The sequence below is a fragment of the Onychomys torridus genome, chromosome X (genome assembly GCF_903995425.1).
Source record: "Onychomys torridus chromosome X, mOncTor1.1, whole genome shotgun sequence".
NCBI classification, from domain to species: domain Eukaryota; kingdom Metazoa; phylum Chordata; class Mammalia; order Rodentia; family Cricetidae; genus Onychomys; species Onychomys torridus.
Window position 1 is genome coordinate 45,057,356 of NC_050466.1, and position 72,089 is coordinate 45,129,444.

Genomic DNA, 72,089 nt, shown 5'->3' on the forward strand with positions numbered 1-72,089 from the left:
CTGCCTGGCCCAGTCAGGACAAATCTCTCTTACCCACCAGTCCCACAGTTGCTCAGACCCAACCAAGAAAGCATACAGAAACTTACATTGTTTAGAAACTGTATGGCCATGGCAGGCTTCTTGTTATCTGCTTCTTCTATCTTAAATTAACCCATTTCCATTAGTCTATACTTTGCCACATGGCTTGTGGCTTACCAGTGTCTTTACATGTTGCTTTTCATGGTGGCGGCTGGCGGTGTCTCCCTCCAGTCTTCTACTTCCCAGAATTCTCTACTCTCTTGTCCTGCCTATACTTCCTGCCTGGCCACTGGCCAATCAGAACTTTATTTACACAGAGTGATATCTGCAGCAGGCTGACTCATGATTTCTCTCAAAGAATTGGTAAAACAGATGTTCTATTATACAAGGAGAGAACATTGGGGAAAAGGTGCATTCAAGTATCATCTACTATTATCATGTCTCAAATGTGTATTGTTCATGCTAATAAAAGAACATTTGTAGATTTCTAGGTGGGGATAAAGGATGAGTGTCAATTAGATTCCCTATTAGTAAGTTGTTATGGGGATTAAGATATGGTGAGTTCAATATTACACACTTGATGTAGAGGGTCCTATTTTTTACATAATAGATTTGGTCAAGACCCAAATATATACATTTATCTGGAGGTTAGAGAAATGATTTTATACACACACACACATACACACACATGTATAATTTAATTAGCAATTAAATAGTCTTTAATGTCATTGGGGTAAGCAAAATAACCCTGGCTGAGTATAGAGATGAGAGTAAAGAAAAACATTTCTAGAGAATAAATGATTTTCAAGTGTCTATAAAATGATTTCTAAGGATAATAAGTAGAAACAAAGCAGAGTAAGTATATGGGTGTACCTACACAGAGGAATAAGGCCTGTTGAGCAGCAATGTAGCTGTTATCATAGTGATTATTCATTGAATACATTGTATGTATCCAGGGGGTTCCTTACATGTATTACTTCATTATATCTCTATGAACAACCTTTGGAGGTATACAAATACTATAGTAAGCTCCCCAATCAATAGATAAATAAAAGGAAGTACAAGGAGGTTAATTAACTAGCCCAACATTAAGGTAAGTGAAATTACAAGGAAATGTAGTAACTAAGGAACTTACTTTCTGCATTATTCCCAAGAGAGTTGCATTAGAAGACTATCTCAGGAGAAAGTAGCTAATGAGGTTAGAGCAAAGAATGGCATTATGTGAAAGGCTGAATAGTATTTAACTAGACTTAGCAAACAGAGCTCTTGAGTGAGGTTTTGTAACTATCAGTTCATTAGAAGGCAAAGGAACATAGGGTGAAAACAGTAATTGCAAAACACAAGTCAAGAAGCTTTACTGAGTAAGAAAGGAGAGATAGAGAGACAATTTTCAACATGAGAAACAGTTAAGTTTGTTTAATTGTCAAATAGGAGAAAAAAAGATAGCATGTGTAATATTTAACAAGTCTCTTGAGTTAACTTATACTTGAGTTACAGGGACTTTTCCTTATGTTTCTATGAAAATGTCACACTGATGTATATTTCTACAATTTCACTCTTCATACCTAAGGGTCAGATCCTCACTCTCACCTCCATTTCCAGGCAGATGAATGGAAGTTCAAGAGTATGAGTGGGAATAGGGGATAGAGGGAGAGAGAAAGAGAAGAGAGGGAAGAGGAAAGGAGCAGAAAGAAATTTTCTTTTTCTTTTCTTTTATTTGTTCACAGGAAGGCAGAGACAAATCTAAATTTGGACTTATAATTCCATGTTCAACTAACCAAAAATACTAAGTAGTTGCTACGTCCATGGGCCATTGTGACAATGGCATTAAGGCTTTCACCAACACTTAAAAGAGTCCATGTTTTTATGTCTGTGTGGTAAGCTTCAGTGATTAATGAAGAAGAGAAAAATCATTAGAGAAAAACATAGCATGAGATAAACCCAGAATGAAATGTGGCATTCTTTCAGTAACCAGTGGGATGGGATCCCATTCTTGCACAACTCCTGGCAAGAGGACATGGCATTGCCAAACCAAAAATATTTTTGTGAGTCCCCAGGTAATTTGATATTAACATGTCTTAATAGCTTTAGTTTTAATTGGTATTAGAGTGCTACCAATTGTCATTGTTTTTCTTTGTTCATTCACTACTGTGAATTTAAAATACTTCATTAACTTCTGTATTGCAGTATTTATTTTGCAGGGAAGAATGCTGAAATACTAATTTTTGTTCCTCAGTGTGTATTAGGCTCTCTAAATGCTTTGAACTTTTAGGCTTTATTTTGAGCAATTTGATTGGAGTTTGGTTTAGAATAGTCTTGGTATTTTTTTTTAACATGTGGAAACACAGTTTTCATCACATTTTACAAAATAGCCAAAATTATTTCAATTCTTTTCCCTAGTCCTCCTTTGGGAAACATGAACATTGAGCCTATCAGAAGAGGACTGCAGCTCAATGATGCCCTTTCTCTTTGGTAAATTAGCACTTCTCCTCAGTATAATTTTGTATGATTTCTTCTACTCATTCTTCATTTTAAATAACGTTTTTTTAAATGATGTCTAAATGTGCTGCTCATATCATCCATTGTATTCTTTATGCTTGAAATTGAATCTTGCACATTCCACTGGTTTACTTGATTCATTTAAAGTTATTATGCTGTCTTCATTATTTTTTAACTAGTGAATACATTTCTAGTAACTATTTTAATGTCTTTGCTAATTTTTTAAAATATTTTTATTTTGTAATTAATTTAATTTTACAAATCAGCCCCAGATTCCCCTGTCCTCTCTCATTCCACCCTGCAACCTTTCCCTCAATCCACCCCCCATTTGCACCTGGGGAGTCAGCCCAGCCTGGTAGATTCAGGTGAGGCAGGTCCAGTCCCCTCTTCCCTAGACCAAGGCTGAGCAAAGTGTCTCAGCAAAGGCACTAAGTTCCAAAAAGCCAGCTCATGCACCAAGGATAGGTCCAAGTTCCACTGTATGGGGCCCTCCTAAATAGTTCAAGCTCATCAACTGTCTCACTTATCGAGAGGGCCTGGTCCAGTAACATGGAGGATCCTCAGCTATTGGTTCACAGTTCATGTGTTTCCACTAGTTTGGATATTTGTCCCTGTGCTTTTTCCAATCATGGTCTCAACATCTCTTGCTCATATAATCCCTACTCTCTCTCACTGATTGGACTCATGGAGCTCCACCTGGGGCTTGGCCATGGATCTCTGCATCTGCTTACATCAGTCAGTCGATGTGAGATTTATCATGACAATTAGAGTGTTTGGCCATCTGAATACCAGAGTAGGTCAGCTCAGGCACTCTCTCAATTGTTGCCAGTAGTCTATAGTGGAGGTATCTGTAGATTTCTAGGGACCTCTCTATCATTCTGCTTATTCTTATTCCCATGGGGTCTTCATTTATCATGGTATCTCTTTCCTTGTTCTCCCACTCTGTTCCTAATCCAGCTGGGACCTCCTGCTCCCCTAAGCTCTCTTTCCCCTAACACTTGATCTCCATTGCCCACCCACCCCCAGTTTGCTCATGTAGATCTATTTCATCCATATCTTTGTCATTGGGTAATCCCTGTGTCTTTCTTAGGATCATCTTTACTAGGTTGCTTTACATCTAGTATCCACTTATGAGTGAGTACATACCATGTTTGTCTTTCTGAGTCTGGGTTACCTCATGCAAGGTGGTATTTTCTAGTTCCATCCATTTGCCTGCAAACCTCATGATGTCATTGTTTTTCTCTGCTGAGTGTATATGTACCACATTTTATTTATCCATTCTTCAGTTGAAGGGCATATAGGTTGTTTCCAGGTTCCAAGTATTACAAATAATGTTGCTATGAACATAGGTGAGGATGTGTCCTTGAGGTATGATCGAGCATTCCTTGGGTATGCACTCAGGAGTGGTATAGCTAGGTCTTGAGGGAGGTTGATTGCCAATTTTCTAAGAAAGTGCCATATTGATTTCCAAAGTGGCTGTACATGTTTGCATTCCCACCAACAGTGGAGGATTATTCCCCTTACTCCACATCTTCTCCAACATAAGCTGTCTTCAAGGATTTTGAACTTAGCCATGCTGATGGGTGTAAGATGATATCTCAGAGTCATTTTTATTTGCATTTCCCTTATGACTAAGGATATTGAGCAATTCCTTAAATGTCTTTCAGCCATTTGAGCTTCTTCTGCTGAGAATTCTCTGTTTATCTCTATAGCCCATTGTTTAGACTGTTGGGTACTTTGATGTCTAATTTCTTGAGTTCTTTATATGTTTGGGATATCAGCCCTCAGTCAGATGTGGGGTTAGTGAAGATCTTTTCCCGTTCTGTAGACTTTCATTTTATCTTGTTGACCCTGTCTTTTGCTCTACAAAAGCTTCCATTTTCTCTCTGTGTCTGTACTACTGGTGTTATATTTAGGAAGTGATCTCCAGTGCCAATGTTTTCAAGACTACTTCCTACTTCTCTTCTATCAAGTTCAGAGTAACTGGATTTATGTTGAGGTTTTTGATCCACTTGAACTTAAATGTTATACACGTTGACAGATACGGATCTATTTGCAGTCTTCTACATGTTGACATCCAGTTATGCCAGCACCATTTGTTGATGATGATTTTTTCTTTTCCGTTGTATAGTTTTTGTTTCTTTGTTGAAAATCATATGTCCATAGGTGGGCGGATTAATGTCAGGGACTTCAGTTTGGTTCTATTGGTCCACATGTCAGTTTTTATGACAGTACCAAGTTGTTTTTATTACTGTAGCTCTATAGTAGAGCTTGAAGTCAGGGATGCTGATGCCTCCAGAGGTTGTTTTATTGTAAAGGATTCTTTTGGCTATCCTGGGATTTTGTTTTTCTGTATGAAGTTAAGTATTGTTTTTTCCAGGTCTGTGAAGAATTGTGTTGGAGTTTTGATGGAGATTTCATTGAATCTGTAGATTGCTTTTGGTAAGATTGCCATTTTTACTATGTTAATTCTACCTATCCATGAGCATGGGAAATCTTTCTATTTCTGACATCTTCTTCAATTTCTTTTTTCAGGGACTTAAAGTTCTTGTCATACAGGTCCTTTGCTTGTTTAGTTAGAGTTACCCCAAGGTATTTTATATCATTTGTGGCTATTGTAAAGGGTGATATTTCTCTGATTTCTTTCTCAGTCTGTTTGTCATTTGTATATAGGAAGGCTCTAGATTTTTTTGAGTTAAACTTGTATCCTGCTACATTGCTGAAATTGTTTATAAGCTGGATGAGCTCCTTGGTCAATTTTTTGGGGTCACTCATGTATAATATCATGTCATCTACAAAAAGGAAAAAGGTTGATTTCTTTCTTTCCAATTTGTATCCCCTTGATCCCTTATGTTGTCTTATTGCTTTGGTAGAACTTCTAGTACTATATTGAACAAGAATTGGGAGAGCAGAGGGCCTTGTCTTGTTCCTGATTTTAGAGGAATCACTTTGAAATTCTCTCCATTTACTTTCATGTTGGCTGTTGGTTTGCTGTTATTTACCTTTATTATGTTTAAATATGTTCCCTGTATTCCTAATCTCTCTAAGATCTTTATCATGAAGGGGTATTGGATTTATTCAAAGGCCTTTTAAACATCTAATGAGATGATCATGTGTGTTTTTTCTTTCAATTTGTTTATATGGTGTATTACATTGACAGACTTCCATATGTTGAACCACCCTTGCATCCCTGGGATGAAGCCTACTTGATCATGGTGGATAATTGTTTTGATGTGTTCTTGGAGTCTGCTTGCCAATATTTTATTAAGTATTTTTTGATCAATATTCATGAAGTAGATTGGTCTGTAGTTCTCTTTCTTTGTTGAATCTTTGTTTGGCTTGGAAATCAAGGTAATTGTAGCATCATAAAAGGAGTTTGGTAACATTCCTTCTGTTTCTATTGTGTGGAACATTTTAAAGAGTATTGGTATTAACTCTTCTTTGAAGATCTGATAGAAATCTGCATTGAACCCATCTGATCCTGGGCTTCTTTTGGTTGGGATATTTTAGTGAATGTTTCTATTTCCTTAGGGGTTATTGGTCTATTTAAATAGTTTATCTGTTCTTGATTTAACTTAGGTATGTGGTAGCTATCCAGAAAATTATCCATTTCTTTTATATTTTGCAGTTTTGTGGAGTAAATGTTTTGAAGAATGACCTGATGATTCTCTGGATTTCCTCATTGTCAGTGTTATGTCTCCCTTTTCTTTTCTGATTTTGTTAATTTGGATGGTCTCTCTCTTCTTTTTGGTTAATTTGGATAAGGGCTTGTCTATCTTGTTGATTTTCTTAAAGAACCAACTCTTTGTTTCATTGATTCTTTTTATTGTTTACTTTGTTTCTATTTTATTGATTTTATCTCTCAATTTGATTATTTCCTACCATCTATTCCCCCTAGGTGACTTTGCTTCTTCTTGCTCTAGGGATTTTTTGTGTGCTGTTAAGTCTCTAATGTGAGATTTCTTCAACTTCTTTATGTGGGCATTTTGTGCTATGAATTTTCCCCTTAGCACTGTTTCATATCTTCTCATAAGTTTGGGTATGTGGTATATTCATTTTCATTGGTCTCTAGAAAGTCTTTAATTTCTTTCTTCATTTCTTTCTTGACCCAATGGTGATTCAGTTGAGCATTATTCAGTTTCAATGAGATTGTAGGCTTTCTGTAATTTTCGTTGTTTTTGAAATCTAACTTTAAACAATGGTGGTCTAATAGAATACAAGAGGTTATTCCACTTTTTTGTATCTGTTGAGATTTGCTTAGTGGCCAAATATGTCATTGAGTTTAGAGAAGGTTCCATGGAGTGCTAAAAAGAAGATATATTCTTTTTGTTAGGTTGGAATGTTCTGTAGATATTAAGTCCATTAGAGTCATAACATCAGTTAAGTTCCTTATTTCTCTGTTAAGTTTCTATTTGGCAGATCTGTCCTGTAGTGAGAATGAGGTATTGAAGTCTCTAACTACTAATGCAAGGTGTTTTATGTGTGATTTAAGCTTTACTAATGTTTCTTTTACATATGTGTGTGCCCTTGTGTTTGAGGCATAAATGTTCAGAATTGAAACTTCATCTTGGTGGATCTTTCCTGTGATGAGTATGTTATGTCATTCTTCATGTCTTTTGACATATTTTAGTTTGAAGTCTATTTTGCTGGATATTAGGAAGGCTACACCTACTTGCTTCTTAAGACCATTTGATTGGAAAGACATTCCCCAGCCTTTTATTCTGAGGTAGTGACTATGTTTGAAATTGAGGTTTGTTTCTTGTATGCAGCAGATAATTTTGAAAAGAGAAAGGCTGAAGCAGAGAGACACTGCCAGCTGCTTCCATGACATGCAAGATGTAAGGTACCAGTAAGCCACAAGCCATGTGGCAACTTATAGACTAATAGAAATGGGTTAATTTAAGATAGAAGAACTAGATAAGAAGAAGCCTGCCATGGCCATACAGTTTGTAATCAATATAAGTCTCTATCTTTTTACTAAGTTGGGTCTGAGCAGCTGTGGGACTAGTGAGTGAGAGAGATTTGTCCTGACCTGGGCCAGGCAAGACCAGAAAAAAAATCCAGCTATAGTTAATTGGATGAATTTCTATTGCATTACTTGTGATAAAAGTTTCAATAATTATTTAAATATTGGATAATTGATTTAACTCATCAAGGAAACTTTATTCATCACAAAATTAGCTATTATTTCGTAGAAATATAGATAAGCGTTATAATACATGTCTACCATACATGGGACTCTGAGTTAAATTCTTGAGGGTGCACAGAGCTGAGAATCCATCTTTAAACAGAGTCATATACTCCTGAACCATGGAATACAAATTAGAACTGTTCTTGTTATACAGATTTTAAATAATTAATATATCAGATATGAACTTCTTTAAGATGATGAAGCATAAAGACTTCCTTCCATGCCTTTGAACTTTAAGAATCCATATAATTCTACTCTCTCTTGGGAAATGCTAGACTATCCTTTATCTCATAAAACTTAATGCCTGTTTATAAGGCATAACTAAATTAAGCTAAAATAGAATTAGTGAAATTAGAACATTAGCTGTATTGACACAAGAAACTTTTGTAAGTATTTTTAAAATGACACTTCTTCACTTGTCTGGTATATAACTCATTCGTAGAATGCTTGCCTAGCATAGATAAAACCTGGATTGGATGCATAAAAACACAAAACAAAAATAAACAATTGAGCAACAAAACAACATTTATACACATACATTACAAAAAATGTAATTATAAAATGGCTTAAAATATAGGTGTTGTGATATGAATGAGACTATCCTTCATAGTAAACTCATATGTTTGAATGGCTCATCCCCAGTTGGTGGAATTGCTTGGTAAGGATTTGGAAGTATGGCCTTGTTGGAGGAGGTAGGATCTTGTTGGAGGAAGTATGTCACTGAGGATGGACATTGAGGTTTCAAAAGCCCAGGCCTCTCCATTTAGCTCTCTCTCACTAGTTGCCTCAAGTTTGTGAATAAGATATTAGCTCCCAGATACTGCTCTAGTGCCATGTCTGACTGCTTGTCATCTTGTTCCTCACTAAGAAAAACTAAGTTACATTATTCAACAACATGATGAAGAATCTATTTATTTTTAATTGGTTGATGTGGTCTTCATGTCCTACCATTTTACAAATTCCCTAAAGAGGGATCTTGAAAATAACATTGTGAATAGATGATAAAGAAGGTGAATTGTTAAGTCCCACTAAAACTTCACCCAGTGTGGGACATGAATACTTTGTATGCCATAATAACATAACTCACAAAAGCAACTGTTAATATTTGAAAATTAAATTGAACATAAAATTAGATATGTTTTTGGTTATTCATACATCAGAATCAGAACTGTGAATAAAAGAACTCTACTTAGTAAATTTCAGGGTGTATGTGTGTCATCATTGGTATATCCAGTTGGTGAATATGTATATACATTTCATTTTCCAAATTCCTAATATTTGGTACACAAGCTTTTGCGTAGAAAGCATGGTATGAAACTTAAAATATTTCTTTAAATATTTGAGTTCTTGTTTTATACAAAATTTCCATGAAGACTGTATGAGATGTAGGAAAATGACTCTTCTCTTTTTTAATTATTGGTTTTATATTTTGAGATTATAATATAATTACATCACTTCTACCTTCCCTTTCCCCCTCCAAGCCCTTCCATAGAAGCTTTCTAGCTCACTTTCAAATTCAAGCCCTTGCTTTTTATTAATTGTTGTTGCCAGATATCCCTCTACACTTCTTTAAATTATATTACATCAAGAGTGAATATGATTGTCTATATTCTTGTATCACCACTAACCCTTTAAATGAAAATAATGACTTATTAACATTGAAATTTACTTCCAGGATTTGACCATGATCATTACTCTAAACGATAGTCTTAGTTCTTCATGTATAATTTTACTGAACTTTTTCTTTTTTGTTTTTGTTGATAGCTTTATTTTATATTTTTGAGGATAATTTCTTGACTGATAACATGAAAGTCATTGGTGTATTGTTTAATGTCTTGATTCAGGTGTATTTTTTTATGTTTACATCCAATTGAAAATTGACCTCCTTAAATATTTGACATTTATTAATTACAAAAATACATAATTCTAACTTTTAAAACTGTACAATATATTATTATCTTCTTTCTCTGCTATAAATAGCAAGCCAAATAATCTTGCTCATGTCTGGTTAGAACTTGAGGCAGTCTGATCAAAATATCACCATCCTTTCACCCTGTTTCCTCATCTTATAAGTGATTACTATTCTGCTTTTGGCTTCTATGTGATCAAGGTCTTTCTATGCACATATGAGTGACATTATGCACTTTTAGTATTTGTTCTTTGGTGGACAATATATTTTGTGATTTCAATTAACGTAACAGTCTCCATTTCTGTACATGGATTAATGAATAAAGCAGATCTATTACATCATGGAACAAAAAAGGGAGCTATGTGTTTCTTTAGTCTATGCCTTATGTTAGTATGTTTTTCTCTAACATCTTCTCTATATTCTACTTTATCTCAATGAATCACATTAACACATTTCAGTCTACTCCCTAAACCATAGTCTCTTAAATATCTGTTTCTATACATTCATCATATTATTAATTTAACATAATTTACTTCCCATATGAAGCTAAATATATTAATGGATCAGCATAAATTTTGCAATTTGGGTTGGGCTTACAAGAATTGCACTTTTTAAAATAAAACTGATTAAGATTCATGCATGCTATTTCAACAAGCATACAGATTTACAAATTTCAAAGGCAACTCTGATATATTTATGTCTATAAGATTACTTGTACTGGAAAATATCATGCATGATATTGAACAGAAGTGGATATGTGCTTTTCATAGTACAGAGATTTGATGTGTAATAGATTGCTAAACTAAGCTGAAGTGCCATTTTTGTCACAAGGCAAATTACTGAGGAAAATTTTTTGTAGGATTTGGGTGCCAGAGTCACCCAACTATTTCTACATTTTTTTCATGAAAAAAGCTCAGTTCATTCAGATTTCTTTACATTTTTAATATTTAAAAGGAAGTACAAACCAAATAAACAAGACTGTGATTTACCAGGTCTTTGAAATGTTTCAATACATTAAATTACATTGAAGAAAGAAGAAGCATGTGCTGTGGATATCGCTCTGTACAAATAAAATGCTGTTTGGCCAGTGGCTAGGCAGGAAGTATAGGCGGGACAAGAGAGAAGAGGATTCTGGGCAGTAGAAGGCTGGAGAGAGACACTGCCAGCCACAGCCATGAAAAGCAACATGTAAAGGTACTGGTAAGCCACAAGCCATGTGGCAAAGTACAGATTAATAGAAATGGGTTACTTTAAGATAGAAGAAGTAGATAACAAGAAACATGCCACGGCCATACAGTTTGTAAGCAATATAAGTTTCTGTGTGTTTACTTGGTTGGGTCTGAGCAACTGTGGGACTGGCGGGTAAGAGAGATTTGTCCTGACTGTGGGCCAGGCAGGAAAACTCTAACTACAAGCATGCTGTGAGATGGTGTTCATTGCTTGCTGAGCTATGACAGCAAAGAATAGAACTATGTGAAATGCTTCTGAGAATTAAGTGAGCTAAAGTACAGATTGAATTTTGACCTGTGATTGCAATTGTCTCAATTTTACTTTTTCAGATTTTATATTTGCAATATTCTTAGAAATGACTTTTAACAAGCTTCACATGAAAGCTGAGTAAAACAAAATACTTTTAAAGTTAAGCTGTGTGCCTAGAAGTACATGGACAAAAGAAAATAAACTCAGTGGTGTCTTTAGAGGATGATTTTCTCATAATATCATGTCAGGGCTTTCTTTATTTAATTATCTTATTTTTAGTTTTATTTCTCTCTTTTAACCCTTCAGGTGCTTTGGGTATGTATTATTATGGTGATACTTTATTTGTGCTAAAATATGATTTTATTTGAATGTTAATAAATACAGTTGCCTGGGGGTCAGAGCTAATAGCAAGCCATAGCAGAAGCTGGGTGGTGGTGGTACACACCTTCAATCCCGATCACATGGCAGGCAGATCCTTATGTGTTAAAGGATACAGTCAGCATGGAAACACATGCCTTTAATCTTAATACCATCCATAGAGACTTAGAGATCTGTATAGACAGGCAGTGATGAGGAGGTCATGAGGTTGGGTTTACAACCAATAAGAAAGCAGAACATAAAGTCAATAAAAAGACAGACACATAGGAAGTAGGCCTCTTTCTAAGGAGGACAGCAGTGGCAGTGAAGGGTAAGAAAGGGTTTTTAGTATCAGCTCTTAGCTACTTCTCTGACCTTTTGGGATTTTAACTCTGTATTTGGCTCTGTGTTTCTTATTTAATAAGACTGTTACATCTACATCTTATGGTTTCCATTTAGTAATTTCTGAAATTCTTAAGTGTGCAAATGAGTGTGTCTCTGCATCTATATCTTTTTGGGGTTTTTTTTGCCTTTTCATGGACTCTTTTTCTTCTGTTTGTTTGTACTGTTTTATTCAGATATGGAAATATTTATAACATATATTATGATATATTTCCTTAGAAGCTTCTTTGTTTTCTAATGGGGGACAGAAAGGGGGTGGGTCCAGGTGAGAGAGGAGGTGAGGAGGAATTTGGATGAATATAGGGAAGGAAACTGTAATCAGGATATATTATGTGAGAAGAAAATCTATTTTCAACAAAAGTGGGGAAATAGGAAGGGAAAAATGGAATATAGTTTTCCTTTTCAAATTATAGTTAAGCATTCACATTTTATGCTTTGTAATGTTGTGTTGATGTGATTAGAGTAGAAGTATAGTGAAGCAGATAAAACTATCACTAGAAAAGAATTATATCACTATGCTGCACCTTCAGCCCAATATCTGTTTTTAAGATATCAAAATTATTTCTCATTTGATTATTTAAAATCTAGGTAATTCCTTGAAAGTTTCTCAGGCATAATATTTAATTGGGTTTTAAAATAAAGACTGATTTATCTCTGTTACAAGCATAAAACTTGATCACTATATTTATTTGTTTATCCACATAAAATTTGTATTCATCTCAAGCATCTCAATAATATCATTATTTATTTGTTTTCCTAATTCTATTATATTATGGAATGTTTAGGAAAAACAATATATTCATTTCATTTTACAGAAGGAGAAACTAACAGATTCATGGGACTTATTTAGCTTAACATTTATTTAGTACAGAAACTAGGTAAGAAAAAGATGGTTTTCTTCTGTCTATATGACATCTGTATTTGTACATACTTTCCACCTTTATTCATCACTTTGGGTTTAACTGCTATTTCAGTGTAGGAATGGAACCCAGGGTGGTAAATAAGCTATACAAGCACTTTACTAGTGAGCCACATTCCCAGGCGATTGAATGGATATTTTTTATTGAGGTTCCTCAATAGCTCATATCTAAAGAAATTCAATTGCTTATTAACTGGCTAAGTTGACATATTTATATATAGATACATCTCTCTTCTCATCCCAAAATAAAAAGAAACTTAATGACTATTTTATGTCATATAATTAGTCATTTTTCACATTGACTTTGAGAAAGCCATAGCTTCTCAAATAAAATTAAATTTTCTCATGTAATAATTGATTTCACTTTTATACTTATACATAGCCCACCCAAACTTAGTTTCTGATATCCTAATACCTGTAGTGAGTAGCCATTCCAGCTTTGACCTGGAAGTTCCAATCCCCATTGAGGCTTCAGTAATGGTCACGCCGACAAGGTGGGGCTGAGAGAGGACACAAAAGACCTGGGACACGGATGCAGGGGCTCTCTTGGTTCCTGGTCCCTGGATGCTGGAGGTTGACCAAGCAGAGTTCTCCAGAGAACACCACTGGACTCCACCACACCTTTCCCAGACCTGCAACCTACCTATCCCTTCACTTGTAAGTTACCCCACAAAATAAACCTCCCTTTTAACTATGTGGAGTGGCCTTAATAATTTCACCAATAAATACCTGTGCTCATTATTTCTTAAAACATTATCTACTAAGTCTCTAGTTCTTGCCACATTCACTCTAATTTTTTTGTCCATTAGCATATATTGTTCCATTAATAATATTCTTTCCATCTTCACTTGGATTATCATTTTGTTTTCCTATAATTTTATTAAGCATTTCCCCCTATTTTTAAATTCATAAAATTTAAAACACTTTCAATATTTCACTATATGAAATTTAGCATTTATTTCAATATTATTTGAAACTAATATTTTTTTCAGATAGCCCATGTCAATCTTTTGCATCCTCCAAAGGAGAGTGGGGGAAGGATTGGAGTAATCAGAAGGGTCAGGGACACTATGCAACATGGTCCACAGTATCAACTGACTGGAACTCATGGGGGTTCATAGAGATCAGGGATCCTATAGGGGTATGACCTGGGTCCCTTGCATGGATGGTGTGGCTGAATATCTTGGTGTTATTGTAAGATTACTGACAGTAAGAGCTGGAGCTGTCACTGACTCTTTAGACTGATTGTGGGACCCTTTTCCTCCTACTGGGTTGCCTTGTCCAACCTTGATGAGATAGTATATGCCTGGTCTTATAGTAGCTTATTATTACAGCCATGTCTGGTTGATGTTCCTGGGAAGCCTGCTCTTTTCTGAGGGGAGGGGATGTGGATCTGGGAAGAACAAGGGGTCAACGGCAGACTGGGAGGTGGGGATGGAGGGATATTGCAGCCAGGATATAATATATGAAAGAAGAATAAAACAATTAAATCTTTTGAAGTTTTCTGGAGATAAACATATGCTAAAAGCCAAAAATACTCAAAAAGTACTCTACGATTCAACCTTAGAATTTTATAGAAGGTATAATTTAAGCTTAAATTATGCTGAATAAAAATACTGACATTACATCATGTGTTAATGAACTTAAAAGTCAAGAACTTAAAAGTAAAAGAACTGCAATTTATTTTAATTGAATTAAGTTTTCTTTTGACAATTTAATACATATACACAATGCATTCTAATTGCTATCTCTCCTATCTTCTCTTATTCTCCCACCAATACCTCTGTTGTCCCCCTACCTTCCCTACAAGCCCCTCTCCAAACTTATACCTTCTTATTTACTTTAAATTCCTTTAAACAACTGTGCTGGTTTTCCAGGTACTTTTGCTACTTTGTACAACTTTTAGAAGCAGTGCATATATGTCTGGTTAGTATTAGAGTTTGTTATGATGAATGCACATAATAGGTTAAGAAATATCCATAGGTCTCTTTTCAGAAAAGTTGGATTAAATTTATTCTCATACACATTTGACAGAATTCATCAATGCAAACACAATGAAGTGATGATTTTATTAATGGAATTTATGAATTAATGACTTGATGTTTAATAAAATGACTATTTGGATTCCTACTTGTATGCATTTTGGTATCAAGTTTGGAGGAACAGAATCATTTTAGAGTTGATAATACACATTTAGGGCAAAGGTATGAGTACATGAACACTATTTGCATTATTTTGTTTTATAACTGATTAAGTTGGCTTGTATTTTATTTTATTTAGTGATTTATTCAAAATTTCTGCTTTTGTATTACTTTATATTTTCTATTTTTCTTGTTTTTTTTACATTTAATGACTTCTGTTGTAATATTCATCAGAATAAATTTTGTTTCTATTAGTAATTTCCCAAGACAGAACTTTATGCTTAACAGTCAAATAACTAATAATACTCATTGAAGATCTTCGTGTATTCTTTGTCAGCCTTTTAGTGATATTAGTCTCTTTTTTACCTTTGCTTTAATTGCATATCACACTATTTGATGAATTATATTTTCTTTGTATTTAGTAAAAAGTATTTTTAAATGTCTCATTATGTATTAGACTCACAGCTTACTCAGAAATATATATATTTTAGTTTTGTAGTATTTGGAGATTTTTTCCATCTATCTTTCTGTTATAGATTTGTTCTTTAAATACAATGTGATCTAAGAATACATTTTGAGTAATTTATCTTCTTTGTCATTTAAGATGCTTTTTGGTACAGAATTTGTAAGTGTTCCATACTGGCTCAAGAACAGGGTGTATTTGTATTGGCTTTTGTATTGATTAGTTTATTAATGTCAATTAGAATAAGTTGATTAATGGTACTTTCAGATTTTCTATGTTCTCTTAATGATAAATGTATGTTAATATCTATAACAATAATTATTAATTTCTCCTTATTTTCTTTAAATTCTAGTTGTTATCTTGAGGGTCCTGTTGCTTGGTATGTAAATATTGACAGTCCCATCTTCCCAAAGTAGTTAAACTTGCAACACTATTTGTTGTCTTCTTACATATTTAATAATTTTTTGTTCTGAAGTATGTGGATTAGTTTTCTATAGCTGCTATAGAGATGTATTATACACTAAAAACTCTATGTTATTGCAAATATGGAATCTTCCTCAGATCAAAGTGTCAGTAGTGTTGATTTCTTTTGAGGGCTCTCTCCTTAGCTTACATGATTCCTTCACATGCATGGTTCCCCCCACCATAAGTGTAATTGCCTAAAATTTCCTGGGCTTTAATGGCAACAGTCAAGTTGCTTTAGAACTAAACTAAATAGCTTCATCTTAACTAACCCTTTAAGATTAGAGATCTAAATACATTCACATTCCTTTTTTGTCAACACAATATTTTTATTGATTATTTGGAAAATTCACATCATACACTCTGATAGTGTTCACTTCCCAGTTCTCCCAGGTTAATTTCCTTGTCCCTCTCCCACTTGCCCGCCCCCCCCCCAAGAAGAAAAAGAAACAAGTCCAATTTTCCTTGCCCAAATAGTCACTGGAACATGATCAAACTCCCTGTGGCCAGCCCTTTAAAGAAAACTCAGTCCTTCCCAGCATGCATCCCTGACATAAGCTATCAGTTATGGAGAGCTACACTTCAGCCTCCTTATCACAATTTTTAAGAGTTCTTTGCAATAGCTTTCTGTCTAGGTTTTATTCTTATACCACCTCCATCCTCCCAAAAAGTAAGAGCATTCACATTCTTAAAGTAGAAGGCTGAAGGCTAAGGTTTCAACTTAAGAATATTTGGGGATATATAAAGAACACAAAATAATACTTTATTTGAAATTAAATATCTAGTGGTATTTTAATTTGTGTTACCACAATATATCTTTCTTGTACTTTGAACTTATGTCTTCAAATGTAAAGTTATTATTTTAGAAGACTATTGGTGGAATTATTAAGGCCACTCCATGTAGTTGAAAGGGAGGTTTATTTTGTGGGGTAATGTACAGATGAAGGAATAGGTTACAGAGTCTGGGAAAGATATGGCACATTCCGGCGGTGTTCTCTGGAGAACTCTACTCACTCTACCTCCAGCATCCAGGGTCCTGGAACCAAGAGAAGCCTCTCCTCTTGATCCTCGGTCTTCAGCATCCTCTCTCAGCCCCACCTTGTAGGCGTGACCATTACCAAAGCCTCAATGGGTGTTGGAACTTCCAGGCCAAGGTTGAAATGGCTACTCACTACATCTCCCCCTTTTGTCTAAATAAGAAGGTTCTAACCTAATACAAGACTATATACAAAGAAACAGTTATCAAATATTATCCAGAAGTAATGAGGGATAATGACCTAGATAAGTTGGAATTACAATCAATGCAAACAATATCAAGTAAAAAACACATACTCAAATCCAGGGAAGTCTAGAGTGTGGGTAGGTGGCATGTTACAAAGATCATTCCAAAGGGTGTCCTATCCTAAAGAACCTGAGTCTAATACTTAATATATTCTATCTAAGATAATATATATACTAAGTTGTAACTATAACTGCTAGTCTTCAACCTCATAAAAGACCTATCAAGCTGGCTTTGGAGATGGAATTGGCTCATTCCTTCTCTAAGCCCAGGTATATTGCTAAAAGAAAAGTTTAAGAGATTCTTGTGTCCCAAATCAGAAGAGCCCTCTGATGTGAGACAGAGAAAAAACAATATTTTTATTTAAATCAGGTTGATTATAAATGTGATTTCTTTCTTTTTTTTCTCTTTCTTTTTTTTGGGGGGTGGTTCAGGACAGGGTTTCTCTGTAGCTTTGGAGCCTGTCCTGGACTACCTCTGTACACCAGGCTGGCCTTGATCTCACAGAGATCCACCTGCCTCTGCCTCCCAAGTCCTGGGATTGCAGGCGTCTGCCACCACTGCCTGGCCATATGTGATCTCTTTCTAAAGAAAAAAAAAGGGCATATGATATCGATATAATAGGATGAAAGGGTAGATTAATGAACTTACTTTTAAAGAACATCAATTTGGTTAAAATGTTTTATATTGGTGTAGATTTTAGTCTATTGATACAAACTTAAAGTTAATTTTGTTATACTGTATATATATTTCTACTCTCATTTGAGGTATTATGTTTATGCAACGCATTCAGATTATAATGGATAATTAAGAAATATAGATCAATTAGTCTTCTATGGTAGTCAAACTTATAGTCATGTTAAGTTTTCTAGGTATACATAGATATATTTCAGATAGACAGGCAATCTTCAAACACTTCAAAGGTCTACAGAATATGGCATTTAAAATACTTTTAAAATTTAGACTTTCTGGACAGTGAGACATGTCTGCTCCTGGCAGCACTGATTTACTTCAGAGAGGAGGATGGGCATTGAAGACACTTCATATGGAGTTTATCTTCACCTTGACAAAAATAGCCATTTGGGCAAGAAACTGTTCTTGCCTGGACTACTTGGACGACTGGACATGCAGTATCCATAGAAAGGTGGCCACTAAACTTTGCTTGACAAAATGGTCCTTCAGATTCCTGCTTCACAGAGGAAAATGCCAGACATTCTACAGGACACTGAGAGAAATGATTGAGAGACTCTAGCCCTGTGGGCTAAAGACAAGTGCCCCAACTTTACAAAGGAACATTAGGTGATTGTCCAGGCTGCCAGCTGTCTCTGTTTACCCTGAAAGACTCCCAAAAGTGGCTTACATCCTTCTCCCAGTTCTCAGGTAATATTATATCCTTCTGAGGTCTTTGATGTGGATGAAGACTAGATAGTTATAATTTCCTCAGTTATGATAAAAGATAAGTTAGATATAAAACCTTAGATTCACAAATATAAGATAGATAGGATATCTTCTTTAATATTGTAACTGTAATTCTTGTTTGATAATTGTTTTGTTGTTTGTAATTTTACTATATAAAAGTTAAAACCTTGCTTTTTGAAAAAAAAAAAACAAAAGGGGAAGTGCTGTGGGATGTTCTGTATGTCAAATGTGTTGCGCTGATTGGGTAAAATAAATAAAGTACTGATTGGCCAGTAGCCAGGCAGAAAGGATAGAGTAGTTGGGACAAGCAGGAGGAGAATTCTGGGAAGTAAAGGTGGGGAGAGAGACACTGCCAGCTGCCATAATGACAAGAAATATGTAAGGAACTGGTAAGCCACAAGCCATGTGGCAAAGTATAGATTAATAGAAATGGGTTAATTTAAGATAAAAGAAGTAGATTACAAGAAGCCTGCCACAGCCATACAGTTTATAAGTAATATAAGTGTCTGAGTGATTATTTTATACATGGATTGTGGGACCACAAGTGCTTGGTGGCACCTGGAGAGAAGCTCGACAACAACAAATGGTGCCCAACATGTTGGCAAGAGTTTCCATCTAAAACCTGAGAAAAAAGATTCTAAAATAGATCTAAAAACAGCTTCCTAGTTGTCTCTCTCAAGTTAGTTGCAGCCTGCCAGTTTGAGCTACTATGGCAGGTTCCTGGCATGTGGGTCTGACCTGCAGTGTATCAGGAATGATGAGTCTACAAGTGGCACTTTACCATGCTGCATGGTGGATTTAGCCTTTGCTAGTTTAAAAAAAAAAAAAGGTTTCTGGGCTATGTGCTGCATGATAAAACTGCTTCTGATAGTTGATGGTACACATGGCTCCAGACCCAGAGCTGGCAGTAAATAGTACTACCTCCTATTTGGGAACCTGAGGTGGGTAGAGCCAGCAGCCACAGCGGCCTTTCAATCTTACAAAGATGGATATTACACAGAGAATCTGGTTTGTGTAGTCTTTGGGATTTTTAACTACAGAAAAAGATTTGATCATAAAACCTGTTGAGTTAAACAAATATGTAAATTTTAAAGGTATCTTGACTTCAAAATTTGGATATAAGGATATGTTGCTTTGGAAAAGAGTCTCTGCTTTTGTTTCCACAGAAAGCCAGAGGCTATGTATTTGTTCCAGATTAAGACACATCAGGTTTGATCAGCCAAGACCACCTGAAAGGTCTCCAAAGACACCATGGCCCAGATGATCCAACATCCAGAATGGTTTCAAGGCAACTGTCCCAGACGAAACAGCCTCATGGAATACTCCATAATCCTAAAATTTTCTTTGTGTCCCCATAATATACAGGAACCCCTCCAGCAGGAAGTAGTAAGAGAAACTATGCCCAAATTCCCAAAATTATCAAGCTGGCTTTGGAAATGGAACTGTCTCACTCCTTCTCTAAACCCAGGCATATTGCTAAAAGAAAAGGTTAAGAGATTCTTAAGGGCTGGAGGTTTGGCTCAGTGGTTTAGGGCACCAGCTGCTCTTCTGGAGGTCTTGGGTTTGGTTCCCAGCAACCACATGGTGGCACACAACCACTTGCAATGAGATCTGGTGACCTCTTCTGGCTTGCAGGAATACATGCAGGCAGAACACTGTAAACTTAATAAATAAATAATTAAAGAAAAAAAGACGGGCTAGCTCAGTCGGTAGAACATGAGACAATCTCAGGGTCATGGGTTTGTGCCCCACTTTGGGTGCCAGATATTGGTGAAATTATTAAGGCCACTCCATGTAGTTAAAAGGGAGGTTTATTTTGTGGGGTAACATACAAATGAAGGGATAGGTTGCAGGGTCTGGGAAAGGTATGGCACAGTCCGGCGGTGTTCTCTGAAGAACTCTGCTTGCTCTACTTCCAACATCCAGGGTCCTAGAACCAAGAGAAGCCTCTCCTCTTGATCCTGCATCTTCAGCTTCCTCTCTCAGCCCCACCTTGTAGGCATGGCCATTACCAAAGCCTCAATGGGGGTTGGAACTTCCAGGCCAAGGTTGGAATGGCTACCCACTACAGAGGACAATGTAGAGTGGAATCTTGAATTTGTGTCTTTTGTAAGAAACCGCCTTTTATTTGGTGTATTTAGACTAAACACATGTAGGGAGTGTTGGTGCAGATGGATTTCTATCTACCATGTTCCATTTTCTCCTTCTCTTTCATTATTTTCTCTCTCTACTTTTACTTCAATAATCTTATAGATTTATTTTGTTTTCTCTTAGCATATCAATTATTCCACAATTTTAATAATTTCAAGATCCTAATATGTATTTTCACTAATATATGTGCACTTTCAAATACTTCTCTTTCATACCATCTCTATCCCACATTCTGATTTGATAAAAGTATTACCAAATCATCCAGTCCATCATTTACAACATCAAGTTGATTCATTTTTCATTAATATTTCTCAATAAAATATGATTTTGAACAGGAATTTGACAATTAAAACAAGAATGTTAAAATGTGTAAGAAGACATTGCTGGCTGGTAGAGGCCACAGTCTGCCATGGTCTGGCAACATATCTCAACAGCTCTGCAACATAGGGCTCTCTCCCTCCAGCAGAACTTCCTGCCTCTAACTGCCTTTATCTGGAGAATGTCCCTAGCCTGGAGAACTGACCTTATATAAAAGCTGTCCCTAAACCAGATGCACGACTTATATTTTGCTTGAATTCTGGCACAGTTCTCTACTTGAAGGCTTCCTTTCCAAACACATGTTAACTAAGACTTGTGAAAGGAATGTCCACTTAATGCATAAACCCAGGCATTCACCTAAAATAATTAACAAAATAAAACTTTGAAATGCTCACTATTTACACAGTTTCTGAATGACAGTATCATTTTGTCACCCAGACTACTTTGTTAATCTTGTAAACTCTCACAATTTTTCTTTTCTTCAGTTTCCTGCTACATTATAACTAGATATAATGTTTGAAGTAATTATTTTATTTTGGTTTCAATATTTTTCTTGCTAATGGACTCTGATGTCACTAATGTATTTTAGTGTTTTTAATTCAGGGGTTTCATCTGCTCATTTATTCTATTTCTGACACTGAGAATTACAATGAGACATATTCAAATCTTAAAACTTACCCTTTAGTAATTTGCTATTTGTATTTAATCATGAAAGTTTCTATTATGTATGATTAAGGTCAATATTTCTTTTCTCAGATATATATAATGTAATGATAGGTACAAATAAGTAATTTTCCATTTGACTTGCAGTATATTTAAGCTTTCTTCTTTCATTGAATGCTGTCTACTTTGTCTATTAGAAGATTTCACATATTAATTTTATAGGCATTTAAAATTTTACTGTATTTTTTTTTGGGGGGGGGTTGAGACAGGGTATCTCTGTAGCTTTTTAGCCTGTCCGGGAATAGCTGTGTAGACCAGGCTGGCCTTGAACTCACAGAGATCCACCTGCCTCTGCCTCCCAAGTGCTTGGATTACAGTCATGTGCCACCACCACCCAGGCAAAGTTACTGTATTTAATTACAAAATATGTGCCATGTTTTGTTCTGACACTTTAGTTTGTTTCTTCATATTTTTTTCTTGCCACTGGTCATGATTAAGTATAATTTAAAGTTAGAATTTTTCAGAGGGCAGATAGTAGATAATGAAAATAATTTGGTTAAAAAATTATATGAAATAGGATGGAATCTTTAAAGTTTTCTGTAGGTCCTAGGGTTTAGTCTCCTGGATATTCTGACCCCTCTAAAATTAATGTTGAGTTTATAACCCCAATTCATTTAAATCAAGAGATGTGGCCTTTGTTACATGATTAAATGTGAAGTTGGAGTACTCACAAATGAGATTAATGTTCTTATAAGAGAAATTGCAGACACATTATTTACACCTTTTACTACTGTAAAATATGTTGAAGTACCAACAAGACATGCTGGTACCAAATTTTTGATCTTTTAGACTCCTGAACTGGATTGGGAGAAGTACATCAATGGTATGTATAATCACTCACATTGTGACATGAGACCAAACCAATTATGATTCAGAGATTTCAAGCCTCTCTGGTCTCCTTTCTGTTCAACCCTTCTACACTTTGATTTCTCTAACTACTCCTCTATACAGAATATCTGAATCTTGAAATTTTTTATTGATCCTTGTTGGTGTGGTCATAGAGAGTTAATGTAGGGAAAATATTAGAATTTTTAAAATTTTACTTAGCTTTTGCATGTTCTCCTATTTCTCTTTTATTAGTTGATAAAACATTTCTTCCTTGGTATGAAAATTTGCATCCTAAAGTGATGTGAGAAAGATAGAGGGGAACACAGGTATGATAAATATGCTTCTATGGTTACATTAATAGTGTAATAAATATTTGTTTCCCTGAAGATTCAATCTTTGTTCTAGGTAGTATTCCTTGGGTGTCACTGGTGGTCATTCTGTTCTAGTTTGCACTGGAAAGAGATATTTTCCATATTAACTTGTTATGGTACTAAGTTTGGAGATTTGAATGAGGGAGAAACATACAATCAAAGCTTATCTTTTAATGCATATTACATAATTGACAATGCTTTAATTAATTTTTTCTTTTTCTTATTATTTTGCTTTCCATAAGGAGTCTCTTGTCTGGTGTCACTTGCTTTTCCTAAAAAGAAGTTCCTCTAGTATTTCTATTAGCAAAATATTTTGTTTTTATTTGGGAATTTAATTTATGATGATTTTTGAATGATAATTTTGATAAACATAGAATTCTGACTGACCATCTTTTGCAGTCAGCACTATGAGTATATCATCTAACCTCAAAGGTTTCTGACAATATTTAATTGCTGTTAGAGCTCTTGAAGTTCTCTTGTAAGAGAATACTTTCTTTTTGCTGCTCTTAAAATTACCTACATTTACCTTTATAGAGATTGACTATTAAGTATCTAGTTGAGGTTGTTCTTGAGTAATATTTTGTAGAATTCATGAGTTTCTTAAAAGTTTTAGTGTTTTCAATCAATTTGAGAATTGTCCATTGTTTTGTATATATATATATATACCTGTATATCCTTATTGGTACTATGCAGCACTCTCTTCATTTTGTTTGTAATATATAATGCTCTCTCTCTCTCTCTCTCTCTCTCTCTCTCTCTCTCTCTCTCTCTCTCTGTGTATGTGTGTGTATGTTCGTATTATAATTTCAATGATATTAATTTAAAGTTCACTTATTCTTTTTCTGATTTGCTAAGTCTACTGGAAAATATCCTTGATTAATCTCTTTTATTAGTTATTTTGTTTTTGAATTCTAGTTATTCATTTAGTTATTAATTAAGTGTGTCTATAAATAAGACATTAATCATACAAATCTTAATTGTTTCCCTTAGTTTTTTAAACATGCGGCAGTTTCTTTGTAATTTTTGTTCCCTAATTCTAACATTTGGACACTTTCAAAAGAGTTTCTGTAGTCTGTTTTTTTCCTGTAGAAGGTTCACATTCTGCCTAATCGATATCTATTATACCATCTTACTGAAAACAGGTTATTTTTCACAATATATTGTAGAAACTTTGAGTATTTTTACCTCCCTCCATCCAGGAAGGTGATGTTATTATTAATCACAGCTTGGTAATGCATTCATTGCTAAGAGAGTTGTCTTAATTAATTTCATAGAATTTATTTTCCTGACAGGAGATAGTCATTTCTGTATGTGCCAAGGATTCTCTGCTTGTTTACTGTTCAAACCTGACTCCCTCTACATCATTCTTGCATTATCATAAGTTAGTGATGAGTCAATCATATTTTATATTATGCACACTGAGCCGGTTATTTTTAGTCTCTATGATTAGATCCTTATTGTGTTTGTTTTACCTCCTAATGACTCAGGAATTACTCCTATGATTCAGATTGGGGCATACATACAGACTTTGCCAGGACCATATGTGACTTTGGTTTGAAATCTAATGTTTTAGAAGCTACCCTGGAGTCAGTGAAGTTTCTATTATACAGAATTTTATATTATGTTATAAAATTTTAAGTCATATTATTGATAATAGACTTAGACTAATATGACTAACATCTAATTTATGAAATATTCTTCTCATAGTAAAAAGAGTATGTGTAGCCAGAACTGGTGATATAGACATGCAACTCTTCCTATTTATAAAGCTGAGATGACATAATGTCTAGTTCACACCCAATCTAGGCAAACCAAGGAGACCATGTATCAAAATAAAATATAAAGGAAGAAAATAGAATACCTTTGTGGTAAAGTATTTTCTTAGGATATAGAAGTCCCCACATTTGACTCTTACAATCAAAAAAGAAAAAAGCACAGGGAGAAAATTCAAAAATTATTTAAGGTAATTTTACAGTTTAAAAAATATAAACAAAATATTTTTTTAAATATTCAAGTGAAATTCTGGGCAATGGTGGCACAAAGCTTGCAGAAGTAACCCATCAACATCTGATTTGGATTATGGCCCTCTTCAGGAGATGAAACCCATAGCCAACACTGCTTGGGTGACCAAGAACCAGAGACTAAATAAGCTAGAGATTCAGGGTAAAACTAAACATGATCAGTCTTTTAAAAATGGCAAAAAAAAAAAACCTTCCTAATGATATTCTGCTTTAGTCATAGACCAATTCCTTATTTATCCATCATCAGTGAGGTTTCCTCTTGAATTAGATGGGAACAAAGACAGAGACCTACAACCAGACTTTATACATAGAGAGTGACCTTGGAACACAATGCTCTAAATAGGATGTTGATATCAAATTCTTCCCTCAGAGTTTTGGGTATCCCAAGGAAGACGAAGCAAAAAGAATGTAAAGAGGCCACGGAAGACACCAGGAAAACAATGATCTCTAAATGAGTTGAGCAAAACTTATATGAACTCATAGAGACTGAAGCAGCAAACAAAGGGCCTACTCAGGTCTGGGCAAGGTCCACTATGTGTATATTACAACTTTCTGTTAGTGTCTTTATGGGAATCCTGAGTGTGTAAAGGAAGGGGTCTCTGATGCTTGTGCCTTTTCTTGGGTTCTTTTCCTTCTATATGTTTGCCTTGTCCAACTTTGATGCAATGGCTTTGTTTCATTACATTTTATTTTGTTATTTTTTTTGTTATCTCTTAGACACTGGTTCTTTTCTTTTCTTTCTTTCTTTGTTTTTTTTTTTTTTTGGTGTTTTTCAAAACGGGGTTTCTCTGTGTAGTTTTGATGCCTGTTCTGGATCTTGCTCTGTAGACCAGGCTGGCCTCGAACTCACAGAGATTTGCCTGGTTCTGCCTCCAGAGTGCTGGGATTAAAGGCATGTTCCACCATTGCTCAGTACCTGTTCTTTTCTAACTAGATGGATATAGATGGAAGTGGAGGTGGGGAGGAATTGGGAGGTGTAGAAGGAGGAAATTGTAATCTGAGACTATTGTATGAGAAAAGAACCTATTTTCAATAAAAGTTGGAAACACACAAAGATTTCATTTAATTAAAAAAATCCCTGGTCTTAAGACATATGGTTTGTATAATGACAAATCATGAAAGGAATCATGTGGAGTATAAGAGCATATGCACGCTGTTTCCCACACTAACTCAAGGCCCCACATCCTTGTCAAAAACACTGTTTTTTTTTCTTTTTCTCAGTCAGTTCTTATAATTGCTTAATTGTGTTTCTTTTTTAAAGTATTTTACGACCAACAAAAAACATATTAAAAAAACTGAATAACTATATGCCAATTATCTTAGTAGATTTTGACTAACAAAATATCATACACCTGTTGGGTCATAAACATCAGAAAATTATTTCTTACACTTCTCAGGGTCTAATGTCCAAAATGAGGTTCTAGTATTTTCAAATTATGAAGGAGAGCTCTTCAATGGTGAAAACATATGTCCCTTCCTAATATCTTTTCATGTTTGTGATGAAGGTAGATACTTCTCGGACCTATTCATACATATCACATTTATACTTATCATTTATGAGAATTTCACATTTGTAAATTAATTATGCATGCAAAAATAGAGATTATCATATGAATCTGGATGGACAGAAGAATTCATTACATTGTACCAACTAATTGGACACCTGAGATAAAATGATATTATATATTATACATAACAATGTTGTATGGCTTTGGTGAAAGATTAAAAATAAGCCCATAAAGCAATTTATCAACCAAAGTTATGATTCTCTCAAAATACTTGTTGTATTCATATGTATATGAACATAATAAAGTATTATAATGGAGAATATTATTGTAAGAAGATTTTGAGTTATTTCACAGCAATGAGTAATATATAAATATATAAGGATTCCCTATGAAATCTATTCTATTACATCTAGAACTTTCAGACTGTGTGTGCTATTGGGAAATTGTTAAATATACAATAACAAGACTTATGAAACTTCCAAAACCCTTTTACTATAGTCCTTAGTGCAATTTCTGTTGAGGACTGAAATTCATTTTACAATAAGGGAACCTAAGCAAAATGTCTGTAATTTTGGCAAAAGTATAATGACATAAACATATGAGTGTTTATATGTGAGTAATATGGTTTGGAGAATGACTTCATAATTTGATACTGGGATAATAGATACCTACATAAAACTCTTATCTGAGAAAGCATTTCTTATATTGTAGATATTATTCTTGTTTTTGCAAAATGCATAGAATATTAATTATATAGAATATATATACTAAGACATATTTGCATGTTTTGTTCATTAGATTTTACTGGTAATTTCATCTTTAAAATGAATATAATATGAACAGTTATAGGACATATACAGAAATATAAATCATATCCTCTTGAGAAATATAATATGCACCACTATAATATCTTAGAGATGTTCCATGACTTTTATTTACAAGAACTATGAAACCAAATGAATCAGTTAATATTGCCTATGATTGACTAAGCAAAGCAATTTATGCATACTGACTACTTCTGAAGTGAAGCTAGTTTAACAAAGTCATCCCAAAACGCTAAAGATTCTGGTCCTTTAATTTACTTCCTGCTCAAATTGCTTTATGACTAGTCCTTGGCATAAATGAAATTAAAATCACTAAGGAATGGTTTCAATTTTTAGTGGAAGAATTACAGGGATATTTACTTTATTTCTCAACATTGTAGAATCAAAATATATGAATAATAAAATAAGCATGTGTAAAAATATAGTAATGTATAGTCAGAGAGTCAACGCCCCTGGGTCCCACCCCCGGGCACCATCCAGGGAGGACCTGCCCAATGTGGCCCCAGTTTCTGGATAATCTACGGGACCTGAAGTAAGGCTCCCCTTTTCCAAGACTGCAGGCAGACCCTGCAGTCTCTACACCCTGCCACCACAACCATTTGCCCAAGACCCCAGCCACTTCCTGAGACTCAGAGACCAGCCCCCAGCTCCCATCCACCCTAGAACTCCCATCTGGACCAGAGAGACCCTCCAGTGGACACTACAACCTCAATGCCTTGACCCAAACCCATCTGCTGGAGACCCCAGCCACTTCCTGAGACTCAGAGACCAGCCCCCAGCTCCCATCCACCCTAGAACTCCCATCTGGAGCAGAGAGACCCTCCAGTGGACACTACAACCTCAATGCCTTGACCCAAACCCATCTGCTGGAGACCCCAGCCACTTCTGGAGACTTAGAGACCAGTGTCCAGCATTCCATTCTCCCTAGAACTCTGATCTGGACCAGAGAGCCCCCAGCTCACATCCGCCCTGGAACTCCCATCTAGAAAAGAGTTTCCATCCTGTCCTGGAACTCCCATCTGGACAAGAGGAGCTACCATCTGGAGAAGATAAGGAGACCCCAGGGAATTCCTGAGACTCAGAGCCCAGGAGCGCAGCTCCTATCTGGCCAGCACTCTCATCTGGACCAGAGCTCCCATCTGGACCAGAGCCTCCATCTGGACCAGAGAGAGGCTCCCTAAATCTGTCAGCTCTGTCAGGACCAAGTACACTGATAAGACCAAGAAAGAAGCCACAAGAAGATGGGCAGATGCCAAGGCAGAAGTATGTACAACAAAATAAAGAGCAATACAGCATCACCAGAAACTAGCGCTTCTCCAACAGCTACACCTGAACATCACGGAATGGAAGAAGAAGAAAACTACCTTATAAGTAACATCATGAAGAGGCTAGATCCTTATATAGAAGAAATCATAAATAAAGTGGAAGAACAGACAAACAAAAATAGGAAGAACGCTGTAAAAACTAGAGGAAAAGTCAAATAAAGCAGAAGAAAACAATAAGACCCTGAAAGAAAATCATGAAAAAGCAAGGGAAACAGTCCAACACCTGAAGAGGGAAAAAGAAAAAATGAAGAACACACGAGCAGAAGGAATGCTGGAAATAGAAAATCTGAGTAAACAAACAGGAACTTCAGAGGCAAGTATAACCAAGAGAATGCAAGAGATGGAAGAGAGGATCTCTGGTGTTGAAGATACAGTAGAAGAAATAGATTCATCAGTCAAAGAAAACACTAAAACCAACAAAGTCATGACCCAAAATGTACAAGAAATTGGGGACACCATGAAAAGACCAAACTTATGAATAATAGGGATAGAAGAAGGAGAAGAATACCAACTAAAAGGCACAGAAAATGTATTTAACAAGATCATAGAAGAAAACTTCCCCAGCTTAAAGAAGGAAATTCCTATGAAGATACAAGAAGCCTATAGAACACCAAACAGACTAGACCACCAAAAAAAGTCCCCTTGCCACATAATAATTAAACAACTAAACATACAGAATAAAGAAAGAATATTAAGGGCAGCAAAGGAAAAAGGCCAAATGACTTATAAAGGCAAACCCATCAGAATAACACCCGATTTCTCAATGGAGACTTTGAAAGCCAGAAGGACTGGGACAGATATAATGCAGACACTAAGAGACCATGGATGCGAGCCTTGAATAATATAACCAGCAAAACTTCCAATCATCATAGATGGAGTTACCAGGACCTCCCAAGACAAAACCAGATTTAAAAAATACTTATCCACAAACCCAGCCCTACAGAAAGCACTAGAAGGAAAATTCCAACCTAAGGAAGGCAGATACACCCATGAAAACACAGGCAATAGATAGAAACGCAGCAGTAAACACCAAAGAAGAGAATTACACATACACTACCACCAAAAAATAAAAATAACAACAGGAACGAACAATCACTGGTCATTAATATTCCTTAATATCAATGGACTTAATTCACCTATAAAAAGACACAGACTAACAGAATGAATATGAAAACAGAGCCTATCTTTCTGCTACATATAAGAAACACACTGCAAATTCAAAGATAGACACCTCCTAAGAATAAAAGGCTGGGAAAAGACTTTCCAATCAAATGGTCTTAAGAAGCAAGCTGGTTTAGCCATCTTAATATCCAGCAAAATAGACTTCAAACTAAAATCAATCAAAAGATGATGAAGGACATTACATACTCATCGCAGGAAAGATCCACCAAGATCAAGTCTCAATTCTGAGCATTTATGCCCTAAACACAACGGCACCCACATATGAAAAAGAAACATTACTAAAGCTAAAATCACATATAAAACCCCACACATTAATAGTGGGAGACTTCAACACCCCACTTTCACCTTTGGACAGATTGGCCAAATTGAAACTTAACAGAAACATAATGGTCTTAACTGAGTTTATGGCTCAAATGGACTTAATCAATATCTACAGAACATTACACCTGAACAAAAAAAGAATATACCTTCTTCTCAGCACCCCATGGAACCTTCTCTAAAATCGACCACATACTTGGCCACAAAGCAAATCTCAACAGATACAAAACAATTGGAATAACCTCCTGTGTTCTATCGGACCACCATGGTTTAAAGTTAGATTTCAACAACAGAAAAAAATACAGAAATCCTACAATCTCATGGAAACTGAATAATGCTCAAACTTATCACCAATGGTTTAAGGAAGAAATAAAAAAAAAAGAAATTAAAGACTTCCTAGAGATCAATGAAAATGAATACACCACGTACCCAAACTTATGGAATACTATGAATGCAGTGCTAAGAGGGAAATTCATACCATTAAATGCCCACATAAAGAAGCTGGAGAAATCTCACACTAGTGACTTGACATCACAACTGAAAGCCCTTGAACAGGAAGAAGCAAAGTCGCCCAGGAGGAACAGACGCCAGGAAATTATCAAATTGAGAGCTGAAATCAATAAAATAGAAATAAAGAAAACAATACAAAGAATTAATGAAATAAAGAGTTGGTTCTTTGAGAAGATCAACAAGACAGAAAAGCCCTTATCCAAACTAACCAATGCTGTGGATATCGCTCTGTGTAAATAAAGTTCTGATTGGCCAGTGGCCAGGCAGGAAGTATAGGCAGGACAAGAGAGAAGAGAATTCTGGGAAGTAGAAGGCTGGGGGGAGACACTGCCAGCCGCCGCCATGAGAAGCAACATTTAAAGACACTGGTAAGCCACAAGCCATGTGGCAAAGTATAGACTAACAGAAATGTGTTAATTTAAGATAGAAAAAGTAGATAACAAGCAGCCTGCCACGGCCATACAGTTTATAAGCAATATAAGTTTCTGTGTGTTTTCTTGGTTGGGTCTGAGTGACTGTGGGACTGGCGGGTAAGAGCAATTTGTCCTGACTGTGGGCCAGGCAGGAAAACTCTTAGCTACAAACCAAAGGACAGAGAGCATCCAACTTAACAAAAACAGAAATGAAAAGGGGGACATAACAACAGACAGTGAGGAAATCCAGAGAATCATCAGGTCATACTACAAAAACCTCTACTCCACAAAACTGGAAAATCTAAAAGAAATGGATAATTTTCTCCATAGGTACCACATACCTAAGTTAAATTAAGAGCAGATAAACCATTTAAATAGTCCAATAACTGCTAAGGAAATAGAATCAGTCATTAAAAGTTTCCCAACCAAAAAAAGCCCAGGATCAGATGGTTTCACTGCAGAATTCTACCAGATCTTCAAAGAAGACTTAATACCAATACTCTTTAAATTGTTCCACACAATAAAAGCAGAAGGAGTATTACCAAAGTCCTTCTATGAGGCTACAATTACCCTGATTCCTAAACCAAACAAAGATGCAACAATGAAAGAGAACTATAGACCAATATCCCTCATGAACATTGATGCAAAAATACTCAATAAAATACTGGCAAACAGACTCAAAGAACACATCAAAACAATTATCCAACATAATCAAGTAGGCTTCATCCCAGGGATGCAAGGGTGGTTCAACTTACAAAAGTCCATCAATGTAATACACCATATAAACAAACTCAAAGAAAAAAAAAACACATGGTCATCTCAGTAGATACAGAAAAGGCATTTGACAAAATTCAACACCCCTCCATGATAAAGGTCTTGGAGCGATCAAGAATACAGGGAACATACATAAACATAATAAAGGCAATCTACAGCAAGCCAACAGCCAACATCAAATTAAATGGAGAGAAACTCAAAGCAATACCACTAAAATCAGGAACAAGTCAAGGCTGTCCCCTCTCCCAATACTTATTCAATATAGTACTTGAAGTACAAGCCAGAGCTATAAGACAACATAAAGAGACTAAGGGGATACAAATTGAAAAGGAAGAAGTCAAGCTTTCCCTATTTGCAGATGACATGATAATACACATGAGTGACCCCAAAAATTCAACCAAGGAACTGATACAGCTAATAAAAACCTTCAGCAACATAGCAGGATACAAGATCAACTCAAAAAAATTAGTAGCCCTCCTATATACAATAGACAAACAGGCTGAGAAGGAAATCAGAGATACATCACCCTTTACAATAGCCACAAATGATATGAAATAACTTGGAGTACTCTAACTAAGCATGTGAAGGACCTATATGACAAGAACTTTAAGTTCCTGAAAAAAGAAATTGAAGAAGATGTCAGAAAATGGGAAGATTTCCCATGCTCATGGATAGGCAGGAATAACATAGTAAAAATGGTAATGTTACCAAAAGCAATCTACAGATTCAATGCAATATCCATCTAATTACGAACAAAATTCTTCACAGATTTGGAAAGAATAGTACTCAAATTCATATGGAAAAACAAAAAATCCAGGATAGCCAAAAGACTCCTGTACAATAAAACAACCTCTGGAGGCATCACAATCCATGACCTCAAGCTCTACTATAGAGCTCCCATAATGAAAACAGCTTTGTACTGGCATATAAACTGACATGTGGACCAATGGAATTGAATTGAAGACCCTGACATTAACCCGCACACCTATGAGTGTATAATTTTTGACAAAGAAGACAAAAATTTACAATGGAAAAAAGAAAGCATCTTCAACAAATGGTGCTGGTATAACTGGATGTCCATGTGTAGAAGGCTGTAAATAGATCCATATCTGTCACTGTGCAAAAAACATAAGTCCAAGTGGATCAAAGACCTCTACATAAATCCTGTTACTCTGAATCTGATAGAAGAGAAAGTAGGAAGTACTCTTGAACGCATTGGCACTGGACATCACTTTCTAAATATAACACCAGTAGCAGACACTGAGAGAAACAATCAATCAATGGGACCTGTTGAAACTGAGAATCTTTTGTAGAGCAAAGGACAAGGTCAACAAGACAAAGTGACAGCCTACAGAATGGGAAAAGGTCTTCACCAACCCCACATCTGACAGAGGGCTGATATTCAGAATATATAAAGAACTCAAGAAATTAGATGTCAAAGTGCCCAAAAGTCCAATTAAGAAATGGAATATAGAAGTAAACAGAATTCTCCACAGAGGAAGTTCAAATGGCTGAAAGACATTTAAGGAATTGCTCAACACCCCTAATTATCTGGGAAATGCAAATCAATATGACTCTGAGATACCACCTTACACTTGTCAGAGTGGCTAAGATCAAAAGCACAGAAGACAGCTTATGCTGGAGAGGATGTGGAGCAAGGGGAACTCTCCTCCACTGCTGGTGGGAATGCAAGCTTGTACAGCCACTTTGGAAATCAATTGGAAATCCATCTCCCCCAAGACCCAGCTATAGCACTCTTGGGCATATACCCAAGGAATGCTCAATCATACCACAAGGGCATTTGCTGAGCTATGTTCATGTCAGCATTGTTTGCAATAGCCAGAACCTGGAAACAACCTAGATGCCCTTCAACTGAAGAATGGATAAAGAAAATATGGCACATATACACAATGGAATACTACTCAGCAGAGAAAAACAATGACACCATGAGGTTTTCAGGCAAATAGATTGATCTAGAAATAATCATTCTGAGTGAGGTAACCTAGACTCAGAAGGACAAACATGGTATGTACTCACTCATAGGAGGATACTAGATGTAAACCAAAGATGACTAGACTGCTACACAACTCCAGGGAGGCTACACAGTGACAGAGAAATGAATGAGATCTACATGAACAACCTGGATGACTGTGGGAGTAATGAAGGTCAAGGTTTGAGGGAAAGAAATCTTTGGGTGCAGGAGATCCCAACTGGATCAAGAGCAGAAAGGGAGAACAAGGAATAACAGACCCTGATAAATGATGACCACATGGTAACAGGAGTAGTCAGAGTGCTGGAGAGGTCCCCTTAAGTCCATAATGATGCATCCTCTGTGGACTGCTGGCAATGGTCGAGAGAAGGCCTGATCTGGTGTAGTATGGTGATCAGATGGCCAAACACCCTACTTGTCGAGCTGGAACTCTCATCCAATGACTGATGGAGGTGGATGCAGAGATCCTCAGCCAGGCCCCAGGTGTAGCTCCAGCTGTCCATTTGTTGAGAAGGAGGAGGAATTGTAGGAGCATGAATTTTAGAGCCCAAGATTGGAAAAAGCACAGGGACAAATAGCCAAATAAATGGAAGCACATAAATAATGAAACAAGGGCTATGGAGCCCCCAGCTGGATCAGGCCCTCTGGATAAGTGAGACAATTGAATAGCTTGAACTGTTTGGGAGGCATCCAGGCTGTGGGACCAGGACCTGTCCTTAGTGCATGAGCTGGCTGTTTGGAACCTTGGGCTTACACAGGGACACTTTGCTCAGCCGGGAAGGAGGTGACAGGACCTGCCTGTTCTGAATCTTCCAGGTTTAAATGAATCCCCAGGGGAGTCTTGGTCCTGGAGGACATGGGAATGGAAGGGAGGGGCTGGGGGGAAGGTGGGGGCAGGACAGGGGAAACCATGGCTGATGTGTAAAATTAAAACACAAATATAATAATAATAATAAAAAGTTCTTGGAGAAAAAATATAGTAATGTTTAGACAAGATATTTTGTAAGTACTCATTTTTTTAAAAAAAATCATACATATTTAATTTTTCTTTCCTTTTTTTTTTTTTGGTTTTTCAAGACAGGGTTTCTCTGTGTAGCTTTGCACCTTTCATGGAACTCACTTTGGAGACCAGGCTGGCCTTGAACTCGCAAAGATCCATCTGCCTCTGCCTCCCAAGTGCTGGGTTTAAAGAAGTGCGCCACCAATGCCTGGCTTAATTGTTCTATTTCATTCACTTTTTGTACAGAAATTCTAGGTTGAAATTCTCTGGAAAAAAAAATAAATCAAAAAACAAACATAGGTAAAAGGAAATTAAGTAATGGTATAATAAAACATGTTTACATATTTTAAAATGTCCATCATTTAACAGAGACATTTTGGGAATCAAATAGTCTTTAGTTGGTTGCTCCTTTTTATCACATGTTGTCTTTGTAACTTTGGTCAATGTCCTAATTTGCTCTGTGTTGCAAATTGATAAACTTCATGGCCAAAAGTAACTTGCGGAGGAAAAGTTCTATTTGGCCTTTATGTCCAGTTTAAAATCTATCATTGAGGGAACTCAGGCTAGGAACTCAGGAAGGGGTAGAGAAAGAAAACCTGGAGAAAAGCTGCTTTTAGCTTACTCTTTATGGCTTCTTCAACTTTAGTGTTTAATATAGGCCAATTGCACCTGCTCAGAACTAGTACTACTCTCCAGGAACTGATTCCTTCCATATAAATCCGAAGTAAGAAATGCCCTTTAGACATGGCAACAACTCAGTCTGATGGAGGCAATGATGTATGATGAATTGGTAAATAATCTTATTAAGAAAAAAGAAAAAAGAAAAAAAAACCTGGAGCCAGATATTGGGGTAAAAACTGATAGATCAGAGGAAGAAAACAAGCCAAGCCACTGGGAAATACTAAGCCCATGAGAGAGCTACTTTCTGTACAGTCATTCCTATATACCTTTCTGTTCCTTGCCATCTTACTTCCTCTCTCCACCCAGCTCTATCACTTCCTGTCTGTCTGTACAGACCTCCAGTCCTCTGTGTTTAACTAGTGCTGGGTTAAAGCCATATGCCACTATGCCTGGCTTGGTTCCCAGTGTTGCCTTGAACACACAGAGATCCAGGCATGTACCTTCAATCTGTCTGACCTCTACATTTAACATAGTGGCTGGCTTTTTCCTCTGATCCCCAGATAAGCTTTACTGGGGTACACAAATAAAATACCACATTTCCCACCTTTGCTTTTTGTCTAAAATAAATGTTATAACTAATGTAAGAAAAACTATATACAATATTTATAATAAGTATATGCAATATATGCAGGCAATAAATACATCCACAATGTCTAGCCTATTTGCATTTGACAAATTCAGTGAAAATATGCTATTATCTATCTGATTTTGGTGAGTCCAAAATGTACCTCTCTCACTTTCTATCTAAACTTGTATTATGAACTGAAAACTATCTTTTGATATCTTTCAAACATACACACTTTATTCCTTTTTAGGGAGTTTCTTTTCTGAGTTTGTTAACAATGAAAACTATAACCATCTAATCTTCAATTCACTCAGTGACCTGAGAAAGAAATAATATTACTTAATTGAACAGGAAATGCAAACAAGCAACTTACAAAATTTGTGAGGAATGACAGAAACAGTTTCTTGCCTGGACAGTCACCCAAGATTTCTCTGCAAAGTTGGAGCATCCATCTTCAAGCTACAGGCTTAGCATATCTAACAGACTCATCTGTGAAGCAGGATTAAAAAAAGCCTTCCTACCTTGTCTTGGCAAGGATCAGCAGTCCTTTCTTCTATGTCCTGCTTGTCAATTTTGTACAACGTAATCCAAATGTAAGGGCACTTTCTTGCCTAGTGGCTAACTTTTGCCACAATGAAAGTAAACTGTATAAGGAGTTTCTTTGATGCCCATCATCTTCTTTGAAGTAGATTGGTACTGCCAGGAACAGACATGTCTCATTGTCATTTTAAAAAATGAAAAGTTCTATGTTATTAAAATATCTTAAGTACCATATTATATAGATCTCTGAAGTGGAAGATGACCTGTGTATCTAAAAATATATTTTTGCTTGACCTTGAAAACATACCTACAAGTTCAATTTTAATGACTATTAACCTGCATTTCTTTATTATCATAAATCATTGGTAATAGCTTTCAAGCACTAGAAAATTGCATTGTATTATTAAATGAACTGTAGGGAAATAAAATGAACAAGATTAGAAATAAATGTACAGTACTTTCTAACAAAATGAATCTCAAATTTGTATCAATATACACAATTTGCACATAATATACAAAAATGCAATCCAATGTAAATATTTAAAACTAGTAGTTGCCCTTTAAAGTAGTTTCAATAATGTACCTTTTTATCTTATATCCATATTCTCTCTTCTTTCTTTTTAGAGTATAATTCAATAATCTATCCTTTATCCATCATTCCTATTTCTTTTTTTCAGTGTAGATTCAATATCTACTGCTTATCTATAGCCTCTTTTTCTTCATTTTTTTAATCAAGAAACCTGAATATAATTCCTTTTGTTTAGTTTTTTTCCCTGACCATTAACAATTAACTTATAACCAACTATCCTAAACAATGACAATTTTCCATAACCCATTGAAAGACCAAAAACCATCCACCCCACCACTTGGGAGTGTGGGTGTCTTGTTCTTAAAATTGCTTCCTGGTATCTGGGCACAAAGGCTTCTTTAGGGGATCCTGAAAAGAAAAAAATATGGATTAACTGTTGAGTCCTGGGAGAGGTAGCTGTATCATTTGTTGTCCAGTCTGCATAATATGAAAGTGGAGGGCATGTCTCAAGTCTTTGCTCAAGTAGTCTGTGAGGTTGGATAATCTCAGCTAACTATCTTGAAATTTTCCTGAGCAGTTTGTAGTTCAAAGCCAAACTTTGAGTGGTGTTTGTCAGCTTAGTGATATTATCATCATCCAGATGGAATTGTCATTGTAGGGGCCCATCATCTTTTTTGAAGACTTCAAATTTGCTGTTAGGCCTGGTCATGATCCCTTGCAGAAAACTGAGAGACTCAAACATGAAAAGATGTCCAGGCAGCTAGATGAAGCCATTATTTTTCTAGAATTAGTTAGTACTCTATATGACTGTTAACATCATGACAAAAGTTTAATATATATATATATATATATATATATATATATATATATATATATATATATATTGTAGATTTTGATATAAAATTCATACCTTGAGAAAAGTTTTAAAGAGTCAAAATAAAACCAAAGAATTATGAGATTAGTGGCAATAGAATAGTCCCTTATTTTTGGTTTTTCTTTTGTCCCATATCACGTGGCTCTTCTGAAATGATATAGAGATATTGGATTTTCTTTTAACAAGCATGCTTGGATTTAAAGAAGGAGAGAGCCATGCTCCAACTCCAAAGCCAGATTTAATATTTTTAAATTACTGAGACTACATTAAGACCATTTTTGTTATTCATCTGTAGGGAACATCAGAAACAAACATTTAAGAAGACATATGGAATTGTATCCTGTTAGATATGTGATATACCAATAGGCCAATTTACTCTTTTACTTGGGACAGTTATTTTTCTAGATGATTTGTACTTTTTATTCACATGTCTCATTGGTCCAGTGTTATTCAGATTCCTCAGCCTTCATTCTCCTGAATGGCAAAAACAAAATGCTTCCCCAACCTGAAGTTTGGGGAAGTTCCCTTTTGACAAGTTATATCTGATTAAATGAAAAGAATTTGTTAGTGGTATAAGTTAGTTTAAATTAAATGGTCACGCTTGTTGATGAACAATCACTTCTTCCAATCAAGCTGGTCTCTCTCATTCAATCAAACCTTTATCAATTTTTGTGGTATCCATAGCTTTCCTTCTCCTATAGTAACAAAAACCAAACCTTGTCCCCAATGTAATACACATACTGGTTTCCATTCTGAGGTCAGCACACCTTTAAAGTAGACAGGCTGATTTAGTTCTGTAGATTTTTTTTTTGACTATGCAATGTGTTCTCACAGATGTTGTTCCTTTCTCATTAACACTGAGAAAACTCAAAGTTAATAGAGCTTTATGTAATTTATTTCTAGGGGTTTTTGTTACCGCTTTCTGTTTATTGAACATATCCTTTAGAGTTCAGTTTGATCTTTCTATGACTGCTTGGCCTGCAGGATTATGTGGTATACCTGTAACATATTTTATATTGTAATTAGCAAAAAACTGTTTCATTTTACCAGAGACATATGCTGGAGCACTGTCAGTTTTATTTTGTGCAGGTATACCCATGATGGCCATAATTTCTAGAAATATGTTATTACCAAATCAGCTTTTTAAGATTGATATGCTGAATAATTATAAAATGTGTGGTGTGTATATTTCAATTTTCCAAATTCTGCAAAGTGAATCACATCCATCTACCAGATTTCATTGCTCTAAGCACCCTTTGGGTTACATCCTGCTGGTAGTGGAGTCTGATTGTAAAAAGAACAAGTAGGACATTTTCTTATAATTTCCTTGGCTTGTTTCCAGGTTATGGAAAAATCCTTTTTTAAACTTTTAATATTGGCATAATGTATTTTTTATGAAATTGTGAGGCCTCCATCACATTTCCTATCAATAGTTTATCAGTCTTATAATTACTTTGTGATAGAGGGCCTGGTAAACCCATATGGGATCAGAAGTTAGTTATGTATAAAGGATGATTCCTATTCCTGATAATATACCTGAATAAATAACAAAGTTAATTCTGACTCATCAGGGATAAATTCTGAAGTCTCAATATGTAAGATCTCTCTTTCAGCATACTGAGGTTCAGTAACTATGTTGAGAGTTTTTGAACAATCCATTATTACCAACAGAATAGCATACAATTCCAATTTCTGAACTGAATTATAAGGACTTTGAACTACTTAACATAAATTTTCTGATTTGTAACCTGCCTTTCCTTGTTTGTTTGTATCTGTATAAAATGTACAGGCTCCAGCTAGGGGTGTTTCCCATACAATGTGAGGTAAAATCCAATCAGCTTTCTTTATAAGATTAATTCCATTGCTTTTAGGATATTTGTTGTTAATATCTTCCCAAAATTACAGCAAGCTCTTTGCCAAGGTTCACTTTCTGCCCATAATTTGTCAATTTCATCATTAGTTAAAGATACTACAATTTCTGCTGAGTCTATTCCTGCTAATTGATGTAGTCTCAATTTTCCTTTTAAAATCAATTCAGAGATCTTTTCAACATAAGTTTTAAAGTTTTTATTCTGTTTATTTGGTAGAAATATCTATTCCAATATAATATATTTCCTCAGCATTGAAATTACTGTAGGAGAGTGCTTAGAGGATAAAATAATCAAAATGTAATTAAACATTTGATCTACATGATCCACATATGCATCCTGTATTTTCTTTTCTACTCAAGCCAATTCTTTCTCAGTGTTAGCTGATAATTCTCTTGGACTGTTTAAGTCCTTATCACCCTCTAACATTTTGAACAAATTATAAAGTTCATCATTTTTTTACCTCAACAGTAGTCCATGGAAAGGAAGTGTCTCCAAATAATCTTTGAATGCCATTAGTAGTCCATAATTTATGTCTTCTAATTTGCACCTTTTGGGGTCTAATTTTTGTATCCCTATTTTATTTTGTTTTAATTTATTATGTATACAGCATGTATGACTGCAGACCAGAAGAGGGCACCAGATTTCATTACAGATGGGTGTGAGCCACCATGTGGTTGCTGGGAATTGAACTCAGGACCTCTGGAAGAGCTGTCAGTGCTCTTAGCCTCTAAGCCATCTCTCCAGCCTGTATCCCTACTTTATATCCTAAATAATTAATGGAATCTCCGCTTCAGAAGCAATTTGTAATCACCTATGAGGCAAATCTTTCTTTACTTCTTCAAACATTATTTCTAAAGTATCTGCCTATGAATTAGATAGTAAAATATCATCTATGTAAGGATAAATTATAGATTTAGGAAATTGTTTACTTATTATGTCCAATGGCTAGCATACAAAATATTGGCACAGCGTTGGGCTATTTAATATTCCCTGTGAGAGAACCCTCCATTGATATCTCTTAACCAGCTGAGAATTATTATAAGTAAGCACTTTGAAGGCAAATCTTTCTCTCTTTTTCTTATAAGAGTATTGAGAAGAAACAATTTTTAAATCAATAACTCAGGCAGTAGTGATGCATGCCCTTTAATCCCAGGACTTGGGTGTCAGAGGCAAGTGGATCTCTGTGAGTTTGAGGCCAGCTTGGGCTACAGAGTGAGTTCTAGGAAAGGCACAAAAACTACACAGAGAAACCCTGCCTCGAAAAAAATTCCTTTAGCTAGGAACGTGGTGGTGCATGCCTTTAATTCCAGCACTCAGGAGGCAGAGCCAGGAGAATCTCTGTGAATTGAGGCCAGCCTGGTGTGCAGAGTGAGATCCAGGACAGGCACCAAAAACTACACAGAGAAATTCTGTCTTGAAAAACAAACAAAATCAAAAACAAAAAACCACAATAACCATAAGAGGCTATTTAAGGTAACAAAATAGACAAAGGAATTCCAGATTGTAGAGGGCCCATTGGCTGAATTACATTGTTATTGAATCTATGTCTGTTATCTTTCTCCACTTCCTAGTTTTCTTTTGAATAGCAAATACATGAGAATTCCAAGAGTTGGTTGATTCTACACTATTCCGAGCATTTAAATGCTCTTGTACCAGCTCTTCTACGGCATGCAGTTTCTCTGTTAGGCTATTGCTGAACCCATGCAGACTTGTCTGTTAACCATTTTATAGGTAGAGCTGTTGGTGTCTTTGAAAGATCAACAGTGCTTGTGTGCTGTATTTGTACAATCTGGATGGTCATTAACCATGCTTTATAATACCTTCTAATATTTTTCTCAGAAACATATGTTAGTTTAAGGTTTGTTTCTGAGATTGGAGGAATGTTAATCTGGGTGTTCCACTGTTGTAATAAATAACAGCCCCATAAATTCATAGTTATATTAGCCACATATGGTTTTAATTTTCCTCTCTGTCCTTCTAGCCCTATACATTCAACCCATCTTGTGCTCTGTTTCTCTTGAGATAATGTTCCAACCCCTAACAGCTGAACAATTACTGACTGAAGAGACCTATTTAGATGCTAAGATTCTTGTGGAATTATTTTTACTTCTGTACCTGTGTCTACAAGACCTTCAATGAGAACATCATTTATTAGTATTTTTAATTTTGGTCTTTGTTCATTCATAGAAGTTTGCCAAAAAATTTGCTTCATTATTTCTCCAGAATTTTTTGCTATCTCTGCTATAGCTGTTCTATTCCCCTGAGCAGTGTAAATATCTTAAAAGATCTTAGCCAATCTCACCTCACCAACTCTTTAGGCTCCTGAGAGATCTACTTCCTGTATACCCATGGCTATATCCTTTCTGTGCCCTGCCATCTCACTTCCTCTCTCTGCCTAGCTACATCACTTCCTCTTCCCATCCAGCTCTATCACTTCCTGACTGTCTGTACAAGCCTCCTGATCTCTATGGTTAACTAGTGCTGGGAGCCACTAAGCCTGCCTCTGTTCCCCATGTGGATATGAGCTCACAGAGATCTATCTGGATGAATATTTGCCTACTGAATGCTAGGATTAAGGGCATGTGCTACCAATGACTTCTACATTTAATGTAGTGGCTGGCTTTTTTCTCTGATCCCCAGATAATCTCTATTGGGGTACACAAAATACCACCACAGTATGGTTTTTTATAATAGGCATTTTTTAATTTAATTACTCTGGGAAGGGGGTTTCTTTTATGCTGTCAGGAAAGGCCTGAACTGAATTTGCCATGGGGACCTGCAAGAGGCTGCTCAGGGAGTTTTCCCAATGCAAAGGCAAAAGATTGCCTGTCTGTTCCTTGTTTATCTACATTTGTTAGTCCAATGTTTGCCTTTACCACACCTTCTGCATAATCCAGAAGGTTGGGGTATTCTGTTGCCATTAATCCTTGAAAAAACATTATTTCTAGGAATGCCCTGTTTACATTCCCTTGTTAGGTATCCTTGTTTACCACAATTAAAGCATCTAACATTTTTTTCAAACCTCTGGAAATCACCTCTCCTATCCAAGTATCATCATGGTCATGAGATTCAATATCAATTGTATCTTGGATCCATACCTCCAAAAGGTGCTGATCTTGCCTTTAATGGCCTAATTACCCTTTTGCATTGTGCATTAGTATTTTTGAAAAATCAGAGATTCAATTATTATCTCTCTAGCTTCTGAATTTGGTATTATTCTATTTACTGTTGAACACAGCCTCTGTAAGAAATCTGTGAATTTTTTGGGGGGAGCACTGTATAACTTTCAGAAATGACTTGCTTTTCTTTCCTAATTCTTCAATTCTGTACCAAGCATTCAGGGCTGCATATGGCATAGGAAGTGGGGTATGGTCATCATATAAAGACTATCTTTGTATATCAGCCTTCTCCAAGAAGTTGATCTTGGGAAATTTCCATACCTCTATCCCTACATTGTTGTTCTATAGTCTTAGCCTACTCTTTCCATCAGGTCCTTAATTGTAACTGTGGACCAGCCTCTAAAACAGCTGTAACCAAATTTTTCCAGTTTTGAGGAATAAATCTAGTACAAGTTGGTCATGAGTTTAACAAATGCTTTACAAATGGAGAATGCATACAATATGAGACTATAGCTTCTTTAAATCTCCCCAAATCAAACATTTCCACAGGAGTCCAGTTAGCTCATATACAAACTTGAGCATTTGGCAGTTCCTGTAAGTTTGTATCAGATAGATTAAGATTGGCTGTTTGAAAACAGTGTGTTTCTCTGCAACCATATAATTGAATGCTGAGATAGGTTCACTTTTAAATTCTTGTCTCTGGGTCTGAATTTCTCTATGATTTGTTTTAACCAATTTTTCTAACATTTTATCTTGGCACTCAAATTAACCAACTTTTTTAATGATAAAACAAAAATGACCAATAAATAATATTCATAATTGATATTATGTAAATCACATCAACATTACTTATTCTCTCATTTAATTGTTCCATTTTCCAACAGCCTAATGTGTTATCAAACAGAGACCAAATCCCCTGCATTGTAAAAATGTTTAAAAAATCTCTTTTAAATAATTTCTCCCTATATGAAATCTTAGTTGACTCACCAAATTTGCTGACAATGATGATTCAGATGTAAGGCTGACTCCTCTGCATAGAACAATAGAATCTCAAGCACATTTCAAGACAGCTACTTAGTGTGGCATCAGCCTGAGATGGGTATTCAGAGAGAGCCCACAACACACCAGGAGAGAAGAACTGAAATTCCAGCCATCTGGATATAGTTGATTTGGGACTCCACCTCACATAAGGTAGAGATTCTGGCTACATGCAGCTTGGCTTGAGCTGGGGCCTGTAAGGCCACAGGCAACTGGCTTTTTTATTAATTCATTCCACAAACATTGGGGCACCAGAAGTGAGATCATTGCTAAGTCATCTTATTAATAAAATATCCAGAACCAGATATTGGGGTGAAAACTGAGAGATCAAAGAAAGAGAACTAGCCAAGCCACTAGTTCTTACTGCTAGCAGTTTACCAGCCCATGAGAGAGTTAGTTCCTGTATGCTCATGCCTATATACCTTTCTGTGCCCTTCCATCTTACTTCTTTTCTCTACCCAGATATATCACTTCCTCTTTCACTCAGATCTATCACTTCCTGTCTGTCTGTACAGATCTCCAGACCTTTATGATTAACTAGCTCTCGGATTAAAGACATGTGCCAGCATGTGAGGTTCTGTTCCCATTGTGGCCTTGAACTCACAGAGATCTGGATGGATGTCTGCCTTCCAAATGCTAGGATTAAAAGGTTATATTACTACTGCCTGACCTCTATGTTTAATATACTAGCTGGCTTTTTCTTCTGACCCCCAGGTAAGCTTTATAGGAATGTCCAAATGAAATATTACCACATGATTCCACAGTTGAGGTTGTGTCTTCCCAAGGAATTCTAGTTTATGTAGAAAAAAAAAATAAACAGCACAGTCAGTTAATCCATATGATTTCATTTGCTCATGCTAACTTTTCAAAAAAAAAGGGGGGGAGGAGATTAATACACTTCTTTATTGCATTTGTGTATATGCAACTGTGGTTGTGCTACAGCATGAGTGGGATGTAGAATTCTGAGTACAACTTGCTAGAGTTGGTCCTCTCTACAAGGCATATGAGTCCCAGAGCATAAGACCTTAGGTGTGGCAAATACATTTACATTCTGAGCTCTCATGTTGTTAACATGTATACTAATACCAAGTTAATGTAGCAATTAAAAATAATACATAATGTATTGAAACATAGTATTTAGCATATTTATGATCCAATCACTCTTATTGTTATAGAATATTGTGGTCTAGTATTTAGGATAATGCATTTAAAATGAATTGACTTTGAAAGAACAAAGGAATAGAGAGTCAGTATGGCATTCTACAATAAGATACAATTTTATATGATACAGATACTATTAAAATCTAAATAGGAATTATTGTTCATAAGCTACCAACTACCAAAAAAGAAAATTCAAAACAAACCCTAAAAAGCTTGCAATAGATGTATGTTTAAAATTTCAGTTTTTCTTCTTTCTTTTTTTAGTTTATGTTTTTTTTTTCCACGTCAGGGTTTCTCTGTGCAAGAGCCCTGGCTGTCATGAACTCAATCTGTAGACCAGGTTGGCCTCAAAGTCACAGAGATCCCATTGCATCTGTCTCTGCCTCTAGAGTATTTGGTTTAAAGGCCTACTCCACCACAGACTGGCTTTTCTTTTTCTTTCTTTCTTTCTTTCTTTCTTTCTTTCTTTCTTTCTTTCTTTCTTTCTTTCTGTCTTTCTGTCTTTCTGTCTTTCTGTCTTTCTGTCTTTCTGTCTTTCTGTCTTTCTGTCTTTCTTTCTGTCTCTTTCTTTCTTTCTTTCTGTCTCTTTCTTTCTTTCTTTCTTTCTTTCTTTCTTTCTTTCTTTACTCCTTTCTTTCTTACTTACTTTCTCACTCTCTCTCTCACTCTCTACTCTCTTCATTTTATTTTCTTTCCTTTTTTTTGAAAATTTGAGTTCTTAAAAGTTTTTAACTTTTAAGTTAATATTAACTTATTACTTAATAACATATTAACTTAATTGGTATTTGTATTGATCACAGTGGATGGAACACCTGGGAAAAGTTCAGTAATGAAGTTGACAAATTTAACTACACTTAAGGGCAAATGAACATGCAAGACATCTATAGAAGATACCACTTAAGAGAAGCAAACTACCCATCTTCTCAAGTGCATATAGTCCTTTCTTGAGGATAACTCAGCTGTTAGGTCACAAAAGAAGTTATAACACATTTGAGAAGTATGAAATAATACAAAAATGTGTTTTCTGATAACAATGAATAAAAATAGAATTAAATCAAGAGTTAAATATTGAAAATTAAGAAATAGAGCTCTACAGTTGACTCCAATGGTTAGGAACTCTTATTGCTCTTACAAATGACTCACATTTGAACCAGATTCAATCTTTAGTACTCACATTAAAACTCAAAACTATCTGTAACTCCAGTACCTGAGTATTCAACACCTTCTTCTGACCTTCATAGGATTTAGGCATGCACATGGTGCATATACATACATGGAGATAAAACACTCATAAACATTAAATAAGAAAATCTAAAAACATTTTAAAAAGGAATATGAGGTAATTAAATGACATACTCTAAATATATTCTCAATTGAGCCAAGGAATAAACAAAAGAGAATGTAGTAAAATATATTAAAACAATTGAATACAAAATTTAGCTGACCACAAATTGTAGCAGATAGTAAGAGGAAAATTCAGAATAATTCATGCCATCATTTGTGGTTGATATATTGTGCACCCCAATAAACTTATCTGGGGGTCAGAGAATATAACAGCCACTAGATAGACATAGAGGCCAGATAATGGTGGCATACATACCTTTAATCCTAGCATTCCAGGGGTAGAGATCCATCTGGATCTCTGTGAGTTCAAAGCCACACTGGAAACTGCCAGGCATGATGACTCACTCCTCTAATCCCAGGAAGTGATGGCAGGAAGCAGAAAGGTATATAAGGCATGAGGACCAGGAACTACAATCTTTGTTAAGCTTTTAGGCTTTTAGCAGCAGTTCAGCAGAGATCCATTCAGATGAGGATTCAGAGGCTTATAATTAGAGGGAAAAAAACATCAGATGAGAAATTGGCAAGGTGGGGTTAGCTGCAGCTTGTTCTGTTTCTCTGATCTTTCAGCCTTCACCCCAATATCTGGCTACCATGATATTTATTAATAAGACCCTTTAAGATTTGTGTTACAATCATTAGTATAGAATAATGATCTAAAAAAAAAAAAAAAAAAAAAAAAAAAAAAAAAAAAAAAAAAAACACCTAATGCTATCCTCCAGGGTACTACAAACAAAATAGGTATAGAAAAACCATTGAATCTAAGAATGTATTATAAAGTGATAAATGTAAATGAACCTATAAACATACAAGGACAGTGTGTTTAAAGATTGTGATTAAACAGCTGACAAGAGACACTTAAGAAAATGCATTCTAATCTCACTGCTGCTTCCTGAGGAAGGCATATTAGAAGACTATGGAGGTGGGAGAGGCTTATGTCCATGGAGAGTGGAGCTTTTGTAATGGCATACCACATCTCAGAAGACAAGATACAGACAGGCTGGCACAGTGATAGATGATTGCCTTCAAGGCTTCCTGACAGTGACCCACTTCTTTTATCTAGGACCCATATGCCTAAGATTGCATGGTATCCCAAAATAAGGCCATTAGCTGCTGACCTAGCATCCACACACATTAGCTGGTAGAGAACATTTTATGTACAAACAATAATAGGATATCATTCTCTTTAGAGAGGTTGTTCCCTAGTTGAAACACATTAAAACAAAATTTAACCATATTTTTATTTTAAAATACAAAATTATTTGTATTTTATTTTGATTTAGTTTATTGCATTAGTATGTGTTAGTTTTAGTACAGTTGTGATGTGAGCTCATCTGCTTTGTCACTATGACACATTGAATCCTCTGAAACCATGCACAAAAATCAATTACTTCTTCCTTAAGTAGTTTTTGCCAAATATTTTGGTCATTGCATTGAAAAAATTGCTCTAGAGAATGGCATACTCTTAATAGGATTGTAAAGTAGTACAGTTATCATGATGAACAGAGACAAGGTTGCTCATAAAGTGAAAATAGAAGTAGGATATAATCCATTAGTCACAATATTTGGTGTATATCCAATAGAAATAGACCTCCTGCTTTGCAGTGACACTTCTTTTCTCATGTTCAATATATATATATATATATATATATATATATATATATATAGAGAGAGAGAGAGAGAGAGAGAGAGAGAGAGAGAGATACAGACAGAGACAGAGACAGACAGAGACAGAGACAGACAGAGACAGAGACAGAGACAGAGACAGAGAGAGGTCCACACCAGCATGCTGTTTCTCTTCCCCCTGCTTGTTCTGTGATGGAATTGCTCACTCTGGAGCTCTGAGTATGTATGTATATATCCATTTAAGAAAATGAAATATCCAGGCAAATGAAAGGTGATCATCCATATTTGAATGTCCCTGAATCTATCAGTATACCTTGAGAAAGGACTGTCAGTTGAATGCTGTTAGAACAACTTTCCTCCCACTTTCAGAGGACATGGGAATGGAGGGGAGGGGCGGGGGGGGGGGGAAGGGGTGTGCAGGGGCAGGAGGGGGGAGGGCAGGGGAACCCATAGCTGATGTGTAAAATTAACACACAAATATAATAAAAAATATCCAGAAGCATCTTATTTATAGTTATAAATGTCTGAATTGCACACCATTTATAAGATTGCTAATATTTGGCAGGGATGCACATTTTGCAATTTTTTTTTTCTTTTACTTATTTTACTTTTGGACTTTAGAAATGCTTTCCTCATAAGCAGTCAAAGTATATATAAACATGTTTCGAGTATATATAAATGTGTTTCTGCACTCTACTTACAGTTCTTGGAACCATATCCAGAGCTACAGGCATAGCAGATAACCTTTTACTGAGCTAGTCTCCAGACTCTATGTAGTTTCTGCTTACATTTTTGCTATGATAATTGCATGTCTTAATTGTTAGGGTAATCAAATGTTGTAATGCAGGTATTTGCCCATTTCACAAGACTCCTGTAGCTTCTTTCACATTTATAAAGACCTTAAACTTTGTGTACTGCTATGACTGTTTGAGTGACATTTATGGCTTTACAGCTGCTATTCTTTGTTCACTGGAATTTGATCCATGTCTGTAACTTGCAGGAAGTGTGACCATAAGGCAGACATATGGCTGGTAAAACACAGACCCTATAGTCAAGTAATTTAAAGTAGGAGAAGATAAGGCTGCTATTCAAACTAGTAAAATCAAAGTATGACAAGAAAGAGAAAAAGGTAGAAGTCTCATCTCTTTTCATTAAAGAGAATGCCTATGAATTGGAGAATCTAGAATTAGAACTCTGGCTCCTCAACAAGATAAAGGGACAAACAGTTCTCTGTTTTCAGTTGCCAAGTCTCCTTTAGAAATAGTAGTCAGGTTTTTTTTTATATTTTTCTTACAGAAAATATACAAGGCCTGTCTCACCAGTATCCTATCCCACATTCTTTAGGTGACTAGGATGTTGTGTCTCATGCACCAGGGTACTTGCACTAAGAAATGCTTAATCCAGTCCACCTTTATAAGTAGTAATGGAAAGATTCCACTGGAATACTCAATTGTAAAGAGACAGTGGATTAATCATTGATTAATTCATATGTTTGCATTATTTAAAAGTAGTTCAAAGTAGGAAGTGGTATCTACTTGGAGAAAGTATGCTCTTGGGGGTTATATCTTACCCTAGCTATACCTTATTTTTTTTCCTCTTGTACATCATAAGCTAATCTGCTTTGATCTACAGTGTTCCACTTGAGATAATATTCTCTACCATCTCAGTCCCAAAGCAGTGGAACTCCCTAACCATTGGTTGAATCCTCTGAAAACATGGTCCATATGTCTTTCCCATATACAAAAAAAAATCTGGCTAAAATATTCTTAATGTTTATTTCATCCCTTCCTTGTAAAGCAATCTCCTAGTCTTCCACAAAGTAACACAACATGTTTACATGGGGTGGAGGCAGGAATTCTTGATCCTCACCCCCAACTAAGTTCAGTTGTTTTTCTAAAGCAATTGGTGAGAGTGGAGGAGGGTTGAGAAACAAAGCATGGGATCCCACTCTTCCTTTCCCTTCTGGTGCTCTAACAGGGAATCAGGACAATGAACAGGAACATTTGCACTGTCTTCTGTTCACTTGATTTCCATGATTAGTAGATTTCTTGATTTCTCATACCTGATGGGCATTATGTCTCTACTTTCAGTCATACCACTCTGAGACCATCTATAAAGAGACAATCCATATCTTGTGGAAACAAGGTGGGTTCTGCAGTGTGCATATCAGCCTATTTAAATTACTGTTCATAAAATATGCCAAGTACACACCTTGTATGGAAATGACATATGCTACTTGAACTTCATTATGCAAGTCCTGTTTGCTTTGGCTGTCTATTCCTATTAGAATAGTCCCTGAAGTCAATATGAGACTGGATTTAATGATTCTTAGGATAAGCAGCCTTTTTACTTGACCAAAAATGAGTACAAATGAGTGAATACTCAGTGTTTTACTACAGTATATTGAAAGGAATATCAAGAATCTACAATATTTACCCAGTTACCTAACTAAACTATTGCCAAGTCTATGCAGAAAATATGGCTAAACAGATACAATATTATTGTATGTCAAGACTTATTATGGGGAGATGCCTCACACATGTCTACTCAACCCAGATGGGAGCACACAATAGACAAAAGCAAACTTGGTGAATCTATTACTTTTACTGGGTTAGTTACAGGAGTATTGGTTAAGGGTTACTTACAGGAGCAGGAATAACTCAAAGACAGCTGCATCATCAAAGCCCACCTCTGCACTGGTGACAATACACAAAATCTGGGAGTCTGGAGCACACTGTACAGCTTTTAGGCAGTTCATCAGTTTGGAGACTGTCCTTTCCAAATGAGTCAGTAGACCTAGTTCTCTTCCAGGAAGTTTGCCTGATTTATGCTTCATCCTGGCAGCTAGTTTCAGATACTTCTTTTCATGTTTGCTTGTCTGAGGACTCTTAGCTTTTTATTGTTTACTGTAAAGGGAAGAGCCTAGTGAATCTTGTCAGCTTCAGGGACTTTATGAAGATATTTTGAGTTGTTTACCTTCTCCTTATTTACATGACTGAGACAAAAATTCTATTGAAACCATTTCCACAGGTTGTCAAATATCTCTCTGCAAAAAATCTCAGAGACAACATAATCCAGACTCTGTGTATGATATCTACCTTTATGTGGCTTATTTTTATATTACCTTTACCTACTTTTTAAAGACTATTTTTTAAAATATTTCTGTATATAAGTGTCTATATTAATTTTCTTCTCTCTTCCAAGCCTTTGTACATTTTCACATACACTGTAAACTGTTTAGGGTTTATCCCATCTGAATCTGCGTTATTGTGAATCTATTGCTTTAAACTGAAGCATTACTGGGACTGAAATGGCAGCTTTGTTGCTGGCTCTGCCCACCTCAGCTTCTCAACATGGCAGAACTACATTTACAGGCAGCTCCAGGAACCATACTCACTGTCAACTTTGGGAAGCAGTGTGTTTATGCTTCCATCCAGCAGTGTGTAGCCCAGAAACCTCTTTTTTGTCTGTCTGTACTAGCAAAGGATAAATCCACCATGTATCATACTATGTGGCTTAAAAATGCCTCTGTGTATTGTGCTGGGAATCCACAGCCATGGCATTTAGCTCATGGCTGGAAGCCAGCTCCATCTCACAGGCAGCTGTCAGGAGACAAGTTTTCACTGCTGCTGACATGAGACTGTGAGACTAGGAAGCCCAGTGTGGCTCTATATCTGTGCATTCCGATTTTTAAACTTTAGGTCTATATGGCTCAGTGCCTGACAGTGAGCACCAATTGTAGCTAGAAGTTTTCCTGTGTCCCACCTGGTCTGTAGCCACTCAGAATCAAGTAAACACACATAAGTTAATATTATTTAAAACTGCTTGGCCATTAGCTCAGGCCTACCATTGACTAGCTCTTATACTTAAATTCAGCCCATTTCTGTTAATTTATATGCCACCATATGTTCCGTGGCTTTACCTGTGTGCCATTATATGCTGCTCCCTGGTCGTCAGGCTGGTGTCTCCTGACTAAGTCTTTCTCTTCCCAGAATTCTCCTTGTCTGCTTATTCCACCTATACTTCCTGCCTGGCTACTGGCCAATCAGCATTTTTTAAACCAGTGTACAAAAACATTATTCCACAGCATAAAGAAAATGTGGTACATTTACAAAATGGAGTATTACTCAGCTGTTAACAACAAGGACACCAGGAAAATTGAAGGCAAATTGGTGGAACTAGAAAAAAATCATTCTCAGTAAGGCAAACAAGACCCAGAAAGACAAGCATGGTATATACTCACTCATAACTTGATATTAATTGTAGAGTAAAAGATAACCAGGCTATAATCCACAGACCCAGGGAGGCTAGGTAACAAGGAAGGCTCAAGGGGGAAATGCTTGGCTCTCTGGGAAGGAGAGATAGAATAGACATCTCAGGTGGAAGGGGGTTAGGGGAATGGGAACAGAAGGAGTCGGGTGGGAGGGAGAATGGAGGGAGAGAATACCAGTAGAAAAAACTCTAACTGGGGGAGGCCATTTCAGGGACAACCTAGAAACTTAGTTCAATGGAAACTCCCAGGAATCTATGAGGAAGAGATTAGCTAAGCCTCCTAGAAATGTGGGATATAGAGACCAAACTGGCCATCTCCTGCAAACAGACAACTGTTGAAATAGAGGGACTGAGAAACCAAAAATTTGTCCTGCCTACAAGATGTACTGATGTAAAGATGGCACAGAAATTGTGGAAGTGTCCAAACAATGAATGGTCTAGAATCTCAAATGGCTGAAAGACATTTAAGGAAGTGTTAAACATCCTTAGTCATCAGGAAAATGCAAATCAAAACAACTCTGAGATACTATCTTACACCTGTCAGAATGGCTAAGATCAAAAACACTGAAGATGCAGAGTAGTGGTAGTGCATGCCTTTAATTCCAGTACTTGGAAGGCAAAGGCAGGTGGATTTCTGTGATTTTGAGGCCAGCCTTGGCTACAGAGTGAGTTCCAGAACAGGCTCCAAAGCTACACAGAGAAACTCTATCTCAAAAAACAATAACAAAAACAAAAACCAAACACACACACACACACACACACACACACACACACACACACACACACACACAAAATCACTGAAGACAGCTTATGTTGGAGAAGATGTGGAGCAAGGGGAACACTCCTACACTATTGGTAGGAATGAAAACTTGTACAGCCATTCTGGAAATCAGGATGGCAGTTTCTCAGAAAATTGGGAATAAGTCTTCCTCAAGACCCAGCTATAACACTCTTGGGCATATACTCAAGGAATGCTCAATCTTACCACAAGGACACATGCTCAACCATGTTCATATCAGCATTATTTGCAATAGCAAGAACCTGGAAACAACATAGATGACCCTCGACTTTAGTGATACTTTATTTGTATTGAAATGTGATTTTATTTGTATGTTAATAAAGTTGCCTTGGGGTCAGAGCAAGCCAGAGCAGAAGCAGTGGTGGTGGTGGTGGTGTATGCCTTTAATCCCAGCACTTGGGAGGCAGAGCTAGGCAGATCTCTGTTTGTTCAAGGACACAGCCAGCATGGCGACACATGCCTTTAATCACAATACCAACCATAGAAGACCTGGAGGTCTGTACAGACAGGCAGTGACAAGGAGGTCATGTGGCTGGGTTAAAAACCAATGAGAAAGCAGAACAGAAAGTCTATATAAAAGACAGGACACACAGAAGTGGGTCTCTTGAGGAGAGGAAAGACAGCAGAAGCAGTGAAGTGTACAGATAATGATATCATGAAATTTGCAGGCAAATGGATGGAACTAGAAAATATCATCCTGAATGAGGTAAGCCAGACTCAGAAGGACAAACATAGTATGTACTCATTCATAAGTGGATACCAGAAGTGAGGGAAGGGATGGTTAGACTGCAACCCACAGCTCCAGAGACGCTAGTTAACAGGGAAAGACCCTAGGAGGGACACATGGAGGACCAAGCAAATGAGAAGTGAATGAGATCTACATGAGCAGACTGGATGTGGGGGTGGTGGCAGAGGGTGAGGAGTTGGAGAGGAAAACATAGGGAAATGGGAGGGTCAAGGTAGAACAGGGACAGAGTGGGAGCCCAGAAAAGGAGATACCATGATAGATGAGAACATCATGGGAATAGGAATAGGCAGGGTGCTGGGGAGGCTCTCAGGATCCACAAGGATGACACCACCTTAGATGGCTGGCAGTGGTCCAAAGGGTGCCTGGACTGATGTGCTCTGCTGACTGGTCTAGCAAATACCCTGACTGTCATCATAGAGCCCTTGCCCAGTGACTGATAGAAGCAGATGCAGAGATCCATGGCCAGGCAACATGCTGAGTTTTGGGAATCCAAACAATGAGAGAGAGTAGGGATTCTGCAGGCAGGGGAAGTTCCAACCCCCATTGGGGCTTTGATAACTGTCATACCTACAAGGCAGGGCCAAGAGAGGACCCTGAAGACCCAAGATCCAGTTGGGCCAGATCTCTTGGTTCCTGGACCCTGGACACTGGAGGTAGACCAAGCAGAGTTCTCCAGAGAACATCGCAGGACTGAGCCACACCTTTACCAGACCCTGTTACCTATCCCTTCACTTGTAAGTTACCTCACAAAATAAACCTCCCTTTTAACTACATGGAATTACCTTAATAATTTCACCAATATCTGGTGCTCATGTGGGGCAAATTCCAAAGGCCTGGGTGGTTCGCAGGCACTTGAAGCTGCAGGGTACCACCTGCAGAACTCCTTAAAACCAGAAAAAACCTACATGGTTTCATTCATGAAAAGGAGCTAATCTGGCCTCAGTTATGTGGTGAGTTTAGCCCCCAGACCAGAGAAACTACTGTGAGTGAGGTGTTCCCCCTCCCGCCTGAGTTCTGGCTCCGTGCCCTAGCCCAAGGAGGCTTCCACAGTTTCACCTAGTTAAAATAGACAAAGCACTGTCCCCAGTGGCACCCTACTTAGGCAGAGAGAGAGATTGGAGTCATGCCAGCTGGCAGATTTACTGTCTGTAGAGGCAGAGAGGGGCTTAGAGAGGCCTGAAACTCTCCATGCCCTGAAGCACCAGGGAGTCGCCATCCTATTGAATGACTTGCCACCAGCCAAGGCATCCAACAGGACCTGCTTTGGAGCTATACCAATGCCTCCTGCTGACTGAAAAGTGCTACTACACCCTCCCAAAACCATGGAAAGCTAAGATAGGCAAACCAGCTTCTTATTTCAAGTAAAAGTACTTGATAATTTTACACCTTAAAACTGACTAACAAATTATTTGAGTAATTCTTGTAATATGGCTGACAACTTTACCTCACAAGAATTTAAAATTTTTTTGCCTGTGTGGTCCGTGCACACTTTATGCAACCATGTAAAGCCATGGAGTCCTAGCCACATGCGAGATGTTTGACCTGGAAATGGCTATTTTGAACTGGAAATGAATAGGTGGTCGGCTGGGCAAGCCCAACCATGTGGACATGTTGTGATTTCCTATCATTCCCAACTAATTTCCTCTTAAAAAAAGAAAAAAAAATGTAGATGAGTGGGTATGGGGCGCCGTTTCTCTCAAATACTGCTTCAAGCTGAATGGTGGACATCGGTTAGCACTTGGGGGAAATGGGAAAGCTGGCTCCTGAAATCCTGGGATGAAGTCCTGCAGCTGTGTCCATCCTTCATGGTGTGGCTGGTTCTGGGATGAAGTTCTGTCATGCCTAGTCCTGCAGCTGTCTGATCTTCATGGTGTGGCAGGGAACCTTCTGTCTGACAAGACACTGGTGACATAAAAGCTTAGAGAAAAGACTCATTATTATTTTATTTTTGGAGTTGACATTATCTGAGGTACATCTGGCTGTCTGGATGGAGACATTTTCCTGGAAATATACAACCTTCCTAAGGCGTATCTGGCCTGTACCATTTTGGCATTCATCCTAATAATTCACACGGTGTTCAAATACTGGTTTAATAATAAGAACAAAGATGAGTCATTATTGGGAAAGATACAAGGTTTAAAAGATAGCAATGAAGGCTTACATAAAATGATTCTTTCTCTGGAATCTGCTAACCAGAATTTACAAAACAGTCTTGTACCCAAAATTGATTTTATTGATAATAAATGTGAATATTTAATGGATAGAGCACTAACTCTCCAGAGTGAAGTTGTGGCTACTCAGACACTATATAAGGAAAAAATATTATCAGTAATTGATAAGATAAGGTCCATGGAATCATGTGTTTCTGAAGAACATGAAAACTTCCATGATTCCATGAGAAATCTGGAATCCCTTGCATTAGAGGCAGTCCACTTCCTAGAACAGACCCTAGGTGCTTGTTTGCAAGCCCTGGAAGAAACACTCAATAAGCATATCAAGGGACCTAATAAGCATAAGGGAAAGACCACACAGGTTGCAACATCTCCAAAAGGCTCTCATACAATGGTTTTTATCATCCATGAGAAGCCAGTAGATGACACACACCCCAAGCTGTATATGACATATACATTACAACCGATTTCAACAAGGGACTTTAAAAATATAAAGGAAGCAGTAGTTATGTATGGGATACACTACACATGCATAACACAGATGTTAAATTCATGGTCTACCTCACATAGAATCATTCCAGATTACTGCCATCAGTTAATTTCAGCTGTTCTAGAATATAGCCAGCTGTTACACTGGAAAAGCTGATTGACAGAAGAGGCAAGAAATTTAGAACAAGGTAAACTCAGAGGTTTTGTGGTCTCCCAAGATCAAATACTTGGTGAGGGATGATTTCCTGACAGGAATGTATAAGCCAATTATGATGAGCATAAAATGTCCCTATGCCATACAGCAGCTCAAAATGCTTGGAAAAAATTTCCATAACCTGGAAAACCAACTGAGTTATACACAAAGATATTTCAGGACCACACAAAAATTTCACTGATTTTTTACAAATGCTGAATACAGCTATAACAAAAGATTTGTCTGATAATGAATTAAGACAAGTATTAACTGAGTCCTTGGCATTCGACAATGCTAATGCAGAATGCAAAATAATACTTACACCATTAAAGGTTAAATAAGCCCCTTTGGAAGAATGGACTCAGTATACTAATGGTGTTGAGTCTCTTAACTACAGTAATAAGGCTTGGATAGGAGAGGCAAATCCCAGAGGTGAAAGAAGGCCCCATGGTACCAAATGTTTTAAATGTGGTACACCAGGTCATATAAGTAAAAACTGTACATGGAGTGCTCCTAGAGGTAATACTACTTCTAGGAATAGCCCAAACAGGAGACCCCAACCTCCTGGGTTACGTAGAAGATGTGGCAAAGGCCGACATTGGACCAATGAGTGCAGATCAAAAATAGATATACAAAGCAACCCTTTACTGGTGGGAATCACCTCAGGATGCCTCCTGCAGGCCCCGAAATCAAATGTGGTGCAAACATTTCCAGCCACTGTAAAAGAAATTTCTCTCCAGGACAACTGAATAAACCAACATCTAATGTGAAAACAGATACTGCTATGGATGAAAAAACAGCTCTGATAGATGAATCACAATTTCCAAAGAACACAATAAAACAAATATTTTGGCAGATTTTCCACAAATAAACAAAGACCAAAGCTTAGAATTCAAATTAATGGCCTGGTCCTGGAGGGCCTGGCAGACACAAGTGTGGATATGACTATAATTACACCCAAATCATGGCATCTGAATTGGCCTCTTCAAGAGGTACATGCCCAACAGAGTTTGAGATGGGTTGAATGCATAGGGACAGAAGGACAGAGAGGAAGGCTTAAGCCATATATAGCAAATGCAGCAGTAAATCTTTGGGGCCAAGATCTGTTACTATAGTGGAATACCCAGATTAAAATTCCTACACTCTCGGAAAAAGAATACAGACCAATGAATGTTTCTAGGAATAATATCATAACATGATATAAAAAACAGTCACAACTATTCATGCTGTACACAAACAGAGCACAACTGCTGTTGAACTCTCAGAAGTACCAAATGCCTTACCTTTAAAATGGCTAACTAATAAATCTGTCTTGATTAGACAATAGCCTTTGACAAAAGAGAAGCTATAAGCATTAGAACAACTGGTTCTACCAGTCCTTGGAATTCTCCCATATTTGTTATTTTTTAAAAAAAGTCTGGTAGTTGGAGAATGCTGACAGATATGAGAGCTAATAGTAAAGTAATTTAGGCGATGGGCTCCCTACAGACTGGGATTCTCTTGCCCTCTCTGCTACCCAAAGAATGGCTTATAATAGTTATTGACTTAAAAGACTGTTACTTTACCATACCATTACAAGAAAATAATAGAGAAAAATTTGCCTTCACAGTACCTGATTATAACAATTCCCAGCCAGTCAAGAGATATCAATAGAAGGTACTCCCACAGGGAATGTTAAACAGGCCTACATTGTGTTGGTACTTTATGCAAAAACCATTGGAGATAATTCATGTACAATTTCCACAATACATAATTTATCACTTTATGGATGATATCATATTGGCTCTTCCTAAGTTAGACACAATAGAAAGCATGTTTGAAGAATTTAAAAAAATGCCTTGCTGGGGACTGCAAATTGTTCCTGAAAAAATACAAAGAAGAGATTCTATTAATTACTTAGGATATAAGACAGAACTACAGAACATTAGACCCCAAAAGGTACAACTAAGGAGAGATTGGTTGAAGACTCTTAATGATTTTCAAAAGTTGTTAGTAAGCATTTCCAACTTGCAGGGTATCATGGGAATACCCAAAGATGGACTACAAAATTTGGCTAATACTCTAGAAGGGGACAAAGAATTAAATAGTCCAAGAGAATTATCAGCCAAAGCTGAGAAGCAATTGGCTCTAGTAGAAAAGACATGTGGATCGTGTGGATCCAGAACTTAAATGCATTCTTGTCATATTCCACTCCAGACATTCCCCCACAGGCATTTTGATGCAGTGGGAAGGTATTATATTGGAATGGATATTCCTACCACATAAACCAGATAAGAAGTTAAAGACTTATATAGAAAAGTTCTCTGATTTGATTCAAAAAGGTAAATTAAGAATTTGCCAGTTGACAGGAATGTACCCAGCAGAAATTGTAGTACCTTTAACTAATGAGGAAATTTCATCACTATGGAAAGATAATGAATACTGGCAGATAACCTGCAGTAACTTTTTGGGAGAGATTAATAACCAGTATCCCAAAAGCAAGAGAATAGAATTCATAAAGAAGACTAAATGGGTCCTTACTCACATTGTACAACAAAAGACATTTTCTGGAGTCCTCACATTCTGTACTATTGCAAATAAATCAGAAAAAGCAGGATACAAATCAGGAGACTTAAGTAAAGTGGTACAAAGTCCCTACAACTCTGCACAAAAGGCAGAACTGTATGCCATTCTTATGGTACTGATGAACTTCACACAACCCCTCAATATAGTCAGTGACTCTCAATATGCAAAGAGAGTTGTTTTACATATTGAAACTGCTGAATTTATTCCTGATAATACACAATTAACTTCATTATTCATACAATTGTAGGAAATCATCAGCAAAAGTGAACATCATATATATATATATATATATATATATATATATATATATATATATATATATATATATGCTGTGGATATCGCTCTGCGTAAATAACATTCTGATTGGCCAGTGGTATAGGCGGGACAAGAGAGAAGAGAATTCTGGGAAGTACAAGGCTGGAGAGAGACACCGCCAACCGCCGCCATGAAAAGCAACATGTAAAGACTCTGGAAAGCCACAAGCCATGTGGCAAAGTATAGACTAACAGAAATGAGTTAATTTAAGATAGAAGAAGTAGATAACAAGAAGCCTGCCACAGCCATGCAGTTTCTAAACAATGTAAGTTTCTGTGTGCTTTCTTGGTTCGGTCTGAGTGACTGTGGGACTGGCGGGTAAGAGAGATTTGTCCTGACTGTGCCAGGCAGGAAAACTCTAAATATATATATATATATATATATATATATATATATATATATATATATATATATATCGTTATATATCGTTATATCAGATCTCATACAGTTCTGCCAGGACCTTTAGCACAAGGTAATGATGAGATTGATCAGTTACCAAGAGGTAATGTGCTAGAAGCCTCAGAATTTCATAAGAAACACCATGAAAATAGCAAAGGTTTGAAGAAGAATTTCTCCATCACTTGGCAACAAGCTAAGGATATTGTGAAAAAATGTCCTATTGTTCCTTCTATAACCAAACCCCATTACCTGCAGGGAGCAATCCAAAAGGTATACAAAGAAATGGAATTTGGCAGATGAATGTGTTTAATTTTGCAGAATTTGGAAGATTAAAGTATGTACAACACTCCATTGACATCTATTCAGGATTTCATTGGGCAACTCCTATGAGTTCTGAAAAGGCTGATTCTGTGATCACACACCTATTAGAAGTTATGGCCATCATGGTAATACCTGTACAAATTAAGACAGACAATGCCCCAGCATATGTCTCCAATAAAATGGGACAGTTCTTTGCTTATTACAATATAAAGCATGTTACAGGTATACCACACAATCCCACAGGCCAAGCAGTCATATAAATATCCAATTGAACTTTAAAGGATATACTAAATAAACTGCAACACGTAACAATGACTCCTAGAAATAGATTGCATAGTGCTTTATTAACCTTGAATTTTATCAATGCTGATAAGAAAGAACAACAGCTGTGGAGAGACACTGGATGACAGACAAAACTCCTGAGCTATACCAACCAGTTCATTTCAAAGATGTGTTGACCTCAGAATGGAAACCTGCATATGTCCTACATTGGGGAAGGTGTTTTGCTTTTGTGTCTGCAGGAGAAGAAAAGCTATGGATACCAACAAAATTAATAAAAATTTGATTCAAACAGGAGAAACCCCTTGATAAGAAGTAAAAGCTCATCCATCAATATGACCTTTCTACAAGTTGTAAGAAAACTTTAACAATCTAAGGTTGGGGTAGGCCCCGAAATCAAATGTGGTGCAAACATTTCCAGCCACTGTAAAAGAAATTTCTCTCCAGGACAACTGAATAAACCAACACCTAATGTGAAAACAGATACTGCTATGGATGAAAAAACAGCTCTGATAGATGAATCACAATTTCCAAAGAACACAATAAAACAAATATTTTGGCAGATTTTCCACAAATAAACAAAGACCAAAGCTTAGAATTCAAATTAATGGCCTGGTCCTGGAGGGCCTGGCAGACACAAGTGTGGATATGACTATAATTACACCCAAATCATGGCATCTGAATTGGCCTCTTCAAGAGGTACATGCCCAACAGAGTTTGCCACTTGATTTGCCATGCTTTGTTTATATACATGGGAGGCCTTCCCTTTTCTGAATAGAAATGAAGGAAGGAGGCAGAGGAGGGACTGGGAGGAGAAGAGGGAGTATGAAACTGAAGTTGAGATGTGAATAATAATAAATAATTAAATAATAAAAAATAACTCTCAGCTCCTCTCCAGCACCATGTCTTCCTGCATGCTGCTATGCTTCCTCCATGATAATAATGGATTAAGCCTCTGGATATGTAAGCAATCCTGAATTAAATGCTTTCCTTTATAAGAACTGCTAAGATCATGGTTTATAGATCTCAGCACTCGGGAGGCAGAGCCAGGCAGATCTCTGTGAGTTTGAGGCCAGCCTGGTCTCCAAAGCCAGTTCCAGGAAAGGTGCAAAGCTACACAGAGAACCCCTGTCTTGAAAAAGAAAAAAAGAAAGAAAGAAAAAGAAAAAGATCAGACACAAAGAAAGAGTCATAGACATAAAGGGTCCCTTGAGCACCCTCCACCTCATTGAGGGAGGTAGAGTCCATCAATGAGAGACCTGGTGGGAGTTGCTAGTGGGAATTGTGGAAGGTCATGATACTTGGGGTGGTGCAGAGGGTTTGGGACAGTAGGTGAGAGAGGTGTTGGTGATTGGGCAGGTAGAGGCACAGCAGGTCAGGAAAATGACTGCTACTGTGGAGGTTGAGTTGAGTAGCCAGAGTACAGAGGAAGTTGTGGATGAGGAAGAGGATGAAGAGGAAAAGGAGGATGAAAAGAAGAGGGAGGAGGAGGAAGGAAGGAGGAGGAGGAGCAGGAGGAGGAGAAGAAGAAGAAGAAAAAGAAGAAGAGGAAGAAGAAGAAGAAGAAGAAGAAGAAGAAGAAGAAGAAGAAGAAGAAGAAGAAGAAGAAGAAGAAGAAGAAGAAGGAGAAGGTTGAAGAGGCTGATGATGAGATTTTGGGGATGTTGGTTACACTGGAGAACTTGCTTATGCCAGTGGTAGGTCCACTTCCTCCATATCTAAAGCAAAGCAGAGGAATCCAAGTGCTTGTGAATGCTGTAGTGGGTAGCCATTCCAGCTTTGACCTGTAATCTCCAATCCCCATTGAGGCTTGGGTAACAGTCACGCCTACAAGGCAGACTGAGAGAGGACACTGAAGACCTGGGTTCCAGATGTGTGGGCTTTCTTAGTTCCTGGACCCTGGATGCTGGAAGTAGACCAAGCAGGGTTCTACAGAGAACACGGCCGGCCTGTGCCACTCCTTTCCCAGACTCTGTAAACTATCCATTCACTTGTAAGTTACCCCACAAAATAAACCTCCCTTTTAACTATGTGGAGTGGCCTTAATAATTTCACCAATAGAATGCAGGGGACATTGGATAATTTACCAGTGCATTTGCAGAAGTTGTTAAGATCCATGAGAATATGAAGGTCAAATGTGCCATTTTCTGGCCACTGAGATGGATGTCAAGCTTGTATAGAAGTGAGGCTGGTGTTTCAGTAGAAAATAGTGTTCTTTTTTTGTTTGTTTGTTTTTGTTTTTTGTTTTTCGAGACAGGGTTTCTCTGTATAGCTTTGCTCCTTCCCTGGATCTCGCTCTGTAGACCAGGCTGGCCTCAAACTCACAGAGATCCACCTGCCTCTGCCTCCCAAGTGCTGGTATTAAAGGCATGAGCCACCACCTCCCTGTGAAAATAGTGTTCTTAATGTCATCACAGAATCCAAGAGAGGAAAGAAATTTGAGAAGAAAGGCAAGAGGAGTGGCAGCATCTGACTTAGTCTGGGAGGACCCCATAGTCACTGAGAATGAGTCCTGAGTAGGGGATGTCAGAAAAGGAATCCCAATTTCAGGGTAAAAAGTCTTTCTCTGTAGTCCAGTCACTGGGGACTGTGACTAGGAGACCAGCTAGAAGGAGACCAATGATGTGTATAAGCACCTAGAGATACGAGTTACAGATCATAAGGATGAAAAAGGTTAAAACAGTGAAATACAGGACAGGTAAGCAAGTACCTTAAGACACAAACTCATCCCAGAGTGCATCCCCAAGTGGATTGATGCTCCTCAGTATAATGCCAAGATCATTAGAGACAGGTGTCCTTGACCAGGTGATTGGTGTCTGGGAGGGTATAGGGAGATAGCAGTTGTACCAGTATAACTTTGTAGTAAAGTAGAGGTTACTCAGACAGATCTACAGGGCACTTACTCAAGTAGGTGAGGAGAGACTAGGAGGTAGAGTAGGTAGAGGAGAGAAATCGATGAAGAGACAGAGTTTACATGTTATAGTCAGATTGAAGGAGTGTTAGAGGCCAGTAGAGGCAATTGACCCATACCCATACCACAGGAGGGCTGAATCAGCACTTTTTGGTTCAGTTGAAGGAGGGACCAGATCCCCAAAGGAAGATCCAGGAATCTCTCTTGGGTTACTTCACCAAGTATAAAAGGCACAGCAAGAAATCACCCAACAGTCAAACTTTGTGATAAAAAAATCGTAGGTTTAATGCAAAACTTCCAGGCTGCCTCAGATAGTAGAGAACAGCAGCCCAACTGGGAAAGTTTGTTGGGCTACAAACAGGGCAACACTGAATCTGGAATGGCCAGGTATGTACCCATGGGAACTCTGGATACCTGTCCTTTGTGGTCAGAAGCATTTGGGTATGAGCACACTGCTGTGCTTAGGAGCATCCATGTGTCACTGCTGTGTTCAGGAGTGCTGAGTCAGCCATTAGACCTTTCTGAGAAACACTTCCAGTTTCTGTTTCTCAAAAAAATCAAGCCTTCTAGCAAAGCCAAGCCCATGTGGGACCCAGGTCATTACCCTAAAATATTGCTACCATCACTGCCATTTTGGGGACCCTGCCTTAGAGACTTAACACCAAGAGCCCCTCAAAAAATTATGTAGCTCTTTTACATGTATAGGAACAGACCATTATAGAATTTTGTCAGTAACATTGTCAGGTATTATATGCATCTTATCAGAGCATAATACCCCAAGAATTCTACAGCCATGCCTGGCCATTTCACCTTATGCAATTTGATCCCACATCCTTGTTTCTTTAAATGTACCTAATAGTCCAATGACTTTCCAAATCTGCAAAACACTCAGAGGTTAGCATGATGCTGCCTATACAGCAGGTAAATCATGGTAAGGCAATATCCCAAACACTCACCCTATTACAAATAGTGGGGTTACAAAGATAAACTTGTTGAAAGACTCTGAAAGTGATGTCATCTGTCCTTACCATGTGTCAGGTGACCCCAGAGGTTCACTAAAAGATAATCAAGGTCTAGTAACACATTTCTATCAGTAGCTTCTTCCACAGATCAATATTAGATACAAAGCATGGGTAGCAGTTGCTATCTTAATTAACTCTATGTAATCCTCAGCCATTCTCCTTTAGCCATTACATTTCCATATATTGGAGCTCTTCCGTGAAGCCTCCTTACATTTCTCCATACTTAATGAAGTAAGTGTGTCTGGCTTAATTTGGTCAGACCTACTAAGAGCCAAGGGGGAATGTGGTTCTCCCTAGCTGCACAGGTGACTTTGGGGGGCCTGGGCTGGAACTGTGTTTGTAGCTGTAGCTTTTGGATTTCCATCCACCATACATGGCTATTGGTGGAGTTTCTAACTGGGCCAACCATATCCACCCTCAGCATAACATTTTGCTTGAGATAAATGTACCCTCCTTAGTCTTGGGGGGATAATTACCCAGTCTTGGGGCAGGATTGGCTTTATTGTATTCACCTGTATTATTATATCTTAGGTGTCTTCTGTGAACTGCCTGCTCTTCAGGCATTAAAGCCTTTCAGAAACCCCTTAGCACACAGTTTGGTTTTCTATCAGTTTTTTCACCCTTAGGAAATTCAGCTCAACACAAATCTTGTCACATTTGTCTTCCAGTAACACAGCTCTCTTCTTCAGCTTTAGATTTTCACTATCTACTCTGGGTTGCTCTCTCTCTCTTTACAGACATTCTTTAAATGCTTTAAAAGTCACTGAGATCTGACAAGTCCTTCCTTCTTTATGAAAATCTTGCCAGTGTACTCAGCAACATCACTAAAGCTCCATGCCAGCCTCGAGGTCCTTGCTGGGTCAGCCTTTTCTTTTACTCCTGTGTGAACATGTTTCTATCCAGACCAGTGAACTGGACTTCAAACACAGCACCCTTTTTCACTGGTTCCCTCAATAGTATTTGACCCTCCTCTATGGTCCTCCAGCCCCTGTTATTTGTGGGGTCTTCAGATGGTGATAACCAACTATTCCTAATGGTTTTGATATGCCAGTCTATCAGGGACCAGTTATGCAGCCTTTGCCTTAAAGAGGGGTGGCTAGTTATATTACTCAGTTTTCCTGCCTCCACAGCAGCCAGACTGAACCCATCTGCTCACATGTCCCACAACCTCACAAGGCAAGCTGAGACAGGCTCTTTAATTGCTTGTTTAAAAGTCTTTCCTAATTTTAGTGTTGGGTATTTCTTGTACTGGACCACTGTAAAGGCCCCATTCATGCATTTGACCACAAATTTCCCCTAATTTTCTTCTAAAGGTGTCTTGATGGGTGTCTTATATTACTTTTACCACTTTTCTCCCATTCTCTTGTTTATCTAATTTGCTTGATAAATCAGAGGCTAACCCTGAGGATGCTATCTATGTCTCCTTTTTACTGAAATTGTTCCTGTATACAAATAAGTTCCTTCTTGGGTACTATCTCAGTCTCAGATGTATTTCTAACTATACACAACAGTGGTAGCCAGGCAACCTCTGTTGCTGCTTATTGACAATCTTGACACTTGTGTGCTAATTTCAAAGACTAAAAAAACTTCCTTTAAAATTTTAACTGTTTTCAGGGCATCTCCATATTCACATGATATACCCCACTTATCAAGAATACAAGCATGCCACCCCATACTGCATACACAGAGACTGCCATCCTTAGATTCCTCTCACAGACATACCTAACTCTGATGGCTCAGTCTTAGTTATACATCTCACCTACTCATAAGAACTATGCAACTGCTGTCATTGCACAACACACATTAACACACACCATACAGGAAAGGATTACTGTATTAGCATTTCCTCCACTGATGCTCACTCCTTAGACTGCCCATCCTTAGTTGCATTCTTGCTCCCTATAGGTGGGACTATGCACTCACTCATCCTCAATTATCTCAATTATGACTTTTCCTGGAGAGATGCCTAACACATGTCTACCCCAAATAGGAAGCCTACAACAGACCAAAGCAATGATACCATCAATGCTCAATTTTGTGACCCTTAACATTTATTGAGATAACTTACAGGAATGTGGGTTAGGATTACCTACAGAAGCAGAAATACTCAAAGACAGTTGCATCACCAAACCTGTCCCAGCAGAGATGACAGCTCACAAAAGCTGGTAACCTTGAGCACACTGCAAACAGCTCAACAGAGCTTCCTTTCCAAGTGACTCAGATCTAAACCTCTTACAGGCAGCTCAGCTGGTTTCTCCTTCTTCCAAGCAGCCAGACTGGTCTCATAGTCTTCTTTGCAGCTGCCTGTCTGAGAGTTTTCTTTGAAGATTGACTTATCTGAGAGTGACCCTCATCAGTCCTCTCTAGTTATATAATGTTGGGGAGGGAGAGAACCAAATGAATCTGGTCAGTTTCAGGGATATCCTGAAGCTCTTTTGAGTTGTTTACCTTCTGTCTTAAGGAGCTTACCTGGAAGGTGGAATATTTCAGTCTCAGAGGAGACCACTATATGCAGCTATTAACTATGACCATAGTGAAAAATGGGCCATTCAACTAAAAATGGGCCATTCTTAGAAAAGAAAGAAAGAAAAAAATGAGAATATTCTTTATCATCTTTTATTAGTGTTAGAGTCTGCAACTTTTATCATTGATAACTGTAAGTTTCCATTTAGAAATTATTACACAGCCAGTTAAGGAAGCATGCAATCCAAATACTGACTACTAGACTAGTGAGTTGTAATTATTCTGACTTACACTGGATCCTCTTTAGTAACTCACCTTCATGCACTGGGGATTTTTCTCCTCCATTCAGGGTAAGAGTTAGAACTAATTTTCCAAATTAGCAATCCTAGTCTTCCCTTTCAAATTATTTCACTCAGTTCAGTATTTTACGAGTAACAGTGGGTCACCTTATATTAGGACTAGCCTCAAAATGATTTTTACTTTAGGCATCTGTGCTTTTAGCATCTAGAGCTAAGCATATGAAAAAAAAAGTCAGGAAAGAAAGAGCAAGTAATAAAATGGCCTGGCCAGCTTGTCTGCTCCTGCCATGCTAGCTGGGGTCTACTGCTTTTGAAGGAGAGTCTTAGTTCATTTCTACTCAGATGACTATGGTTCAGCCTAGAAGGAAAGCCTGATGAAGCAAGAACAAGCACCCTGATACCTGATTAACCTATGGCTTTTGCTTCATAGGAAAGGTGTGGGCTTCAGTACCCTTTATCTTTATCTGCATATATGAGTTGAAATAAAATTATTGGTTGTAAGTATGAAGCAATTTACTTACCACACCTTTATTATTCATATACTTCCTTGCAACAATAGTTAGTACCATCTATACAGGGTTTTGAGTAGATTAAACAGGCTAATACATGTGTTCTTAACCATCAACTTACTGTAGAACAGAAGCCAGCATAAAAACTTTAAAAACTGAATATTAATCTGGTAGGATTTTTTCAAAAGACAGAATAAACTTTATAATATTTAAATATATGATCAATTCAACATCATTTATGTTCAAAATGCAAAATGAATTTAAAAAGTGTGACTATAATAAAGTCATGTTTCAAAAGTATTTTTCAAGCTACCTAATAAATTTTGGAAACATTTATTTTTTAACATGCATTGGTGTTTTGCCTAAATGTATGTCTGTGCGAAGTTGCCTGATCCCCTGGAACTGGAGTTACAGATAGCTCTGAGATGCTATATGGGTGCTGGGAATTGAACCTGGGTCCTCTGGAAGAACTGTTGGTGTTCTTAACTGCTGAGCCATCTCTCCAGCTCTGAAATATGTATTGTTTAAAGAGCTATTAATATAAGCATCAAGTAGTTTCATGTTCTGGCAATATAAAAGGTAAAAAATAGACTGAAAGTATGTTTATGAAACATACTTTATTGAAGGATACAATTAAACTTTTATTAAAATCAGAGTATGAATAAGTGGTAAGGGCTATGTGATTTTAACTGATGCAGATTATTTTTCCCCTTATGACCGTTTTTAATAATGTATAATTTAAATTTTCATTGGAAAGCTATTGAAAGAAGAAAAATGTCATTTTTCCAGTGTCTGACTTAATCAATATTTTAATTAATTTTAATATCATCTTTTAAAATTTTAAATTAATTATTTGAAAACTCCATGCACTTATATAATGTGTTTAATATCCATCAACTACTACCTCCCTTTCTCTAGGTTCCCCCTCCTATCTTCCTCCCAACATCATGTTCTCTTTTTTGTTGTTATTAATAACCCCATGAGTCAAATCAATGCTACCCATACAAACATGGGTATGGGACTACCCATTAGAGAATGGCTATCATACTAGCAGATATACCTCCAAAGAAGAGTGACTTTCCATCTCTCAGTGGCCATCAACTTCAATAGCTTCTCCACTAAGGATGGGCTTCCAGAGGTTCCTCCCACCTCCATACTAGAATTTTTTTTATCTAGGTTGATATTGTGAAGTCTTTATGTATGGAATCATAGCTTCTGTGACTTGATGTATACAATAGCCTATGTTATGTGCAGACATCGAAATTTCATATCCATTAGCATTTACAATGTTCCCCAAGCCTTGTTTTGGAGGAAATTGATACAGATGGCCTCTCTACAGCTTAGTATTCAAAGTTACTTGTATTTAACTCTTTGATCAGTTCTGAATCTCTGACTTAATACTACTCACTTTGAAAAAATTGTCTGACTAAGTTTGGAGAGTCATAAATCTATGGGTATAAACATAAATATTCAGAAATCAGTTTGACAGCAAGGCAGTTTAACAAAGTAGTAACAATTACATGTCCCACTTAGGCCCATAATCTCACAAGTTATGGGATTTTACCAGGATTACAGCACCAGGAATGAAATTCTCTCCTGTGGAACAAGCCTCAAATCTGTTAGAAAACATTCAGTTATCCTATAACAGTCATGCCTTTATTCCACCTGTATAAGCTTATCTTTTGGTAATTGACACTATAGTATGCTGGATCCAGCACTGATTAAGAACACAGAGGCTAGTATAACAGCATCTGACACTTTGTAACCTAGGCATCAGGGAAAGATTTTCTTTTAATAATGTTTTCTTCAAGTTCAGATACGTTTTCTCCTATTTTTTGATATTTTAATGGTTTTACATCAAGGCCTAAGATTGTATTAGTATCTTTATATGGCTTGAGGTATGGAAGAACACTCACACTTCTCAAATGCCCAATCCACATTATCTTTTTTTGAAGAGTATTATTTTCTAATTAGAATGTCTATAGCCTCATCCGCAGGGACACCAATAGGCATTACATGTTGTATATTACTCCTCACAACAATGGCCATTCGTATTCTAATTCACATGAAAGAGACCTTCTTGTGAAAAGCACTGCAAAAAGTATTGCTCATTGTGGCAGACCCACCAAAATATTCCTCAGTCCTTACAGTGTTCCTTCATGTTTCATGAAGTCCTTATTGTGCACAATCCACTGCTACTGTTTTGCCTTCTTCATTCTTTCGTAAGTGAGCTGCCATGTGGGTACAGGGAATTGAACCCAGGTCCTCTGGAAGAGCAGTCAATATTCTTAACCACTGAGCCATCTCTCCAGGCCCCTAAGTGAATGGTTAGCATAGAAAGTTTCTAATTAACTTAGGATAGAAATTTTCACTTGTGTTCTTCCTCAAATGCAAGCAGATTATTTTAGTTATCTTATTGTGTATAAAGTGGCTGTGGCTTTATATTTAAAAGGAAGGTTATAATCATTAAAAGCCATTGCATAAGCAGAAAATATTAACTACTTACCCAAACTTCCAAACTTTCTTTGTTCTTTTTCCTTTTTTTTTTTTGGTGCCTGTTCTAGATCTCACTCTGTAGACCAGTCTGACCTCGAATTCACAGAGATCCTCCTGGCTCTACCTCCTGACTGCTGGGATTAAAGGCGTGCACCATCACTGCCTGGCTATAACCCAAAATTTCTTAATGAAAAAGTCCCACACTCCATAGTTCAACCACAAAAGTACAGAATAATACAAAAACCGGGAACAGAGATGTTGAGAAGAGTGAGATAGTATCAGGATAAAGATGACAAAAATTTTCTTCCCTATTTAGACCTTAGAGTGAAAGAGCCCACATGAACTAACAGAATTAGACAAAGCAGGTAATTCTCTTAGAAGAAAGTATGGCTACTTGTTTTACTCTTCTTTATACTAGGTTCTTCATATTTTATTTGGCAAGTATCTATAATTTTTGCTGTTAATTCACAACAAGTTTAACATCTATTTTAAAAGAATAATAGAAATGTCTTGTTGAGATATTTATAATTTCAACATAATTTGGATGATCTTTGATTTTTTACATTACAGGCACTAAGAAGAAAGTGTGATTTGTTACCATATATATAAAGCATGAAGTAATCATTTTACTTATATATCTATTTTTTTAGAGTTTGATTACTTAGATATATATTTTGTCATAGGATGTATGTATCCAAGGCTAGTCTCAAACTCCTTAGACTCGTGATCCTTCTACTTTCAAATGTCAAGTCCTGAAATTGCAAATAAGTACTACTTTCTTATAACTCTTTCCATACCTAAATTAATAGGCTGCATCAATTATATTCTCTAGTACCCTTCAGCAGCCAGATTAATACCCCCCAAAATGTAATATTAACTTAGGTCAGTTATTCTTGATGTTGATTTTTATTTCTATTGTTAAATGAGTGGAACCCTTAGCTGTGGCTAAGTCATTTTTTCAAGTGCTATAGCTCTGTTTCTGTCATAGGCATCTCCAGATTTCAACAAGGGTTACAAGGGCACTCAACTCCATAATATATATAACACATTAAGGTGTAATTTAAGAGCATATATTTCATGAAGAGATGTGTTTTTTATTGTTTCATACCTTGGCATTTAAAGATCTTCAACTCCTGAGCAATAAAATGAGAATGATGCACATGCAGGATCTCTGAAGCAAAGAATATGATAAATTATGTCATAATGGAGAGAATGGATATCCCTTTTCCTACTCATAGTCTGGAGTGAAGAAATCCCATTTGAGCCCTCAAGAAAGATTAGTGGGATAGAAAATCTTATCTAAATTTGTCCATATATTGTTCCAAGTTCTTTGGTTTCTTGGGTTATTCGCTTAAAGCATGATGGTTTTCAGTATAATCTAACATTTTCCTTGCTGAGACACATGCTGCTAGGTGTCTGAACTCCCCTCAGCAAACTGAACCTGGAACATATTAAAGGAAATGCATAGAGCAATATCAAAATAAAGAAAAGTGTGACTTAAAATATTGAAAACTTATTCTGAGAATTCTTTTGAAGAGAGACATTGGAAGGTATATAATAGATATATTAACATATATATATATATATATATATATATATATATATATATATATATATATATATATATATATAAACTAAAGGTATTAAATTTGAAATAATAAGTAATATAAGAGATGACTTGTGATATAAAGTAGTTTAC